The sequence below is a fragment of the Natator depressus genome, chromosome 11, assembly GCF_965152275.1.
Source record: "Natator depressus isolate rNatDep1 chromosome 11, rNatDep2.hap1, whole genome shotgun sequence".
Lineage (NCBI taxonomy): Eukaryota > Metazoa > Chordata > Testudines > Cheloniidae > Natator > Natator depressus.
Genome location: NC_134244.1, coordinates 2,620,344 through 2,689,591, shown reverse-complemented (window position 1 = coordinate 2,689,591; position 69,248 = coordinate 2,620,344). Strand labels below are relative to the sequence as shown.

General features: G+C 56.5%; 2 protein-coding genes across 3 annotated transcripts; one reads left to right on the top strand and one right to left on the bottom strand.

The window, feature by feature from the left end:
- Positions 1-10,559: 10,559 nt before the first annotated feature.
- On the bottom strand, positions 10,560-26,213 carry LOC141995523 (protein lifeguard 3-like). The gene is made up of 12 exons (XM_074966760.1): positions 25,775-26,213; positions 23,580-23,847; positions 21,263-21,354; positions 20,230-20,294; positions 19,553-19,606; positions 18,119-18,169; positions 17,661-17,700; positions 17,227-17,264; positions 16,658-16,745; positions 14,935-15,030; positions 14,039-14,092; positions 10,560-13,860 (listed from the first exon to the last, which is right to left on the bottom strand). The coding sequence occupies exons 2-12, from the start codon at positions 23,809-23,811 to the stop codon at positions 13,717-13,719; spliced, it is 954 nt and encodes a 317-aa protein (XP_074822861.1). The 5' UTR covers positions 23,812-23,847; positions 25,775-26,213; the 3' UTR covers positions 10,560-13,716.
- An 11,423-nt stretch (positions 26,214-37,636) lies between these two features.
- TMBIM1 (transmembrane BAX inhibitor motif containing 1) lies at positions 37,637-68,036 on the top strand. Of its 2 annotated transcripts, none has more exons than XM_074967020.1 (12): positions 37,637-38,039; positions 59,154-59,421; positions 60,470-60,564; positions 61,267-61,331; positions 61,921-61,974; positions 62,649-62,699; positions 63,118-63,157; positions 63,538-63,575; positions 64,058-64,145; positions 64,568-64,663; positions 65,646-65,699; positions 65,864-68,036. In XM_074967020.1, the coding sequence occupies exons 1-12, from the start codon at positions 37,818-37,820 to the stop codon at positions 66,005-66,007; spliced, it is 1,215 nt and encodes a 404-aa protein (XP_074823121.1). In that variant the 5' UTR covers positions 37,637-37,817; the 3' UTR covers positions 66,008-68,036. The 2 variants fall into 2 exon arrangements, with proteins under 2 accessions (XP_074823121.1, XP_074823123.1); XM_074967022.1 differs by lacking the exon at positions 37,637-38,039 and adding an exon at positions 46,177-46,215.
- Positions 68,037-69,248: the final 1,212 nt, after the last annotated feature.

The window sequence follows — 69,248 nt, the reverse complement described above, 5'->3', positions numbered from 1 at the left end:
ATGTGAATGAAAGCAACTAGTTTACCTGTGCATGCATAGGAACTATTCTTCCTCGGGGCAGGTCCTGCTGTGACAATTTCTGTGAGGAGGTTGGTCAGCCTGCTCTAAAGGAAAGCCCCGGGCCTGAGGATTTTCTGGACAAAAGTCAGGATATGCTTCTACGGGCACAAAGCTCTAAAGATTTAGAGGAGGTTGCACAGCGGAGCAAAGAGGCCAGTGAAGAAGCTTGGCAACATGTGACCTCCAGAAGAAGAAGGGGGAATGTCCGGGTTTCAGCAACGCAGACACCCAACTAACCGCTTTCATGTTCTCTCCACAGGTACTAATGCGGAGAGTGGACCAGATGATACGTCTGAGGGAAGGGAGCAGAAGGAGACTCCGCTGGTTGGAAGGCATGAGATGCACTGTCCTGAGATGGGGGGTTCCATGACCACCACTCCCAAGAGAAGGAGGCGGGTGGTGGTGGTCGGGGACTCTCTCCTCCAGGGGACTGAGTCATCTATCTGCCGCCCTGACCGGGAAAACCGAGAAGTCTGCTGCTTGCCAGGGGCTAAGATTCATGATGTGATGGAGAGACTGCCGAGACTCATCAAGCCCTCGGATCGCTACCCCTTCCTGCTTCTCCACATGGGCACCAATGATACTGCCAAGAATGACCTTGAGCGGATCACTGCGGACTACGTGGCTCTGGGAAGAAGGATAAAGAAGTTTGAGGCGCAAGTGGTGTTCTCGTCCATCCTCCCACGATTCGACGGTCCCTGCCCTGGCCTTTTCCTTCCACGGGAAGTCAACGAATGGCTACGCAGGTGGTGTCGGAGAGAAGGCTTTGGATTCTTTGACCATGGGATGGTGTTCCATGAAGGAGGAGTGCTGGGCAGAGACGGGCTCCATCTTACGAAGAGAGGGAAGAGCATCTTTGCGAGCAGGCTGGCTAACCTAGTGAGGAGGGCTTTAAACTAGGTTCACCGGGGGAAGGAGACCAAAGCCCTGAGGTAAGTGGGAAAACGGGATACCGGGAGGAAGCACAGGCAGGAACGTCTGTGAGGGGAGGGCTCCTGCCTCATACTGAGAATGAGGGGCGATCAGCAGGTTATCTCAAGTGCTTATATATGAATGCACAAAGCCTTGGAAACAAGCAGGAAGAACTGGAGGTCCTGGTGATGTCAAGGAATTATGACGTGATTGGAATAACAGAGACTTGGTGGGATAACTCACATGACTGGAGTACTGTCATGGATGGTTATAAACTGTTCAGGAAGGACAGGCAGGGCAGAAAAGGTGGGGGAGTAGCACTGTATGTAAGGGAGCAGTCTGACTGCTCAGAGCTCCGGTACAAAACTGCAGAAAAACCTGAGAGTCTCTGGATTAAGTTTAGAAGTGTGAGCAACAAGAGTGATGTAGTGGTGGGAGTCTGCTATAGACCACCGGACCAGGGGGATGAGGTGGATGAGGCTTTCTTCCGGCAACTCGCAGAAGCTACTAGATCGCACGCCCTGGTTCTCATGGATGACTTTAATTTTCCTGATATTTGCTGGGAGAGCAATACAGCGGTGCACAGACAATCCAGGAAGTTTTTGGAAAGCGTAGGGGACAATTTCCTGGTGCAAGTGCTAGACGAGCCAACTAGGGGGGGAGCTTTTCTTGACCTGCTGCTCACAAACAGGGAAGAATTAGTGGGGGAAGCAAAAGTGGATGGAAATCTGGGAGGCAGTGACCATGAGTTGGTTGAGTTCAGGATCCTGACACAGGGAAGAAAGGTAAGCAGCAGGATACGGACCCTGGACTTCAGGAAAGCAGACTTCGACTCCCTCAGGGAGCGGATGGGTAGGATCCCCTGGGGGACTAACATGAAGGGGAAAGGAGTCCAGGAGAGCTGGCTGTATTTCAAGGAATCCCTGTTGAGGTTCCAGGGACAAACCATCCCGATGAGTCGAAAGAATAGTAAATATGGCAGGCGACCAGCTTGGCTTAATGGTGAAATCCTAGCGGATCTTAAACATAAAAAAGAAGCTTACAAGAAGTGGAAGGTTGGACATATGACCAGGGAAGAGTATAAAAATATTGCTCGGGCATGTAGGAATGAAATCAGGAGAGCCAAATCGCACCTGGAGGTGCAGCTAGCAAGAGATGTCAAGAGTAACAAGAAGGGTTTCTTCAGATATGTTGGCAACAAGAAGAAAGCCAAGGAAAGTGTGGGCCCCTTACTGAATGAGGAGGCAACCTAGTGACAGAGGATGTGGAATGTGCTCAATGCTTTTTTTGCCTCTGTCTTCACTAACAAGGACAGCTCCCAGACTGCTGTGCTGGGCATCACAACATGGGGAGTAGATGGCCAGCCCTCTGTGGAGAAAGAGGTGGTTAGGGACTATTTAGAAAAGCTGGACGTGCACAAGTCCATGGGGCCGGACGAGTTGCATCCGAGAGTGCTAAAGGAATTGGCGGATGTGATTGCAGAGCCATTGGCCATTATCTTCGAAAACTCGTGGCGAACGGGGGAAAAGATGACTGGAAAAAGGCTAATGTAGTGCCAATCTTTAAAAAAGGGAAGAAGGAGGATCCTGGGAACTACAGGCCAGTCAGCCTCACCTCAGTCCCCGGAAAAATCATGGAGCAGGTCCTCAAGGAATCAATCCTGAAGCACTTACACGAGAGGAAAGTGATCAGGAACAGTCAGCGTGGATTCACCAAGGGTAGGTCATGCCTGACTAATCTAATCGCCTTCTATGATGAGATTACTGATTCTGTGGATGAAGGGAAAGCAGTGGATGTATTGTTTCTTGACTTTAGCAAAGCTTTTGACACGGTCTCCCACAGTATTCTTGTCAGCAAGTTAAAGAAGTATGGGCTGGATGACTGCACTATAAGGTGGGTAGAAAGTTGGCTAGATTGTCGGGCTCAACGGGTAGTGATCAATGGCTCCATGTCTAGTTGGCAGCCGGTGTCAAGTGGAGTGCCCCAGGGGTTGGTCCTGGGGCCGGTTTTATTCAATATCTTCATAAATGATCTGGAGGATGGTGTGGATTGCACTCTCAGCAAATTTGCAGATGATACTAAACTGGGAGGAGTGGTAGATACGCTGGAGGGCAGGGATAGGATACAGAGGGACCTAGACAAATTGGAGGATTGGGCCAAAAGAAATCTTTTGGGTTCAACAAGGACAAGTGCAGGGTCCTGCACTTAGGACGGAAGAACCCAATGCACAGCTACAGACTAGGGACCGAATGGCTAGGCAGCAGTTCTGCGGAAAAGGACCTAGGGGTGACAGTGGACGAGAAGCTGGATATGAGTCAGCAGTGTGCCCTTGTTGCCAAGAAGGCCAATGGCATTTTGGGATGTATAAGTAGGGGCATAGCGAGCAGATCGAGGGACGTGATCGTTCCCCTCTATTCGACATTGGTGAGGCCTCATCTGGAGTACTGTGTCCAGTTTTGGGCCCCCCACTACAAGAAGGATGTGGATAAATTGGAGAGAGTCCAGCGAAGGGCAACAAAAATGATTAGGGGTCTGGAACACATGACTTATGAGGAGAGGCTGAGGGAACTGGGATTGTTTAGTCTACAGAAGAGAAGAATGAGGGGGGATTTGATAGCTGCTTTCAACTACCTGAGAGGTGGTTCCAGAGAGGATGGTTCTAGACTATTCTTAGTGGTAGAAGAGGACAGGACAAGGAGTAATGGTCTCAAGTTGCAGTGGGGGAGGTTTAGGTTGGATATTAGGAAAAACTTTTTCACTAGGAGGGTGGTGAAACACTGGAATGCGTTACCTAGGGAGGTGGTAGAATCTCCTTCCTTGGAAGTTTTTAAGGTCAGGCTTGACAAAGCCCTGGCTGGGATGATTTGATTGGGGATTGGTCCTGCTTTGAGCAGGGGGTTGGACTAGATGACCTCCTGAGGTCCCTTCCAACTCTGATATTCTATGATTCTATGATCCTTTCATCTCAGGTCTGCTTAAACTTTAACAGCGAAGGTCTAACGAAGCCATAGAAGAATGAGGTCTCCAGGTTTACCTTGGATTTCCCCTAGACACACCTGAACAGTCTCTACACCTGGGCTGCCTATCTGCCTAGACCCTTTTAAATCAATTCCAGAAAGACTTTTGCAGATCAGCAGCCTCCCCATCTCTGCTATGAATCTGACCTACTGATCTTTTAACCATTGGCGACTCTCTTCTTTCTTCTTCCTTCTATTATTAAACCTTTCATTTTTTGTTACTAAAGGATTGGCATCCGTGTGATTATTGGGTAAGATCTAAGACTCATATTGACCTTGTTGCTGGCACAGAGTGCCCGAGGCAAGCAACAGCTGGGTTCGTTGCCTGGTGTGCGTCGCGCCAATGACCACAACGGGGTGGAGAAGCAGAGTGATTTATTTGAAGCTTCAGATAGGGCGCAGGGAGACTGAGCTGTCTCAAATCCTGCAGCCCCACATGCAGATTCCAGTATACATTTTATACCTTTTCCTACTTCACTACACAAGCTTATGCAACCAATTACCTATTGCCCCATACAATACCGTAGCCAATCAGCTAAAGCAGCCAGTTGTGTTTTTCTTCATTAGCAGTTCCCGAGCCTTGCCTTATTAGGTTCTATTTGTTACTAGCTTTTGCTAAACATTTCTGCCTTATCTATACTGGCCTTGGCTGGCAAGCCGTGGCAAACTGGCCTTGGCTGGCGAGCCGTGTGCAAACCTGTCTGTGTGCTAGCTTCCTCATAGTTGGGCAGGGTCACAAAAAGTTCAAGGAGCGGAGGGGCTTCAGTTTGCCTGGGACTAGAGCAAGAGGGCTTCATCGACGCTCGTGGTCTTCCACCCTCCCGAGTTACCTAGAATAGTGCCCAGTGTCACCAACAACCTGGGGATAAGTGTTTGGTCCTTTGGGATGCGTGAACCTCACATATGGTGAATCAGGTTTTCAGTAACCTCTCACTATCTTCGACTTGGCTGTCTAGATGGGAGCCAAGGGCTAGAATGCTTAAAGGGGACTGTATTTGGGGTCTTGGTAACGAGTGTGGTATGACAGAAGCTGCTTTGTTGTTGGCTTGGTGAATTTGTAGAATAAACCACCAGTTTGGGGGACTGTCTGCCCGATTCCTTGCAGTCTGCCCTGTGTGTAGCATCTTCAGCATGGCCCATCCAGGCACTCGGGCACACACTGTATATTTGAAAGCGGTAGCAGTGCACGCTAGAGAGAAAAATCCATGAGATGCTCAGGGAAAGGGTGTTTCCCTGAAACATCCCTTCACATAAAGCCTCGTCCCTTATTTTTCAGGTGGTTTTCACTTGTTTCCGTCCAACAAAGGTGGAAGCCTGAAGATGGGACAGGCTGAGTTAAGGAGAAGGGTGTTTATTGAGGAGTGAGCTGGGGGTGTACAAATGCAGAATGGAATGTCACCAGGTGGCACTCCTTCGTACTGTCGCAGGTTTCTCTTTAGGGAGGAATGTGTTTCTTTTTCGCTAACGGTACGATTGGTAGGAGTTAGAGCGAGGGAGTTTCTGGAGGAGGACTCTGGCAAATTGAGATTAAAACAAAATATGCTTGAGGGACTATCGCCCAAGATAATTAACCAAAAAAACCTCCGTAGTCAAAGACCAGCGACTGGAGAGGGTGATGATCACAGACAAAAACAGAGCTGGTGTGGGACAGACTGTGTCTAAAGAACAAGGGAATGTGATAAATATTTCCTCCACTGCTCAGGAGTCATGGATCAAACAGCAATGAGGAAAAAACCCATGCCTCACCCTGGGGGAAAGGAGAGAGACAGGATTGCACCCCAGAGCCGCCAGGTCAGGAATAGGCACTGCTGACAAATGGACTCCAACGCAGTGTGGGACGCCACCCTGGGTGATCTCACCGAGCTTGGGTAGAGAGACAAGGGGTCTGTCTCTTGGCAGCGCTGGTGTCGCTTCTCATGCCCACGAAGCCCCATTGAATTACGCAGGCCCCATGAGGTCACAGGCCTTGGGTCCCACGTTCAATCGCTGTTGATGACAGCCACAGTTTCTACCGCCGTATGAGTCCATGATGATCTACCACGATGTGGTGCGCAGGGTTAAACCTCGTTGCTAGGAGCTGTGTGTGACCATCACCTTTTAGGCAGGAGGAGGGTAAAGCAGTAACATAACTAACCGCAATAAACCCAAACCCCAGGCATGTCTCCAGCCCCTCCCTCCCCCCAAAAAGCAAATGCCAGGGGCGAGCGTGTAAATAAACAAGATTGCCTCCCTGAAATACCTGGGTATCATCAGTTGCACCTCCCCCTTGGAACAACCTGCAACACCTCAAATTTGGCTAGCCACTCGGATCAAAAGAAGTGACAGCAGCAAAATGCTCTGGAGTTATCGGTAACTAGCCATTTGTTCTGTGCACAAACTAACACACAGCACAATCTGTGTTCTCTCCTCCCTGGGAGAGTTTCCAGCAGAGAATACAAGCAGCAAGACCCACCGGGGGCAATCGTCTCTGGGGAGCTGGAAGAGAAGCTAGTTGTACTTTCCCGCCCAAAAAAATCAATACGTCGTATAAAAACCAGAGTTCCCTTGGGAAGATGAATTCCAGAAGTAACAGGTCTTCCTCTGGCCGTACACAGAGAGATTCCTTAATTGAATAACTTACCCTCGAAATAACGGAGCTACAGAAGCGAAGGTGATTTACAAAAACAACGAGGAGTCCGGTGGCACCTTAAAGACTAACAGATCTATTTGGGCACAAGGTGATTTAGCCCCTCTGGCCAAGTCCAGTGGAGTTAGTGTCCGAATGGGAACATAAACCCATTCTTCTAGCCCAGACTCCTGCTGGGCGCACTCTTCCTCTGCAGGTGGGCTCAGCTTCCCATCCTTTCTTCCTCGCATTGACGGGGTTGCTGTACCAAAGATGGCGGCATCGGGAGAACCAGCATCGGCCCTCTACACGCCCCCCCGTCCTGGGACTCCAAACAATTGGACTGTCTGCCTCAGAATGCAGACTGCCTTCTCATCTTCCGAGGGCCTCTCCCACGAGCCTGGCTTGGGCCTCCACCCATCGTCCCAGTGGCCCGTAGATCTCCCAGCAGGCCTAGTTCTTAGCCACGTGCTCCCCCATCACCTGGCCCCGGTCTCCACCCGGGGTAGGGAGGCTGCGGCCCAACCCCCTCGGAGGGCCAGCGCACCTGGGGACATGGTTCTCTGTGCGGCGCAGAGACCATGCCGCGGCCTGGGGAGCCGGGGAGATCGGTGGCCTTGAGGGAGGAGCCCACAAGCTCCCCAGCCGTGGGGCAGCAGCGGCTTTAGCGCAGGGGGTGACCCCGCTTCGATTCGGCCCCGTCACCCCCTGCGCTGGTTTCGATCCCTTTCGATTCGTTTGTTGAAAACGAAAGTCTCTCTCGGCCGGTCCCCATTCGTTACTATGGAAACGACGACGTCACAGGGACGGGACTGTTGAGGCGACTCCGCGTGGGGTGGAGAGAAATAAACCCGCACTTTACGCGGTGCGTTGAAACCGAGCGGGTTTGTGAAATGCTGACGTTTCTCTGCTGTTTTCCCAGGGGCGTAGAGCAGAGGTGGGCAAACTCCGGCCCACAAGCCACATCCGGCCTGTGGGACTGTCCTGCCTGGCCCTTGAGCTCCCGGCCGGGGAGGCTCGCCCCCGCACCTGCAGCCTCAGCTCCCTGTGCCGCCAGCGCTCTGGGGCTGCGATCTCCTGCCGGGCAGCGCGGCTGCGAGAGCCGCCGGCCTGCCCCGCTGCGCCAGACTGCACGGTGGCGTGGCTGGCTCTGGCCGGGTGGCGCGGCTGCCAGTCCTGGTGCTCTGAGCGGCGTGGTAACGGGACAGGGAGTTGGATAAGGGGCAGGGGGCTGCAGGGGGCAGTCAGGGGACATGGGGTGGTTGGATAGGCGTGGGAGTCCCAGGGGGCCTGTCAGGGGGCAGGGGTGTGGATAGGGGTCGGGGAGTCAGGGGACAGAGGGGTTTGGACGGGGGTGGGGTCCTGAGAGGGGGCTGTCAGGGGACGGGGGCATTGGATATGGGGTGGGGTCTCGGGGGGGGGCGGTTGTCCCGGGAGGGGGCTGTCAGGGGACAAGGAGCAAGGGGGGTTGGATGGGTTGGGGGTTCTGAGAGGGGCAGTCAGGGGTGGGAAGTGGGAGGGGATGGATGGGGTGGGCGCCAGGCTGTTTCGGGGGCACAGCCTTCCCTACCTGGCCCTCCATACAGTTTCGGAACCCCAATGTGGCCCTCAGGCCAAAAAGTTTGCCCACCCCGATATAGAGGGTTCACATACCATTGTGATGGGCATGGGACAGACAGACAGACAGACAGACAGACATGTCCATTTTGGGACACAAACAGACTAGCAGTGTCCCAATAACATAGCATTAGGAACACTCCATTCATGGACCCCTCACCTCTAGGGTGCCCCCTCACGCCGGGAGAGGGCATTGCAGAGGATTTCACTTCTCATTACCCAACACACACCCCTGCCCCCCATGGGTCCCTTCCTCAGCCCTGATGACCAGTCCTAGCTGGTGTCTTCTCCTGACCCCTGCTCTGAGTTTTCTATGGCTTGGCCCTCTGGCCAAGTCACGTAACAGTTCACCCCCTGCTTCCAGGGTAGCAAAGTCCAAGCTGACATACACGAAAGGTCTTTCACCCCTCCTGGGGTTCTTTGCTTTCCTCATCCTGCTCAGAGTGCTGATTCCCCAGGCTTTTCCGTGCTGGAAGTCCAAATACCGCACAGGCTGGTCTTCCAGCCCCTCCTGGGCTTCTCTGAAGTCCTTTCCTTCTTGGCTCCTTCCTCTAGCCCATGCAGAGCGCCTCTTATCTTGCTTCTTCCCCGGCAGGATTCCCCAGCCTTCCCTTTGCCAGGGAATCCAGCAGTTTACCTCTGGGAGGAAATCCTCTAGCTCCCTGCAGGACTCAATGGGCCTTCCTCGAGCTCGTCCCAGAGGATGACTCCCCTTGTTTTCCTCTCTGGAGTCTTCCCTCCGCTCCTGAGGGCCCAGCTCTGCTTACATAACCCTCTCCCTGCTTCACCACCGCAGCTGGGGGCTGTCTTTCTAATTAAACTCCATTCCATCCAGCTGGGATCACTAATTAGCCCTTATGTTGCCAGCTTATCAATGAGGCTTAGGGATAGCTGCTAAGTCACGGGTAGGGTTGAACCCAGCTTGCCTCGAAGGGCCAGCCAGCCTGAGACATTCCCTTTGTCATTTCTACTGGGCAACTCTCCTTCTCCAACCCCCGTGGCAGGACGTCACCTCTGTTTAAAGTATAGACACAGGGGTCTTACTCGGCTACCTGGGCTCTCAGGCTGAGTTTCGGCAGTTGCGTTGACAGGAGAAAATGTCTATGGAAAGCTCAAGACATCAGGGAAAAATCCATGGCTGGCAGGGCTGAGGACAATCAAAGGGAGTTTTTTTAGAGTCTGAACAAAAGACATCCTAGCAATGGCACAGGCCCATTACTCGATAGAGATGGTAAAACCATTACTAATGATGCAGAAAAGGCAGAAGTGTTCAATAAATATTTCCTCTCTGTATTTGGAAAGAAGCAGGATTTTGTGCTCGAATCGGGAGGAGGATAAAGTATTTTGCAGTCTTTTTGTAACTAAAGAGGATGTTAAACAGCCTCTACTAGGGTAAGCATTTTTAAATGAGCAGACCCAGGTAACTTGCACCAAAGAGACTTAAAAGAGCTGGCTGAGGAGAACTCTGGCCCGTTGATGTTAATTTTTAATAAATCTTGGAATCCTGGGGAAATTCCAGAGGACTAGAATGAGTGCTAATGTTGTGCCAATATTAAAAAAGGGCAAGCAGGATGACCCAAGTAATTATAGGCTCATTAGTCTGATATCAATCCTGGGCAAAATTTTATAGTTATATGGTAAAAATGAGAAAGTCAGCAACTTGTGAGTGATAGTGGGTGGTGACACTTTTGTATTCGTATGTCTGATTTTGTAAGCAAGTAGTTTTTCAAATGAGGTGAAACTTGGGGTATGTAAGACCTATGAGAGTCCTCAAAGGGGGACAGTTGTCTGGGAAGGTTGAGAGCCACTGTGCTAGTCCATTTGTAACAAGCCTAATTCAAAAGTCCCCAGTAGCGTTTTTCTTCCTTTGCCTATCTGTAAATTTCAATTATTATCCACGGGAATCTTTTGAGTCAGTTGGTGTGTCTCGTGAAACTGACATTTAGCAAGGCATAATGATAAAAATATAACCCTCCACTGCTTACCTGTAGTCAAGTCACCCCTCGGTCATCTGTGTGTTAAACGAAACCCATTCCGCTCCGGAAGTTTAACTGTAAGGCATTTTTCCCAACCACTGAACCATATTTTTTTGGCTCTTTCCTATACCCACTCTTTTTCCAACATCCTTTTAAAAATGTGAGTGTAACGGGTTCCCCCCGGGGGCCACCTGGAACTGTAAGTTCATGGAATGTGCCCCCCTCCCTCAGTGTGGAGAGGAGTATACACAGCTTTCTACCCCAAGTTATGACTCCTGCACATACTGGTTTTAGAGAAAGCAAAAATAAATTTATTAACTACAAAAGATAGATGTTAAGTGCTTCTAAGGGGTAGCAAACAGATCAAAGCAGATTACCTTGCAAATAAACAAAAACACAATCTAAGCTTAATATACTAAAGAAGTTGAATATGAGTTGCAAATTCTCACCCTAACTGTTGGTTTAGGCAGTTTGCAGAGGTTCTTGAGGGCCAGCTGCACTTGCTTGCAGCTTAAAACCCCAAATATTCCTTTCACAGGCTAGAAACCCCTCTAGCCTGGGTTCAGCCCTTCCCCCCACATCCCGTTCAGTCCTTGTTTCTCAGATGTTTCCAGGAGTCTCCTTTGGGCGGGGAGTCAGTGAAGGACCATGATGATGTCACTCCCCTGCCTTATACAGCTTTTGCATATGGCGGGAATCCTTTGTCTCCAACTTTAGTTCCCACACCCTTCAGTGGAAAGACACTGGTATTCTATGATACCTCTGTAGGGCCATAGCAGCCATGAGACAGAGGGTGTTTGTAATGTCCCCAGGAAGGCTCCCCAGTGGGAGATTAGCATCTTCTAAGACCGATTGTTTTCCCTAATGGCCCTTCCCAGCCAGCCATCTAGACTGATTGCATTTTGCCTAGTGGGCATTCCCCAGATGTAAACACATTTGTAATAGATGCATAAACAACGTTCCTAACTTCAGATACCAAAATGATACATGCACACAAATAGGATAATCCCATTTAGTAAATCACAGTCTTTGCAATGAGATCTCACATGGCTTATCTTGCACAAAATACCCCATAGTTATGCCAAAAGCATATAATATTATTACGGTGAAGAACTTGGGGCGTAAGGCCACAGTGGGCACCAGAACCGTACGCAATATGCCAGTATCTGTCTCGCCAGGGCTGCATGTAGATCCGCTACAATCACCTCTCCGATCCTATTCGCCACTCCCCTCGCTGCACATCCCAGGATCACATTAGCTCTTTATGCCACAGCGTGGCTTTATTGACCGCACCCTGGTCTTTGGTGCCGGGAGCCAACCACGCTCCTCCCGCTGGCTGCAGCATTAGAATACAATACAGCTTATGCTATACGGCCATCCCCTCACGGCCCCTGCTGCATGGACTGGGGACCACTCCGAACCTGGCTAGCGGAGCGCTCCCAGGGAAGGGGTCTCTCGGTCTGTCCTGCACAGGGGGCTGTTGAGCCAATCCACTAACCTCTGCAGCGCACCCGGCAGCCCTTTGCATAGCAAAGCTAACCCCAGCTGGCCAACGCCCCTGCCCTCAGCCAGGACAGAGCCGGGCTCTGCTCACCAGCAGCTCTGCCTCCAGCCCGGCACCCAGAACGGGCGGGTCTCCCTTCCTAGACGGACATAGCACAGATCTGAGGAGGGCTGCCTGTGAAAGGGGCGACTCCCGGCCATGTGCTGTGCTGACCTCAAATCATCTGCCAGGGACATTGGGATTTAAGGCACTGAGTGAACAAGGCTGGCCCAAGCCGCTAGCGTCGTGGGAGGAGCACAAAGGGTTGACGCTGGCTGCACCCCCACTTCCCCTGCCCACACCCTGCCCTTTGGGCCGTTCGCCTGGGGATTCTGATCCAGCCGCCCTGCTCTGAGCCTGCTCTTCCCAGGAGGCGCTGGGAGCCGGCTCTGGGTTCAGCTGCTGCCCCCCGCTTCACCAGCACTGCCCTGGGGGAGCCAGAGTGCTCCAACGCAGCGTTCTGCCCCATCCCGCCCCCCTTTACAGCACCTGTTCCAGCCTCTAGAATTAGGGGTGGTGACTTACAATGCTGCCTGCGGCCCCTTCCTGCAACCCCAGTTCTGTTTCCTCCTGCAATAAGCGACTCTCTTACTAGAGAGCATAAGCAACATACACAGCACGGTTCTTTGCAATTCCCCTTGTGCCATTCGCCTCCCCCCGTCAAAAGGTGTTATTTCAAGGCCCTTTGGCTTTCCGGCCTAGTCAAATATACAATATGGCAGCTTGATACAAAAACCTTTGCGTACCAAGGATAAAATAGATTGAATTAGAAAGAACAGAAACCTGTCAAAAGCCAGCCTGGGTCTCTCCTGTGTACACTTCACAGGCTGTAGCTAAGGAGATTTAAAAAAAAAAAAACAACTTAACATAAGGCTAGTTTAAGGCACGTAACAAACCAGAGACCAAAGCAGTATTGTTAACCCCAAAGATTTTTGTTGTACTGTTAAAAAAAACCCCACTCTCAGACACAGGGTAACAACTGTGCTGGGAAAATATTGATGTCTAGGACGTGTAAAAAAAATTTCCCTTTGCATTGATCGCAGCCCCCTCTGCTTCTCCCCACTGGAGGGTGCTCTGCAGGACAGAAGGAGCTTGCACACCGGGGCTTGGATCAGAGCGAGGACCGAGCCCGTGTCTTTCTGCTCTCCTTTGAGTGGGTTTGGATTTGATGAAGGCGCTGCCCCTCTGCCGAGCTTTCCCCTCCCCTGTGGCATCTCACCTGGGTCCAAACAGCAGCTGGGGCTGACATGTCTCAAGCTTGATCTCAGGCAGCTCCAGGCAACTCAAATCATCCAGCAAATTATTTCGGAGTAACGCTGCTTGCCAGGCACGGGGCGGGATAGGTCAGGCTTACGTTAAGGTGAGAGGCGGAAGCCTCGACCCGCCTGCTCTCTACCACAAGAGAAGTGAATTCACTTCTCCTTAGGGTGCAGGATCTGATCTCACTGCTCAACATTTGGAGCGTGATGTCCAGAAATGCCCTCTCTCAGCTATTTCTGGGGAATATGAGGTGCCCCCTTGTCTTAGCAGGTAGTGCTGGCAGAGGGGCCGTGTGTGTGGGTCTGGGGGCAGGTGCCTTGCCTGGCACCGAGTTCTGAGGGCTGCTATGGGGATGAACTCGGTGCATTGACACATCCCTGGGGGCAGCGTGGGGAGCAAAGAAAGACGGGAGGCCACATGGGAGCACAGAGGGCAGCCGAGCAATTAACAGGGCAGGCAGAAATCTGCCAATGCTGGCTTCATTGCTGGGCAAAGCCTCATTACTGGGCTTCTCCAGGGCACAGTCTTGCCCACTACTCCTCTAGGCACAGACTGTGGGAATCCCACGCTGGTCTCCCCGGGGAAGGAGGGAAACCAGAGGCCATTGGCTGGGTGACACACGCCGGAGCAAGGAGGGAGAAAGGAACAGAAGCAGGAAGGAAGCAACGTGTTCCCAGAGCACTCCTCGGTCCCGGGCCATGCCAGCCAGGAGCCCCCCTACAGGCTTTATTTACAGCCCAGGAACCGCAGCAGGAACAAGAAGATGTAGACGATGTCCACGTAGATCTCCAGGGCGCCGAAGACGTACTCCTCGGGGCTGAGGTTGTACTCCTTGGTCCCTACCAGCACCTGGGTGTCGTAGGCTAGGAACTGGGGAGACCACAGACAGGGCGATGGGTCAGCCACGCCACTACAGATCCTCAGCCCCACGTACCTGAGCCAGGAGCTGCCTCCATCCTCCCCCACCTGCCCCAGGAATGCATCCGACGCAGCAGCCCACATAGGAGGCTCCCGGCTCAGTTGGGACAGGCCGAGCGACGTTACTCACCAGGGTGAAGGCGATCGCAACCACGGCCGCAAACACCATGTGGACCCACTGAATCTGCAGAAAGAGACTGCACGGTGTCAGGATTCTTGGGTTTGCATATCGTCTGAAAGAGCAACTCCAGCAACACAGCGCCCCCTTGCACAACTCGGGGGCTCTAGGGTCAACACCAACGCAGAGGGGAGAGCACCCTCTACTGAGTTACCCACACGTCAACCAGATGCACCCGGGGTTTTCTCAGAAGTCTCCCATCCAAGCATCAACCAGGTGTAATCCTGCTCAGCTATGAAAGGTGGCAAGTTGCTCTCTCTTGTTTGAGCTCAAGGAGGTACAGCTTCAGGGTGGAGTGAAGAACAATGATCTGATTTTAGCTACCCACCCCTCCCAAATACCATGTCTGCACCACAGCTGCCTTTTAAGGTGGACCAAGTCTCCCAGGCAATACTTCCGCTGTCAGCAAAACACCCGCCAAAATCCCTGGCTGACCACAAGATGTGGCTGAGTGCAGTTGGCTCAGGGACAGAGATTTGCTTTGGGTAAGTTGCTGAAGTGGGATCCGTTTGAGAGATAAAGTTTTGGTAACTTCATTCACCCCCTGCCCAGAACTTGATGTGATCAGGGATGAAATCTCCCTGCTGCTGACGTTCCGATTTGCCATAATTAGGTTTCAGAGTTAACATCTCCCCTGTGTAAATGAGAGAGGTCACCCATCTGTCGGGGCTACTGCTTCAGGCTCTCTGCATACTCAGGCAGGTCACATGTGCCATGCTGGAAACGTTGTGCTTAAGTTCTGCAGATATGGATGGGGCCTGCAGAGGGCAGCATTGGTATCATGTTCTGGTCTGTCCCTGAATAGGTCTCCCCAAGTCCCCATGTTACAAGGAGCAGCCACTACTCACATATTTGTAGTAGAGGACGATGGCAGAGACTATCGAGGTCAGAAGGACGACGATCCCCAGCACACAGAACAGCCCGGTACACGATGTGAAATCCACCTGCCAGCGGGAGGAAGATAAGTCACTGCGAGACCCACAGAGCACAGTGGAACACAGCCATCCCGCTGCACCAGGATGGACTGACTTAAATCAAAGCCATCTCCATCACCGATTTTAACCATGATTTAAATCAGCAAGCGGGAAACCTTGATTTAAATCATTGATTGTAATCGTGATTTGCATTTGTACGTTGTAGTTACTGTCCTAAGGACAATAGCTCATTGGCTGGCAACCATTAAAACAGGTAAACTTGCAACTAAATAGAGCTTTTACACTAAATTTGGTGCTTCTCTTTGCTAACCAGGAGGAGACACTAGATCTATACACATCTATTTAAACAGTTACGTAGCTTAACTTTTTACCAGATGATGATTACATTGTGATTTGCGTCAAGCTCTGTTTGGATGGAAATTCAAACAATAAAAATATAGAAAAACAGCAATTTTTTGGTCATTAAATAAAACTACCTTAAATGTGCTAGATACATAAAAAAAAAAGTTGATCAAAACATGTTTTGCATTCAAAACTAACTGTTTTATTAAACAAAGGAAGTATACTGTCTGTAGTTAGTGAACTGAATTTATTGTTTCTAGTCACGGTGTCCTTCAAGATTTTAGAACTAGTAGATCTCGTCCTTTCGTACCTGGTTTTTGTTCAGAGATTGGAAGAGGAAAATGAACTTTCCTGCTTTTTCACTGCCCCCAATTGGTTTCTTAACTTTGGATGAACCGAACTAGTTGAATGAACTGAAATGGAGAAAATGATCTGTCTACACCTGCAGAGGTGGCTACTGCTGTCAAAAGCTGGGTTAGCCCTTCAACAAACTCTAGTTCCAGGTGCTTAGCCAGTGACTTCCACCAGCTCAGTGGTGTGATGTTCTTTAAAACTTGGCAGGAAACAGGGGCTGCTTAATATTACTTTTTTTGCATTTAATTTAAATGGTTTTAATAGATTAGAATAAGGTTAGGTCTTAAATTGCCAATTTCAAATTTAATTTTAAATGCAGGTTTATTTAAAAAAAACTGTTTTTAATTTAAAATTTAAAAAATTGATTTTTTTTAAATTACCCCCCCCCACACACACACAATAGATTTTTTATCTTCCCTGCACCACACTGGGCTTCCCCTGCAGAAGGCACCATAACCTGGAGCAGCCTGAGGCACATCTGCTCCCCATGTCAGCGCGGATCAGCTGCATCGGCTCTTCTCCGAGGGTGGGTGGCATGGGACGGATGTTGCGTGGCAGCCTAGGTAGTGAGGGTCAGCAGCACGCAGGGCAACGTGCTGCCCAGCTGGGATGCAGCCAGTGAGAGCCGTGCTGGGAAATGGCCACCTGGCCGGAAGGGACACCCCAAAGCGCTGACCGTGGAGGGTCACTGACCCAGCTCTCTCCGGGCTGCCGCACGAGATCCAGGTTCGATTCCTGCTCTGTCACTCCCAGAGCTGGGTGCAGGCAGCATGGATCCCCAGGGGAAGGGGCTCTCTGCTCCAGCACCCCACGCTGCGTGATGCAGCATCTGCTTTGTGCCCAGTCCCAGCCTATGCCATGGGGGCGCTCAGGAGGGGAAATCCCCAGACTCCCACTGTCCCCACTGCCCTGGACGGGCAGAAAGTCCATCGAGCCTTACCTTGGTCTGGAAGCAGAAGATGGTGACAATTATGGCCACTTTGGCAGTGATTACCATGGCGATCAGGACTGCCATGGTGTCATACGTGCTGCACACAAAGGGTTAAAGTGGGGGGGGGAGGTTTAAAAGCCATTCAATTATTTCCCACTTCACCCTCCCCATGCAACTGGGAGCTAAGAACCGGGGCTCGCTCCCCAGCAGTGCGATCCCGTGGGCTCGGCGTTCGGCGGGTGATCCAACCCGGCACCCATGGGCCCTATAGAAAAGCCATCACAGGCAGCCTGCGGTTCTGCGACTCGCCCCCAGGAGGCGCCTGTTTGAGTCCAGGCTCCAGGGCGACTCCTTCAACCTGAGCTAAGCCAGGAGGATCCCTGAAGTCGGAATCATGGTGGGGCTGGCTTTCCTCTCCGTCCGAGCCCTCTTCCCCCGCAGGGCTAGCGACCCCGACACGGAGGCACGTGGCCCAGTGGACACGTTCTTTACCGCCTCCCCCCTGCTGACGACAGGCGAACTCGGGGAAGGCGAAGGAGGGAAGGGGCTCAGAGGGGCTTTCCCCAGCTCCGCAGTACCTGGCGATGGTTCCCGTCATGAAGGCCATGGCCAGCGTCTGCAGCAAATGAAAGGAAAGGGGGCGATTAGCTGTGGAGCCAGCCCCAGCGCGGGATCAAAGCATCGCGTCGGCTTCCCAGGTCCCCGCCGAGACGTGGGGATTCACAGCAGGAGGCACTGAGGGGCACATGGCCTGAGGGGTGTGTTTCAGGCATAGGTGTGACCCTGAGGTAGGAGGGGGCCCATGGCATCACACACACACCCCCTATTTCTACCCCCATGCACGTGACTCCAGGCCCAATCGTAACCAGTGTTCAGCCATCAAAGCCTTCCCTTCGTTCCATCCCACTCCTCCCCACAGGGCCCCCTCCCACCCTGGGGCTGGGCCCCCTCCCAGGATCACTCCCCCCGCCCCTCCCCCGGCTATAAAACCCAGTCCCACAGCCCCACTTACAAAGATGGCGAGCAGGATGAGGTTACAGGGGAAGCATCTCCTGGGGGAAGTCAGGGAACACACAGGTCAGGGTACAGGCAGTCAGAGCCCAGGGCGCTGCAGGCTGGGGGGGACGGGGACGTGGGGGTGTCGGGGTTTTTGGGGTGACCACAGCGTGATGTCACCTGGGGCGAGGGCACCACTTTGGCCCAATGAGACTGCACGGCACAGGGGGGTCCCCGTGAAAACCGGCCCCCGCGTCAGGGCAGGCAGCGGCCCGGATGGACGGGAATTGACCCTGGGGGGCAGCCTCGTCTCATCGCCCCTTGGGGATGGAGCCAGAGCCCTTTCTGGCCTCGGCCCCCTGCCTCAGTCACTCCCCTGTGACCCGCTTCCTAGTGCCCAGGGGACTCGGAGCTGGGGCGCGGGCTTGGAGGGAGGGGCCGCCCTCTCTGATCCCCAGTGAAGGAGACACTCACCTGGGGCCCGGGCAGCAGGCCAGCACCAGGTAGCTGACCAGGAACACACCGCTGGGGAGGGAGAGAGACAGAGCTTGGAACCCTTCCCAGCCCTGCTGCCCACCTGGAGCTGGGGCCGGTCGGAGCCGCGTGCAGGGCAGCAGAAGGGCCGAGGTTTCACACCCACAGAGTCAGGCCTTTCCAATTCCTGGCGCCTCCAGCAACTAGCTCTGCCCTGCTGGCCTTGTGCGGCCCTTTACCTCCACCTGGGGATCTCAAAGCACCCGACAAACATTCCTCACGTTTCCCTTCGCGCCTCGGGAGTAGGGCCGCGTTATCCCCATGGCACAGAGGGGAAACCGAGGCACAGAGCAGCGGCTGAGCTTACACGGTAGCTCATAATCATTCCAGTCAACGAATACCCCAGGTCTTTCTCCTCCTCTGCCGTTCCCAACTGAGGAGACCCCAGTTTATAGCAGAAATTCTTATTATTCTCTAAACGCATGACCCATTTCTATTCTCCAGTCTGTTGGCCATCCAGTGCTTCCTGGATGATATTCCGATCCTCCTCTGCACTGACAATGCTTCCCAACGTTGTATCCCCAGCAAATTTCATTAGCACACCTACATTTTCTGCCAAAGCCGCCAACGAAAATATTAAGTTAGACTGATTCCAAGACCGATCACTGAGGAATACCACTAGTCACCTCCCTCTGGCCTTTCAGCATAACCCATTATCAGCTGCTATGTAGCCAGTTCCTTAGCTGCCTTCCAATTCCTGTACTAGTCCTCCCAGTCTCATCTTCACTGACGATTTCCCACATGGTCCTGTACCGAATGCTTCACTGAAATCCAGATAGACAGATCTACCACATTTCCCTGTCTAGAGAATCAGTTAAGAGACCAGGTTCGCCTGGCACGATCTACCTGTGGTGAGCCCACTGCACTTTATCCCATTTACCTCTGATAAGTCTTTCTTTCAAAATTTGTTCTCAAGCCTTGTCTACAATTGAGCTCAGACTCATGGGTCCATGGTTGTCTGAATCATTTTTTCCCTCTCTTATTCTCCAGTCATATGGTACACCCCCAATTTGACATATTAATTAAAAATCCTTGAGGGTGGACCTGCAATTTCATAACCTTCCTTGATACAGTGACGTTCTCAGCTGTATTAGCAGAGTTTTTTGCATTTGATTTCCTTGGTTTTTTCCATAGAGAAAGTGATTAACTGCCCCTCTCCCTCCCCATGCCACCAGGAGCTGGAAGCGGCGCCCACACAGCGCCCTCTGCCTCTGGCGTGGGGCACCAGCGCCTCGTGGCACTCAGCAGGGAGCACGCTGACCGAGCGGTGGTGACTCTGCCAGCTCTCACAGGGCGGTACAGGAACCCAGCCAAAGGGCAGGCGGGCCCCGGATGAGCAGGGAGGGGAGTTGGCAAGGGCAGAGTGATACTTACTAAGAGGAGTAGTACACAATAACGTTCCCCTGCACAAAGGCGCGGACAGGGGAGCTGCGAAGAGGGAGAAGAGCGTGAGATCGGTTCCTGGCTCCACCCGTCACCACAAGGCCCCTTCTCTGCTCCCCCGTGGTCTCCACCCCCCGGTGTTCACAGCACGGGCCCTAGCGAGCAGCAGACTGACCTAAGGGAAAGCTTGGAAGTGAGATGCTCCCTGCTCGTCGTCACCCCCAAGCCGTTGCCTGCCCCCCACATAGCGCAGACCCGCTGTGGGGTCCCCAGCCCAGGAGCAAGGACAGGGCTTTAACCCTGCCCTGCTCTGTGCTCAGCTCCCCAGACAGACCCGCCAGGATCCATCCGGACTCCTGCCAGGGCAGGGCAGGGTCACCCTGCACAGCCCATCCCACAGGGCTGCACCCAGCCTGGCTTTAAACAGCCCCAGGGTGGGGCTCCCCATCCCTTGTGAGACAGTGCTCATCTCCTCCATCCCGGAGGCAAGGCTCTGGCTCCTCCCTTCAGTGGGGGGATGGGGCATTGGGGGCAGACGTCTTCATTCCTCCAGAGAGTCCCTGGGATGTCCCAGCTCCTGGGGCCCCGTGGAGCAGGGACCAGCCCCTGGGATAGCAGCAGCTGGGGGCTGGTGGCAAGGGCAGGGCTCAGGACAAGGTGAGACTCACACGAAGGTGAACACAGCGACGATGCCCACGGTCACCAGCAGCTGGACTGAGATGATGGTGTAGACCTGAAAGAGGCAGGCACAGAGGGGTCACCCGCGGGCACCTGCCCTGCTCCCCCACAGGGCACAGGCAGGCACAGAGGAGTCACCCACGGGCACCTGCCCTGCTCCCCCGCAGGGCACAGGCAAGCACAGAGGGGTCACCCACGGGCACCTGCCCTGCTCCCCCGCAGGGCACAGGCAGGCACAGAGGGGTCACCCGCGGGCACCGGCCCTGCTCCCCCGCAGGGCACAGGCAGGCACAGAGGGGTCACCCGCGGGCACCGGCCCTGCTCCCCCGCAGGGCACAGGCAGGCACAGAGGGGTCACCCGCGGGCACCGGCCCTGCTCCCCCGCAGGGCACAGGCAGGCACAGAGGGGTCACCCGCGGGCACCGGCCCAGCTCCCCCGCAGGGCACAGGCAGGCACAGAGGGGTCACCCACGGGCACCGGCCCAGCTCCCTGCACATACACGCCAAGGCGGCCCCGAGGTGTCACTGCCCCCAGCTGCCCAGCACCCCAGGCACGATGGAGCTGCTGGCTCTCAGTCCCGCTCCCGATGGACTCGGAGCTAGCCCCTGCCATGCCCCAAATGGCAGCTGGGCAGGGCGCCAGGGACTGGGTGGGCCATGGAGATCGAGCCCCGCATCGTCCCCAGGGTGGGCAGCTCCTACCAAGGCTCCCATCCAATGGGCTCCAGGTGTCCTGTTAGGCTGGACAGCGTGGGGAGGGGCTCTGTAGCCCAGGCCACTCCAGCCCCCGCCAGCACTAGGGAGGCCCTGCAGCCACGGGAGCCTGACGCTGCCCCTAGCCACTGGCCTCGCCACACAGACACAGACCCCCAGCCCCGCACTGGTACCCAGGCTCGCCCTGCTGGCCACAGCCTGTTCCTGGGGGCCAGAGTCTGGAGGGGGACACCCCTTCCCCACCCATCCCCCTGGCTCCTCCACCTTGCATCCCTGGGGGCCAGGCAGCCCAGCTCCTTCCAGAGTTACCTTGCGGATGAAGGCGTGTCGCACTCTCTTGTCGTCCCAGTCAATAGTCCTGACGACATCATCCCCCAAGCTGGTGATGATGTAGATGTTCCCTGTGGGGAGACCGGTGTCCCCGGAAGAACGGAAGGGGAACCAAGAGCCTTCAGCGCCTGAACACTGGCACGGCTTGGGGGCATCGGCTCTCCTGGGCCCCTGCTGACTTGTCATGTGTCCAGGGGCTGCCCCGCCTGAGCGTCAGGTCCCTCCCGAACCGTCTCTCCCCACGAGCGGGATGCCCCGCGGGACGTCCCAGCCCAACGGCCCCTCGGCACCAGCAAGTGCCTCACTGGCAGCATGGCCGAGAGGGCTGGGCCCAGACAGGAGACGCCGGCCTGGTACCCGGCAGGGTGACGCCAGGGGTGCACATGGCACAAGGCGCAGGGAAGTAACCGTCCCCGCTCTCTAGCGGCACCGTCTCCTTCCCCCCTCCCGCCCCCGGGCTTGGCCCATCAGTTGAGTGTTTCCGGGTGCCCTCCGCTCCTCCATCAGACCCCACCTCCTTCTGGCTGGGACCATTTCTGTGCAGCCACGTACGGGGCCAGGCTGTGGCTGCCCCTGTCACCACAGGGCTCAGCCGGGGCCCTCGGGTGGGGGAGAGGAATGGAACAGATTGTTCTCTGCACAGCGGCCATTGTCCCCTGGATTATTCCCCAGCAGCTTGGGGGTGTTTCCCCAATTCCCTCTCCCAAACCCTGCAGTTTCAGAGGCTGCCCCACGGTCTTGCCAGCTCCCAAATCCACAGGTCGAGGTGATCTGATCCCACTGCAGCTGGCTGTCGGGCCTGGCTGGTGCCAAGCTCAGCCCAGCTTTTACACCTGGAGGAATTCTGCGCCACTGCTCGTGCGCAGCATTCACGTCCCCTGCAGATTTCTTTTTCCGCCCCAGAAAATACTGCCAGAGAGGCCCTGCAGTTATGCCTTTCGCCCACTAGGGGCTGCTGTGGCAGCAGAACAAAGGGCAGCCGGCTCACCAGCTGTAGCAGTCAACAGCCGATAGGGAGGAGAGGCCACGTTCCTTATAGCATCCTGCCTGCAGGGCCAGGTGAATAGGCACAGGATGTGGGTGGGACACAGACAGAGCGCGGCACACAGGGCTGCTGGGGGATCACACAGACTGGGGTTCAGAAGGGCTAGTCGAGGGGGACAGACTCGGGCAGGGGCTGAATGGAAGTGGGGGTGCAGGAACACATGGGGACGGAGGTGGGGGGGTGCAGGGACACATGGGGACTGGGTAGATGCACCTGACTCAATGGGAGAGGTTAGGGGTCAGGCAGGGTCTGCATGGGGGAGGTTCCCCAACTCCCTAACAATCCCCACCCCCCCCAAAAAAACCCTGCCTATACTTCTCCAACCCACACCCAACAACCCTCCAAGTTCACTCCCAGGCTCCTTCCCTCTCCCTCAGCCCCTCCATTACTCCTGACTCCCCCAAGCCTTTGCACTGCTTCTGAGGGGAGCAGGAAATATGGTTCTGTATTATAGTTTAAATGAATTATTACTCAGAATTCTGTATTAATAAGCCTAGGAAGGAATCTGTTTGTCAAAAAACATTTCTTGAATCTTTTTTGTCATCTGTATTGTTACACACATACTTGTGGACAGGTATTTTGAAATAAATTACCAAAATAATTGAAATTGGCATGGATTGTACTGTGTTATATTGACAAATAAAATATACAGAATTTTAAAGTATTGGGCACAGAATTTTTAATATTTTGGCTCAGAATTCCCGCAGGAGTAAGCTTTGATGTGACGGGACTGAAGATTGGAATGTTTTGCCTTTTACTGGGACATCTCCCCTCTATCAGATCTGGGGGGAGTGACATATCGGAGCCCATCTGTCCCAGGGGGTCAAAGAAATCCCTTCCTACCCCCCCACTCACACCAGGTCCCGCAGAGCCCGAGTCACCGTATCCATTATCCTGCCCTTCCAGAGACCCCTTCCCCTCACCCCACCATCTCCTCTGCCTTGCACTCCTCACTCCTCTGGTCCCACATAGGCACTGCCACCCTGATGGCATGTCTGGCCCCGTCCCCTGAGAGCAGAATCCAGCCCATTGTTACTCTCTTTGCCCCGGTCCCTGGGATGACCTGCTTCTGTGCAGAACGGGACCAAGAGCAACTGGAACCAGGGGTGGACACTTCTCTCTTTCAGCATGTTGATGGCCCAGTGGGTTTACTCTGATCTCAGAAGCAGTAAGCTGGTCTCTGGAGATGGGGCCAGATGGGCCATCAGTGGGTTTCTGCATCATGCCCCCTATTGTGAATGCTCAGCTTACCTTGGTTCATCGGGAGTGTTGACATGGGGGGTACCGGGACACCTGGGTGGGGATATCCTCCTGGCTGTGGGTAGCCCCCAGGATACCCTCCGGGCTGCGGGTAGCTCCCGGGATAGGGTACAGGTTGAGGGTAGCCCCCGGGATAGGGTCCAGGCTGCGGGTGGCCCCCAGGCTGCGGGGGGTAGAGGGGATTCTTGTCATCGTAGGGCGGGGGAGCCCTGGGGTACGACATGGGGACTCCCAAAGGCTCAGCCTAGCGCTCAGGCACCTGGAGACAGAGGGAGAGAAAATTCTGCCATTATTGTCTGCGCAATTCATGGACCCTTAGCCAAAACTCACGACGCTGGGCCACGGTGGCTCTGTGCACCGGAGTCCAGCTTGGTGCAGACCCACCAGCCAGAGCCCTCCTCCCAAGATGGCCAGCGTAATATTTCTGCCTGGTCAATAAAAACTATTACTGACCTCAAAAGAGACCCAGCGCAAGGCAGATCCTGGTAACCAAAGAGTCAGTTCAGTGGGTGGGTCTTAAATGCCGACAATCATCTAAGTAATTTTGGCCTCGGGGCCCCAGGCAGCGAATTGCTCTCCCCAAGTCCTTCCGGGGTTCAGATCAAGTGATCTCTCCATGCAGCACCGGGGCAGCAATTCTGTGACATCCCAGCCAGCGAGCCAGGGTTGGGAGAGACAGGGCCATGGAGCCAGCTCACAGGAACCCTGGCACCAATGGCCCCGAATCCCTTCCACTGGCTTCATGTCACAAGAGGCCAGGAGCCCTTTAAACCCTCCTCACTGCAGCCGGACACACACAGGAGCCTGACAACAGAGGTGGCATTTTTGACAGGGGCCCAATCCTGCTGCCATTAAAATCCAGGGGAGTCGGGCCAGAGATCAAACAGGAGCCGGATCGGGCTATGCCCTAAGCTGGAACCCCAGCTGGTACATTTCAGCACCCTCAGACAACGGCGGTGTCATTTGACTGCATTCAAGGGGAATTTCACCCGCCCAGAGATCACGCTACGGTTCTTCCTATATTTCATCGCACTTTGTTGCAAAGGGGGTCACACCCTGACAAGAGTCAGGTCAGGCCAGAAAGAGGCAACAGCCCCTGATCAGTCACGGAGTAGCCAAATGGTTGGCCAGTGATAGAGGCCACGGGCTTTTGGGTAACAGATTCTGGTCACGTTTGAGAGGCGGGTTCTACGTATACAGGGCTGGTAGATGATCGGTCAATTGTTACAGACTCCAGCGGGTCAATAGGTTGCTTATCCCCCATCTGTGGCACCTTCTACCGTGGGGCTTGAAACATCTGCAGCCGATGCCACTCACCACGGCAGCCTCTGTTCCTTATATACTAACCCTTTGTAAGTGGAACCTGAACGGGAAGCAGGACCCAGATTCCACCCCGTGACAGTCCAGGCTTCGGACACCCCCCAGTCAACCAGTGCACAGACGCTCTAGGGACTGTCGGACAATCCGGGTGTTGGATTGTCCAGGGAGTTTGCAGTGTGAAGCCTGGACGCTGGCAGACAGGGCCCCGTGTGGGACCTCAGGGGGTCTGGGACAATCCAGCCAGGGGCTCTGCAGGCGTGAAATGCCGAGCGGGGATCTCTGATCTGTTTCCCCAAAGACCCAAGCGCACTGTTCCAGCAGCCGTCACTCGCGCAGCCCGAGGGCAGGATGTGGCACAGGATGGGGCCTGTGGTGAGAACTTGCATGACGAAGCCGGGCACAGCTCGCGTGGAGGGATGGCTCGTGCTGCCTGGCTCTCCCCTGCCAGCTCCCCATGCGGGCAATCTAACCCCGCCGGCAGGATCCCCGGGACTGGGCAAAACCTCTACCCGTACCTGCCCTCATCACTACCAGAAGTGGCCTCCATCCTGCACAGGAGGTGTCCTGGTTTTTGTTTTTTGTTTTTTTTTTTGGGGGGGGGGGTTGGGTGCCCATGTGCCTTTTCTGCCAGTCCACGGGTGGGGGGGGGCAATCCCTAAGAAATCCATCGTACTCCGACCAGGCCATATAGCAGCGCACAGCCCAGCACAGAGGGGACAATCAGAGACATAAAAGCAAAAGGGACGAGACACTAACGGAGAAAGAAGTTGGGGGGGGGGGGGAAGACTTGATTGGGAGCAGGAAGGAAAGGGTTAATCAGTAACCCCTCCCCAAGCCAATTCCACCCCGCTGTCTAAGTCTCTTACTTGTTCTCCCCCTAGGGGCGGCAGGGGCCCTGACTCCGAGGGGGCTGGCTGGCTCCCCGGTCTGGAAAGCGCCGGGGCTCCCTGCAGATTCGGTGCTGGTCCGATCTCACTCCGGATTCCGCTCGCTGCCTGACCCACGCAGCAGGGTGTTGGAGCACTTGGCAAGCTCCCTTCCCGAGAAAGGTGGGGACGCAGCGGAGAGCCCCGGGCGCTATGTACGCTCGCTCGCTCGCTCGCTCCCCGGACTCCTAAACCGAATCGCTTTCGTTTCAGATGGTGCCCCCGCCCCCTTCACTGGCCGAGGATGCGCTGCTCCGGTTTGTCATTGGCCCGGGGCGCTGCTCGTCCGGATCAAACCGTGCCGCAGTCGCCCTATTAGCCCTCAGCAGCGATTGCGAGTTCGTGTCCGCAGCCCGGACTTGGCGAGCACGGTGGGATGGGGGCAGGGCACAGAGCCCGGCTGGCCAGCACCGCTGCGGCTGGGTTGCCCTCGCCCCTGAGAGCTGACGCCAAGGAGCTGGGCTAGGCGGGGAGGGGGGGTGTTGCACCCTGCTCCTGGCTAGGAAACTTGATGTCCCCATCGCACACTTGAGGGTGAACACAGAGTGCTGCAGAATACAACCAAACTACGCCCTGAGCCTGCTAACTGATCACAAACACGCGCTCTGATTATGAGCGGTGTAAGACAGGCAATCTGACAACACAGGGAATGAACACACACAATGCAGCGTCCTGCTCCAACCTGAGGACAAGGGGAGGCTAACGGGCACCGGGCAGCCTGCTCCAGGCGCCCACCTGTCGATCACGCAAAGAGGCACAGCCGAGAAGACACCCGCAGGGTGGAGGGTTACACAGATGACGGGCTTCACCTCTGGACCAGCGAGCCCGGGGGCTGATGGCCTTTCTGTAGCAGCAGGGCATGTGCTCCCCACTCCAGGCCTTGGTCCACAACTTCTCCCTTCTCTCTGTCCACTACTGTTGCCTCTGGATTCCTCGGTGGAATGAAGCGTCCAGGGTATCCGGGACGGACTGGTCAGGTATTGGGGGGGGGTCTTCTGGATCTGCGGTTTCAGACGCCCCTCGGGGCTCACCCCACCGGAACACCAAAAGAGCGATGCATTCGCAGACTAATCTTCTGCATGGGGAAACTGTGCTCGCGGTCATTACCAGCAGTGCCAGGTTCTTCCTCTGGCGTAACTGGGGTGAGCTGTATCAGGAGACGGCTCTCGTGCTGTGGGAGGTCTTGGGAGAGGTGCCCTTACCACAATCGTGGTGCCGGGGACAAGCTCTCCAACAGGCAATAGCTGGTGTCTGGAGAACCTTGCTCGGCCCTCCCCAGGCTGAGCTGTGTAGGCAGGAAGGCCTGGCAACATCTATGATGCAGGGTTTAGCTTTCCAAGGGTCTGCAGTCTTACGCTGTCCCTGGAGTCCAATGTTCTGTAGCAAGGTTCGGTCCCCGGGCACCGCGCTGGATCTCTCAGGCAGGTGTCGTATCCGGCTTGGTTAGACTCTGCTTTTCCTTACGGCTTCTGTTGCTTCTCTCAATCATGCTCTCAGCCGGGTGACACGCTGGAGGTCGGTTTCAGGGCAAGCGCCATCAGCAGATGCTCCAAAGCTCGCATCCACAGCCTGCCTAGCCTCTCCCCCAAACATCACATCGCAAGGGGCCTGTCCCGTGGATTCGTTCCTTGTGCAAGTGGAGCCATGTACTACGAATCTGACATGCTGGCTCCATTTGGATGTTTTAATCAGGGTGCGAAGTGCCCTGTTTAACAAGGCCCGATTAAACCTCTCTGGCTGACATTCTCCTGGGGGGCAGTAGGAAGTGTTTGGGATTTCCTCTCCACTGGCCATCAGCAGTAGCTCCTTGACAAGGTGGCTCTTGAAATCTCTCCCTGGAGTTGGGTGTATGCTACAGAGCAGGCCATAGTGAACAAAGTCCTTTTCCCACAATCCCTTTGCAACGGTGGTTACTCTCTGGTCCTTGGTGGGAAAGGTCTGAGATCTGTCACCACTAGTACATGTCCAGTATTGTCACCATCATTCGCCAAGCTCAGAAAGTCCATACAGACAAGATCCAGTGGTTCCACGGCTGATAATGTTGACCAAAGGGCAGATGTTCTGGGCAACGTTTTCCTCTGTATGCGCCATGAGCAAGCTTTGCAATGCTTCTCTATGCCATGTGCCACATGAGGCCAATAGAATCTGGAGTTCACTAAGTCAAGTGTCTTGTCCTCTCCCAGGAGACCCATGTCTTCATGGGAAAAAGGAAACTTCCTAAACTGATCAGAGAGCACTAACCTTCTTCAGGGCCAGGGCCCCCTGACTTACGTGATGCAACAAGTTGCTTCTTTAGGTAAGTTTACTCCATTCCCATAAGCACAGAGGTGCATCTAGCTGAGAAGACTTCTCCGATAACTCTGGCCTTCCCTTCTCCAGGGCAGAAATGAAATCCCTTAAACTGGGGTCTGTACATTCTAATTTGTTCTGCTGTGGTAGAGACGTCACATCCGAATTGGTGAAGCAGGCATGGGAGGTGAAGATCCCTTCTGGAGGGGCTCCCAACTGGTCCACCACCCTCTCTGGGTTGACAGCTGTTTGTTGGATCCCGTGGATGGCACATAGCCTTTACCCCAGGTGCAGGAATAGTCCTCCAGGAGTCAGGTACATGGGTCCTGTCCTGGTGGAGGGCATCAAGACAGATGTTGGAGACCAAGAATCATTAAGATCCTGAAGTATAGAGCATCCCTCAAAATGCAATGCGCAAAACTACAGATGACGCTTTTTAAAAAAAATGATTCACAAGCACAATGGGGGACTTTGAGTAGTTTGGAAGTTTCTTGAAAACCCATTTTTGAAGAAAATTAAGAAATAGTGACATTTTACTGTCACGGTGCTCTTTAATTGCCCCCCCCCCCCACATAAGATTAAAGGTTTTGATGATACAGATATACTGAATGGTGACACAAATATAAAGATGAAGAATTGCTAAATGGTAACTTAAGGGCTTTGTTAGTTACACTTGTATAATTGATCATTATGGATAGTGGATGAGTTAGGATGAGGTGACATTTAGGCCAGGGCCTTAGCCCAACTTTGGCTGGCGTGAGTGTTGTTTTGCCAATTTTTCTCTCTTATACTGGTTTGCTGAAATGTTACTCCTCCGTCAAAAACCATATCTTCCATATCTTCATTAATGATCTGGAGGATGGTGTGGACTGCACCCTCAGCAAGTTTGCAGATGACACTAAACTGGGAGGAGAGGTAGATACGCTGGAGGGTAGGGATATGTTACAGAGGGCCCTAGACAAATTAGAGGATTGGGCCAAAAGAAATCTTTTGTGTTCAACAAGGACAAGTGCAGAGTCCTGCACTTAGGACAGAAGAATCCCATGCACCGCTACAGATTAGGGACCGAATGGCTCAGCAGCAGTTCTGCAGAGAAGGACCTAGGGGTGACAGTGGACGAGAAGCTGGATATGAGTCAACAGTGTGCCCTTGTTGTCAAGAAGGCCAATGGCATTTTGGGATGTATATGTCTGGGCATTGCCAGCAGATCGAGGGACGTGATGGTTCCCCTCTATTCGACATTGGTGAGGCCTCATCTGGAGTACTATGTCCAGTTTTGGGCCCCACACTACAAGAAGGATGTGGAAAAATTGGAAAGAGTATAGCAGAGGGCAACAAAAATGATTAGGGGACTGGAACACATGACTTATGAGGAGAGGCTGAGGGAACTGGGATTGTTTAGTCTGCAGAAGAGAAGAATGAGGGGGGATTTGATAGCTGCTTTCAACTACCTGAAAAGGGGTTCCAAAGAGGATGGATCTAGACTGTTCTCAGTGGTAGCTGATGACAGAACAAGGAGTAATGGTCTCAAGTTGCAGTGGGGGAGGTCTAGGTTGGATATTAGGAAAAACTTTTTCACTAGGAAGGTGGTGAAACACTGGAATGCGTTACCTAGGGAGGTGGTGGAATCTCCTTCCTTAGATATTTTTAACAATGACAAAGCCCTGGCTGGGATGATTTAGTTGGGGATTGGTCCTGCTTTGAGCAGGGGGTTGGACTAGATGACCTCCTGAGGTCCCTTCCAACCCTGATATTCTATGATTCTATGATTCTATGAAATAAGGGCAAGATGACATGAAAATTGTACAAACAGCAAACGTTGTGTAAATTGAAGCTTGCACATGCATATTGCATGGGTTACATAAAGACAAATGCTTAATGCTGATTGGAGAAAAAGTTAATGAATGTGTGATGTGGAAATGTATAAGAATCTAAGTTATGGAGAGGCTCAGATTGGAGAAACACCAGACCAGGAACTGAAGGAATGAGACTGAAGGACCAGACCAGGGATCAAAAGCTGCAATGACCATCATGAAGTACACGAGAACTTCCTGGTACTCTGAAATTCGGTAACTTGGGCCCCTGCCTGTTCCATCTTATCTGTTTATGGTCTGGCATAAATATATGTTCAGACATAATAAGTGATAATAATTCTCCCGAATACTTATAAATAAAGGTGAAAATTGATTAAGCCTAAATTGGGTGGATTTATGACTCAGTTTCCCACCTTACATTCCCAACACAGGACATCAGTGCTTTTCAGGCCAGGCCGGGAATGAAGACTGAAGTCATAGGTGGACAATACAGAGAGAAGCAGTGTCATGTGGCATGAAGTTCGGCTGATGTTAACACTCAATGGGTTGTTGTCTGAATATACCAGAAATGTGACTTCACAGAGGTAGTCGTGAAACTCATAGGCTCCAAGCTCAGAAGGGACCATCATGATCATCTAGTCTGACCTCCTGCACATTGCAGGCCACAGAACCTCACCCCCCCACCCCCCACATTCATCCCCTATGCTCACTTCAATGGCAGGACCGCCAGTCTGTAGGGGTCCCACTGGAGCTCCAGGAGCTGGATTCGATGCCGTGGGGTTTACGTGTCTCATGACTGTTGAACGTTCTCTGCAGAGGGAATGACAGTGTGACTGGAGCAGGGATGAGTTAATCTGCCACGTTCTATAACTTGCCCTGGTTCGTTGTTTCCTTAGCAGAATAAATAGCTGCCCTGGAATGGTTTTGTTTGGCAGGGGTATAGTGCGTGTTTAGCGAAGCAAATAACCCCCTGGGTGCCGACTACTAAGAGCTCATGCCCCAGCTTAAATCCCAAGGAACAAGTAGGAACCAATGTGTTTCCCCAGACTGTAATCCTCACAGCACTGTGAAGACTGAGGACGAGGAAGGATGGCTCAGTGGTCAGGGCACTGGGTTAGGACTTGGGAGAGCTCACTTCACGTTCTTCCACCTGTTACCCGCACAAAATTCTCTGTCACTCACACACTCTAGGGGCACCCACCTGCACCCAGCCCTGTCAATCTAAACACCCCCCACCCATACCCAATTCCTAGGGCTCAGCGTGTAATTTTCTACGGGTTTGCAGGACCTTTTACCAGTGAAAGAGCCTTTCATGGTAATATCCTTATCCTCTATGTATTAACAATCACCAAAAACAGACCACAACACTACACTTACAGTGCTCACCACTCCCAATAAGACAGATGAACTTTTCTTGATGGCCAGTCAGGATCAGGTCCATCTGGGGGACTCCAGTTTCTGCATGGTGTCATTGGCAGGGTGTTGAGGTCTGGCCCCTTTGTTCTTGGGGCTTTGTCCTGGAGCTGGTTCCCAAAGAACTTCCTTTTGGACCCCGTTTATACAGTGAAACTTGAGTCCTGGGGTGAACCTATACCATAACCAATCAATATACAAAAATTTTACTAACCGATCCTTACATAATGTAAAAATTCTCTAACCAATCCCACCCCACCACCTTAATGAATTAAGTGCTGCCCGGTGCGGCTGCCTGACCCGGTGCTCTGGGCTGCGTGGCCCGGCTGCCTGACCCGGTGCTCTGGGCTGCGCAGCTGCCTGACCCGGTGCTCTGGGCTGCCCGGCCCGGCTGCCTGACCCGGTGCTCTGGGCTGCCCGGCCCGGCTGCCTGACCCGGTGCTCTGGGCTGCCCGGCCCGGCTGCCTGACCCGGTGCTCTGCGCTGCCCGGCCCGGCTGCCTGACCCGGTGCTCTGGGCTGCACGGTAAGGGGGCAGCGAGTGGGGGGTTGGATAGAGGGCAGGGGAGTTCGGGGTGGTGGTCAAGGGGCAGGGGTGTGGATAGGGGTCGGGGCAGGAACAGGGGGTTGAATGGGGGCAGGGGTCTTGGGGGGGCAGTCAGGAAGGAGGGGGGGTTGGATGGGGTGGCAGGGGGCAGTCAGGGGACAGGGAGAAGGGTAGTTGGATGGGGCAAGGTTCCCGGGGGGGGCAGTCAGGAATGAGAGGAGGGGTTGGATGGGGCAGTGGGGGGCAGTTAGGGGCGGGGGTCCGGGGACGGTCAGGGGACAGGGAGCGGGGGGGTGTGGATGGGGCAGGGGTCCTGGGGGGGCCGTCAGGGAACAGGGGAGGTTGGATGGGGCAGGAGTCCTGGGGGGGGTGGATAGAAGGTGGGGGCCGGGCCATGACCCCCTCCCCTAACCGGTCCTCCATACAATTTCTGAAACCTGATGTGGCCCTCAGGCCAAAAAGTTTGCCCACCCCTGCTTTAGACCTTGCAATATGGCTACAGACAAAGGCCTTATCCTTATGCTCCACCACAGTCTACTTATGTCCCTGGTCAAGTCACTTAGCCCTGGTGGGTATGTCTAAACTGCACACTAATCCCCGGCTCTGATTCAGGTTTAAGCCCTCTCCCTCCTTCTGTCCACACACAAGTCAGCCTGACTTGGATGAGCGAGCACTCAGGGCCTGGATCCTAGGGTCCTGTTAGGGAGGAAGATCAGAGCCCGAGTCTCGCTGTGACTTGGGTCCAAGCCACGTCCTGTTGCAGTGTGGACAGAGCTCAAGCCTCAGCCCCGAATCAGAAGGCCTGCATAGCACAGTACGGACGTGTTAGCACGGCTGTGAAATCCAGGGCCAGTAAGCGCAAGCACAGCGTTGGAAACACAGACCACAAGCCCGGGTGCCCCAGACCCGACTTTACGATGCCGCGTAGACACAGCCTCCGTCCCTCACTTTCCCATCTGTACAATGGGCATAATCACCCTGCCGCACAGGGAGTTGTGAGTGTAAACGCATTAAAGATTGTGGGGTGCTCAGACACCTCAGAATGGGGCTGTACAAATACCTAAAACAGGATTACACAATGCGGCCTTCAGCGTCCCTTTTCTGCATCATTGATTAGATGAGCTATTTTTGCAAGGTTTTGTCCCAAATTTCACTGCCTTCAGCTGTCAAGCTACCCCCAGGCTGAAAGATACAAAGAAGACAGCCCAGCGCTGGCCTGGGGGGCTGCAACGTGGCTTGTCATGATCAGTAAATGGAGGAAGTCCCGTTCTCCTTAGGGATCCCGCTGCGAGTAGCCGGCCTGCCCAGTAACCAGCCCAGGCATGCGGCAGGTTTGCATAGCTGTTCGGCTGACGATTTTGCTCTATCAAGAGTCACGTGTGATCACCAAAGCCGCTGCTCAGGGCAGCGTGACACCCCGGTAGCCCAGGGCCACTACATCAGGGGGATGGAGCACCGCGAATAGCTGGTCACACAGTCTGGCAGGAGTCTCAGATTCACAGGGTTTAAGGCAGAAGGGGCCATTAAGTGGTCTCATCTGACCTGCCACACACCACATGTCACCCAGCTCCCCCTGCAAAGAGACCAGTAACGAACCGCCCACACCCCCACTTCGGCTCTTCTGTTTAAAGGTCGATTCTTCTTGGTGCTCTAAAATCGGCAGGTGTCACCGGACTACGCTGACATTTGCTTAGCCTCATGGGGGGGGGGGTAGTTTCGTGGTCAAAATTTGGGGTCATTTGGGCAAGAGGTTCCTGAGATACAGCCCCCCATGCCCACAGCTTTTCTTAACGTTCACAGACTGTGCCTGTGGGGGTTTCCTTCCCCCCCCCCCCCGGCTTCCAGCATTTCAATGGCTTCATGGGAGGGGGAGCTAAAACCAGTGGCCAGGAAGTGGGGGGGAGAGAGATGCACCAGTCTCCTCTCACCTGCGTGAAGTTGCTGTGTGATCACCAGGTCAGAAAACAGGCAATTTCCTGGGACACGGCCCATGCCTGAGATTTTTCTCACCAGACCTGTTAGCAACTAGTGCGACCGTTTCCCAGCACGACCATTATCCCGACACATCACCAGGGCGGGCGGGAGGGGGCACTTCGGCATCACATAGCAACCATGTGGCCTAGTGGAAAGACCATTAGCCTGAAACTCGGAAACCCTGGGTTCTATCCCCTAGTTTGTTGCCAGCCGGCCGGCTAACCTTGGCCTAGTGATGGCATCTCCGTTCCAAAAGGTTCCCCATCTGTACAAGGGGGATAATCATGTTTCCTTCCTTGAGATCTGCTGAGCTAGGTATTATCACCACCTGCCCATTGGAGCACGTGAACAGCACACCTATGCGATAAGTCATCTTCGGCTCGCAGCAGCTACAAGGGGGTGGACTGAGGTCTTTCCATCGCCTCCTGTCTTGTACCAGCATCATTCATCTTTAAACCGTTTTGTTCTGTGTCATTCTCCAACACATCCTTGGCCTTCCTCTAGTTCCTTGCACTCTGGTACGTATCGCCAGGTAAGGTATCCTTTCTGGGTCCATCCTGAGCACATGCCCAAACCACTGCAGTTGTCTTTCTTGCATCTTTCGCAACAGGGTCATTTCTCGCCCCAGCTGCTCCGCCACACTCCAACCCATACAGCAGTAGCAGCCCGACCGTTGTCTCATATAAGCTGATTTCCATTGTAATCTACCGATCTTTATCCTTCCAGATCTTGCAGAGTTTTCCAAATACAGTAGTGGCTAAGCAGATTCTTTTTGTGTCACGACATATGTCAAGACACAGGATAATTATAACTGCTTAAATGACCACTAACTCCTACCACAACGTTTCTCTTTCTGTTCAAAAGACTAGGAAATTCCCTGACAAAGACTTTGTTAGCACAGACTTAAGGTTGCCCGGTGGTATGTCATGCCTTTCCAGGACCCCAAGTTCAATAAAACAAACGTCTGAAATTGGGAAATGCAGAGTTAAGGCATTTCAAAACAGCAACTTCAAGCTGTAATTCACCACGGCAAAGTGAATTTCCATTTTAACTCAGCCTGGGTTTAATACTGGTTTGAAAAACCCTGTCTTTAAACAATCCCTATTTGTATTTGTGTAAACATAGTCAAGGAAACAGTTAAGGGGTTGCTAACTAAAATGTGTCTTACTCATTTAGCTCAAATCTGCAACAATAGTGGCAGGAAAACAGAAGAAACAGGTACCAGCGTGTCTTTATCAGGTGATGGAAAGTAAGTTTGTGAAATCCTGCTTTTAAACGGTGTGTCGGTGTGTGTTTAAAACTAGTTTAAGAAGCAGCAGGGCAGGGGCGGGGCCTCATGGAAGGGGTAGAGTGTGGGCGGGGCCAGGGGCAGATGCGGGGGGCTTTTGTATCTTTGTATGAAAAGGTGTCAGTGATGCGACCCTTGGGCCACTGCACTAGTCCTCATGTGGCCCTCGTGGTGATTTGAGTTGGAGATCCCTGCTTTAGCCACACAGGAGTTACTGGGCTCTGCACAGGGCTAACGGGGTGAAATGTAATAGCCTGTGATAAACAGGAGTCAGACCAGGTGATCTGGGGTGGGAGGGATAGCTCAGCGGTTTGAGCATTGGCCTGCTAAACCCAGAGTTGTGAGGTCAATCCTCTAGGGGGTCATTTAGGGATCTGGGGCAAAAATTGGGGATTGGTCCTGCTTTGAGCAGGGGGTTGGACTAGATGACCTCCTGAGGTCCCTTCCAATGGTCTATGATTCTGTGATCTGATGGTCCCTTCTGCCCTTGGAATCTATGAAAACCACTGGCATCTGACACTTGAGTGGAAGGGACTGTCCTACCTGATAGCAGCAGTAGTAGGTTTCTTATCCTACGAGCCAAACCACGAGCGGGTGACGCTTTTCGCGCACTCACCGTTTCTGTTTCACTCTGCTGTCCGTCCCAGCTCAGACTGACCTGGCTCCGTTGGGCTGGGCCAGCTGATTCCGCAGCAGCCGGTGCCACTTTGCTGGCACTCTTCAGCCAAGCCTGCCTAAAAGAGGGGCAGGGCATCTCCAGTCAGAGCGGGCTGTAAATCTGTGCCGCCGCCCAGACCCCAGAGAAATTGCCTCCTCCAAAGCTTCAGCTCCGAGGGTCCCCTGAGCCCCACCTTGTTTCCAGGCCAGCCTGGGCCCCTAGAGGAAGGCGAGCCCAAAATGATTCTTTGCCTTCTTATGCCCCGTGCTCTGGCATCGTCCGCTCCAGACACCTGAGCAACATCCACAGATCCATTCTCTGCCCCTGCGCGCTCGGCCCTGAGCTGGGGGGCACAGCAGGAGGAAAAACAATCGCCAGCACCGTCAGGGTTAGAACAGGCCTCTGTCTGGGCAGCAAGGAAGGGCCAGATCCTGTGGGCGGAGAAACCCACGTAGGTTTCAAATCCTCGCCAGGGTCCCCTGGCAGAATGTCACCTGATTGTTCTGGAGGAACAGGGGGGAGGTAGGTTTACGCCTGCCATGGGGGGAACCCCCAAAACACACTGATCTTGAGGGCCACTGGCCTCCCTGTCACCTTGGGGCACAGGTGGTGCCCTACCATGGGGTGGGAATGAGCCCTGCTAACCCAACGCTATGGCCCCGGCCAAGGTGTCAGCAGCAGGGACTGAACCTGCCGCCTCTGGATGGCACGGCATGAGCCTGGCTGCTGGGGCGCAGAGACCCACCTCCGCTGGCTCATCGGCCTCTGCTTGTGGCCCAGTCCTGGGGGCAGAGCGCAGGTGTGTTACAGTAACAGAGGCCACACAGGCTAAGGCAGGGAATCCTCATGAGGGTGCAGGTGGGGGGAGGCGTCCTGAAGAGCATCCGCCCCCGCCCACCCCAGCCGGCCCCCTCTTGAGCAGCAGACCCTGACTGCTTTGGAGCCCCCCCCATGCTCGGCCCTGCTGGGGTTTTCTCCCGTCACCCCCTGGAGGGGCCCGTTATACAGCAGGGATCCAACCCCGGCTCCGGGTGTCAGACCGACCCAGGGCGATTCAGGGCACTACCCTCTCCGGGGGCAAAGGGCGGGTTGGACTGCGGGGGGCTGGGGAAGCGTGGGGCTCGTGCAGCCGGGGCTCTGTACAGCATTCACCAGACAGCGCCACCTCCCAAGGACACCTTATGACGAAGTGGGACTGTTCTTAATGTTTCCTCTGAATAGTGTGGGGGTGCCTCAGTTTCCCCTAGGCAGTTCTTAAGTATCTAGGTGGTGGGGTAAGGGTGTATGAGCCTTGCAGAGCCCTAGAGAGCAGTTGTGTGCAGGGATCTGGACACAGAGAATGGCCGACACCCTGTTTCCTGGCAACTGAGGGCCTGGCCCTTCCCCCCTGCAAGGTGAGAACTAAAAGGTTGGAGAACAAAGGAATCAGGTGACCTCCTGGCCCGGGAAAGGGACAAAGCCCAGAGGAGGAGGGACTGGAGGGAGTTTCAGTTTGGGGCTGGCTGGGGACGTGGAGTGAAGGGCAGACGTGGTTGTCTGGCTCACTGGCCCCCAAAATGGACCCAGCTGAGGGGTCCTGTTCTCGGCACCTACAAGCTCTGTGTTAGACGACAGGAACATGGTCTAATAAACCTTCTGTTTTACTGGCTGGCTGAGAGTCCCATCTGACTGCGGAGTTGGGGGGCAGGACCCTCTGGCCCCCCCAGGACCCCGTTTGGGCGGACTCGCTGTGGGAAGCGCACGGAGGGGCAGAGGAGGCTGAATGCTCCGAGGTCAGACCCAGGAAGGGGGAAGCCGGGTGAGCTGTGTGTCCTGCAGACAGGCTGCTCCCCGAGAGGAGACTTCCCCAGAGTCCTGACTGGCTTCCTGGGGAGCAGTTCCAGAGCATGGCCCAGGGACTCCGTGACACACCTTCTGCCAGGGTCTTCTCCGGGGCCCTGCTTCCCTCCCTGGCCCTGCCGGGGGGACCCCTAGCTGCCCTGGGCGAAGGAAGGAGGTGCAATGCCAGCTGCCCCGCTCCGGGCTGTGCCGTGCACTCGCCCCCTCCGGGGATCGGCGGGCTCCTGGCCGGCTGGGGGAGGAGTTGCCTGCCAGGACCCTCCCTTCTCGGGTTGCACCCGGGGCCCAGAGCGGCTGAACGCCCAGGGAGGAGCCCAGCCGACAAACAAACTCGCTGCTGGGAAGGCGGCGGAGAGAGACCAGCCGGAGAGGCCCCGACCCCAGGTAAGGAGCGGGCGCTTCCCCGCTGTGCCCAAGGGGCCGAGGGCTGGAAACTTGTCCGGCCCCTTGCGGCGAGCCGGGGGCTGGTCCGGAGGCAGCCGCTGGCCGAGGCAGGGCGCAGCCGGGAGCCCGGAGCCTCCTGCGCTCGGCTCGCCTGGGACGGGGGCTCGCCAAGTCCTGCTCCGGATCCGCCCCGGCGCACGGGCCGCGGGATCGGCTCCGCGTCGCTCCCTTTCTCGGCTGCGGAACCTGGCGCGGGGCCGACCCGGGAGTCCCGGGGCCGCTGCTGGGTGGGACAGCGCCTCGGGCGGGGGAAGCTCCCCGCGGGCCATGTGCTGGAACCGGGGCCTGGGTAAGACCCCGCCTGGGCCGGGGCTGTGACGCAAGGGCTGGGTGTCCTTCCTGGCAGGGCCCCTGGGTGCTTTCGCTTTGGGTGGGGTCGGGCTCCTGGACACGGAGGCTCAGGCAGCGGGAGCTGAGCGGGGAGGGCCCAGAAAGTGCTGGCCGTGGGCACAAGGGGCTCGGATCCGTTTGTGCTGCCGGGGGGACTTAGGGCTCGTGAGATGTAACAGCCTGGCAGAGAGCAGGCAAGCGCTGGGCAAGCCCCCCCCCCCACCCCATACAGCTCTGCCGGTGCCCCTCGCTCCCGACCCGCAGCCCCCCGCTAGCCCAGCCCTGGGCTCCTCCCAGCTCTGCCGGTGCCCCTCGCTCCCGACCTGTAGCCCCCCGCTAGCCCAGCTCTGGGCTCCTCCCAGGTCTGCCAGTGCCCCTCACTCCCGACCCGCAGCCCCCCGCTAGCCCTGCCCTGGGCTCCTCCCAGCTCTGCCGGTGCCCCTCGCTCCCGACCCGCAGCCCCCCGCTAGCCCTGCCCTGGGCTCCTCCCAGCTCTGCCGGTGCCCCTCGCTCCCGACCCGCAGCCCCCCGCTAGCCCAGCCCTGGGCTCCTCCCAGCTCTGCCGGTGCCCCTCGCTCCCGACCCGCAGCCCCTGCTAGCCCAGCCCTGGGCTCCTCCCAGCCCTGCCGGTGCCCCTCGCTCCCGACCCGCAGCCCCCCGCTAGCCCAGCCCTGGGCTCCTCCCAGCCCTGCCGGTGCCCCTCGCTCCCGACCCACAGCCCCCTGCTAGCCCTGCCCTGGGCTCCTCCCAGGTCTGCCGGTGCCCCTCACTCCCGACCCACAGCCCCCTGCTAGCCCTGCCCTGGGCTCCTCCCAGGTCTGCCGGTGCCCCTCACTCCCGACCCACAGCCCCCCGCTAGCCCAGCTCTGGGCTCCTCCCAGGTCTGCCGGTGCCCCTCACTCCCGACCTGCAGCCCCCTGCTAGCCCAGCCCTGGGCTCCCATCACCACCCCTAGCTCTGCCCATGCCCCTCGCTCCCAACCCGCAGCCCCCTGGCAGCCAACACTGGGCTCTCCTGTTCCCCCGGATAGCTATATGAGAATTACTTAGCCCACGCCGGTGCTGAGGGGTGCTTGTCACAGCATGTGCGCAGAGGAATAAGAGGCCTGGGAGAAGGGTGGGGCGCCTCTGGTCTGGAGGAAGCTCCAGCTCCTTTCCCCATGAGAGAGGTTTCCCTGCTCCCAGGTGCAGCATCAGCCACATGGGGAAGAGGCCAGGCCAACCACCCCTGTGCTCATGTCCTCCTCTGTTCCCAGCACTCGTTCCCAGTCTCTCATCTCCTGCCCGTTTCACATGCCCCTGGTGAGCTCTCCTCTCATCCAAGGCATTCCCAGGGAGGGCACCCATTGTCCCTAGAGCCGGACACAGGCGTTAGGAGTGGCAGTCGGTTGACTGCAGGCTCCTAGCTTCAGCTGCTCCTACTTCCAGGGTCTGTTTCTCCTGTCCCTTATGCCGGTGTGTAAACATTGAGTGCAATGGAGTCACTCCGGAGTCACTCTGCTGTGAGTGAAAGGCTGGGGGGGGGGTCAGCTCATGTGGAGGTTAGGTGGGTTGCGCCTTGATCACATGCCGCTCGCTGCAGTATTAGGCACTCCAGCAGGCCCCTGGCCCTGCTGGAACAGACCCACCTAAGGCATGACTCACTCCTTCCCTGATTTTATTTTTGTAGCCTGGGTGTGTAACCGCCCTGGGGCGAGTGGATCCAGGGGCCCAGCGATGGGATTTCTGCACCCTTCCAACTCACCCCGCAATCCAAGGCGGCTTCTGCTCTGTAAAACCTGGAAGTCAGTAGTAATCGGCAATAATTGTCACAGCTACTAGTGGGGATTAATTTTAAAGATCAGCAGGAGAACCCTGTGTAACTGACGTGACATTTACAGCACACTGTTTGTGCTGCTTTGTCCTGCTCCCCCGGCCAGTCCTGCCTATGGCAAGGGAAGGTAAGAACCAGCTCCAGGAGACATACCCACGCTAGCTCTGCTGGGGCTAGCAGGACAAGCTAGCGGCGCCGAGTCGGATCCCAGCTGAAACCCTCGGCGTGTGTTCGGGCAGACAGCCCGTCCTGCCATGGCCACGCAGTTGTTTTTAGTGCCCTAGCTCCATCAGAGCTAGCGCGGGTACGTCTGTCTGAGCTGGAAATTACAGCCCCAGTGTCTGTTTCAGGCCCTTTTTTTCCAGGGCTTCAGCTTTATTTCTTCCAACTTGTAACCAGTTCAGCATGATCATCCCTTCGCCAGCTAAGCCAGGGTGTCTGCAGGGGCCCATCCGTTCCCCACAGGTTCCCACTCTACCAGCCACTTGCCTGAGACTGTTAGTCTGTTCTCACCTGCTTCCCAGCCTTCTCCTCACAAAAGTCCCCTGCTCCTGGCAACTCCCCCAACACCTGGCCCCCTGGCTGGCTTTTATACTCACCTGATCCCCAGCTGATCAGTCTCAGCTGGGAGGTTGTGTGTGTGTGTGGGGGGGGGGGGAGAGTTCTCCACTTTAAGGGCCAGCACCCTGTGACAGCTTCTTTAGGAGGGGAGATTGGGACTGTTCACCCTAGAAAAGAGACGACGAAGGGGGGACGTGACGGAGGTCTATACAATCGTGACGGGTGCGGAGAACGTGACTGGGGCAGGGTTATTCACCTCTTCACGTAACACAAGCACTAGGAGTCACGCCATGAAATTAATGGGCAGCAGGTTTAAAACAAACATAAGGAAGTATTTCACACAACGCACTGTCAATCTGTGGAACTCACTGCCAGGGAATGTTGTGAAGGCCAAGGCTATAACTGGGTTTGAAAAAGAACGAGATAAGTTCATGGAGGATAGGCCCATCAATGGCTATGAGAGAAGATGGTCAGGGATGCAACCCCATGCTCTGGGTGTCCCTAAACCTCTGACTGCCTGAAGCTGGAACTGCATGACAGGGGATGGATCACTCAATAATTGCCCTGTTCTGTTCATTCCCTCTGAAGCACCTGGCACCAGCTGTCAGAGACAGGATCCTGGACTAGCTGGACCATTGCTCTGTCCCGAGCTGGCCATTTGCATGTTTGTAAATTAATAATAACAACAATAAAAAATCACTTCTCGATAGTGCCATGCCAGGATTTAAAAGCACTGCCCAGCTGTTAAATGGACACTGTCGGAGAGTTTATTAGAGAGGCGAGATGGGTGGGGCGATATTTTTTATTCTCTCTAAGGTCCTGGGACCGACATGGCTCCAACCCCACTGCAGACTACAATGGAGAGTGTAGATTATTAATAGTTATTGTTGTTATTCATTTGAACTCCACGGGAGGGCTCATTGTGAGCCATTGCTAGGCTGCATAGGGACTGGCCTGGTGACTCATATGGAGAATATTCTAATGCCGAATAAATCGAGGCTGTGGTCTCACCTGGATCGTGTGGGCAGCACTGGCTATTGCAGAATGAGAGGGGCTCAGGGGATGGCGAAAAGAATGATCCCGGCCTGGAAAAACTTGGGTGTGAAGAGCGATTGAAAAGCCTGGGACTGTTGCCTTAGGAGAATCCCGATCCAATAGTGACTGAGAAAGGCAGCGGGGGGGACTTCTGTTCCCCCTGTCTCATAACACAGGAACCAGGGACATGCAATGAAATTAAAAGGCAGGGAATTGAAAACTGATAAAAGGCAACAGTTTTACGCACGGCGTGGAATTAGCCGGTGGAACTCTCCACCGCAGGAAGCTGTTGAGGCCAAATGCTTCGCAAGCTTTCAAAAGGGATTGGACCTTTATATGGACACTTTTATAATAACTAACGCCAGCGTAGATTGTGGCAGGATATTAAACCTCCTGCTTCAGGGCTTGAGCCGACCTCCAACCATTAGAGATCAGGACAGGCCTAATGTGAGGGGCAGATTATCCCACGTCTGCTGCTGCGGGGTTCTTGCACCTTTCTGTGCAGCATCTGGGACCAGTCACTGAGCCAGGTGAGAGGGACCTTGGCTCTCATCCAACCTGGCTCTTCTTAAGTGACTCCCAAGCCCAAGTATTTTCAGGATCAGGCGCTAACTTTAGGCCTCAGGGTGTGTGAGCTATAGCCCAGCTGATCTCGTCTCAGTTAACAGGCGCGTTTCCCCCAGTGAACCAGTGAAGCGTTTGGATTGACGCATGCCCCAGCGACAATCTCCCGCCGCTGCCTGGCAACTCGGGTGGCCGTTGACACCAGTGCTAAGTCCGGAGGGGCAGGGCTCTGCTTGACAGCGGCTTTGCACAGGGGGTGAATAACGGGGCAGGGCCGGATTGGGCCCGGTACCGCCGGGCGCAAGGGGCGGACTGGGACACTCAAGCGGCGGGAGCTGCAGGGAGCGAGCCGCGCAGCCGCCCTGGAGAGGAGGCAGGCTGATGGCAGGGGAGCGGATGCTCAGCCGGCGGGAATCAGCGCCGCTCTGTGGCGGACGTCCCGGGGGGATGGTGCCCGTGTGGCGCTGCGCTGATTGATGCCAGCTGAGGCTCTGGCCCATTCACTGCACGCAGCTGGGGGCGTTCTCGGGGACAGAGGTTGGGACCTTCGCTTGTTTTTACTCTGATCTCTTGACTCTAGTGTGAATCAGCGATGACATCACTGCTGCCAGAATCAAGCCCCTCCGTCCTTAACCTGATGAGGCCCCTCTAATTAATTAAACATCCTTCGAGTGGGAGCAGGATCATTGTCTCCCTGCTGTGACAGGGAAACTGAGGCACAGAGGGGGCTTGTCCAAGGGGGATCTTACGTCGGAAGCATGGGGAGGATTAGCGTACAGAGAGAGGGTGGGCAGGGGCAGGGATGCCCTGGCACGGGGGCGTGACTGTGCTGGTGACTCTCGGAGATCGAGGTGGTAGCAGGGCTTGGTTGGTCTTCTGCTTGGGAGCCGCCACTGAGCCGTGGCTGGTTTTTGTTCCCCCTCCGCCCAGGCAGGAGGATCCCCAGGCTGTCACATGCTCTGGCTGCCCGCCCACGCAACGAATCAACGTACAGCGGGGAGCACGGCCCACAGCACCGGGACCCGCAGCAGCAGCGCTGTGAGCTGCCCCCAGCCGGGCCCTTTTCTGGCTTCTCCTGCCACCTGTGCCCACCTGCTCTTGCTCCTCCTGGCTGGCGGGCTGCCCTCCCAGGGGGAACGCTGGGGTCCTTCCTCCCTGGGGCTTGCTGCTGTTTACACTCCCCTTCCCCTCCCCGCCTGCCCCCAGACAGGAAGAGCAGTAAGTAGAAGTGGGCCCATTGCCGTCTCATGGCTCTTTGGGTGTCCCGCGGAGCGGAGGAGGCCCAAGGCGTCCCGAGGCTACGGTCCTGTTTGCCGTCAGCCGCCAGGTCCCCTCCCCGGCAGGGCACGTCGCAGAGGAAGCAGGTCCGTTGACCTGTTTCCTTCCAGGCCCCGGAGCCCTGCTCTCGTCCCGCGCGCTGGTCAGTGGCCAGGCCGAATGCCGGTTGTGGGCAGCCCCTGGGCTGCAGTGGGGTTTGGATCAGAGCCTGGGAGAGCCGGCAGCTACAGCCCTCGTGTGAGCCCCGGCGCGGGACGCTGGGGTAACCTCATGGCAGGACTCTCGTGAATGTCCGGGCATCAGCTGTTGCATTAGTGTCCTTAGAAGGCCCTTTGGCATCCGTGTCCCGCCTCTCCCTGGCTGTCTGTTCTGTCACTCCCTTGGCCTCGGCTCCCTGGCCTCGCCCGCCTGCAGAGGGCTCCGGCCGGATGTCCCGGGAGGCAGAGCCCGGCGCTCCTTTCCCCTGCCTTACCCGAATGGCAAGGTCAGCTCCGGCCCAGCCTGCCAGCTCCGCCCGCCCACGGCAGAGAAGCGTGCGGCCACGATTCACAGGCCCCACCTCCGCTTGCAGGGGGATTCCCACGGGAGACCCCGGCCGTACTGAGAGAGGGAGGACGGCACCGCGGCTGGATGCCCACCGCGGTGAGCCACGGCGTTGCGTGATCCCCTTCTCCCAGCCCGCTCTGGGGCCCCTGCTGTCCCTGCTTCTCCTAGGAAACAGCCTCCCAGCCCCATGGCCCTTAAGCTCAGAGGTCCCCTCCTCCCTGAATCCTGCAGGTAACAGCCTGATCTCCTCTCCCCCACTGGGGTTTGCTGTGCAGACCCCCGCTTACTCCGTGCTTAGCTGAGTTCGCCACGGCCGCCTCTAGCAAACTCTTCGTGTCCCCCCAGCAGCCCCGGATCAGCTCCTGCGCCGGCCTCTGAGCAACCGAGCGGGGTGTCAGTCTCCATCGCCTTCTGCCAGCCGGCCCGTCACCGTGATACCCGCTCAGCTCCCCGCCGTGTGACTGCTGCTGAGGGTTGTCCGTCGCGAGGGATGGGATGGGAGGCCTCTGCGGGTCCGTCTACACTGCAGCGAGAACCCCGAGTCTCCGAGCCCGGGTCAGTTCGCTCAGGCTCGGGCTGCGGGAATAGAAATGGCAGTGTAGACATCCAGGCTGGGGCTGGAGCCCAGGCTCTGAAATCCACCCCGCTCCCATGGTTTGAGTCTACACGGAAGTTTTTAGTCCTGCAAGCCCGTGTCAGCTGGCCCGGGCCAGCCGTGGGTCTTCTACTGCCGTGTAGACGTGGATTTTCCCGGCTCTGCCTCCCCTGTGGGATTTCCTCTCCGTGCTCAGCTCCGGGTCGCTCCCAGCATCGCTGCTTCCTGTTGTCTGCGCTTCGGCCTGCCCCGCACCCGGAGAGATCAGCTCCCTTTTCCCCGCAAACTCGCCCGGCGGAGGGTTTCCGCGCTGGCTCAGGGTCCCTGGGCAGGCGTCACTGGCTCTCCGCTCCCCCTGCGTGGTCGCGCCTGCGAGTGTCCTTCACGTCTGGCTCTCTCCCTCTTCCCGGCCATCAAGGGCGCTGTCAAACGGGTCGGGCTACGCACTGATCCCTGGGGTTCCCCTTCACTCAGCTGCCTCCCACAGGCACATACTCCTCCTTTCCCCTAAACTAGCTCCTCTCTCGGAGACCCCCACCCCCAGCTCCTGAACACCGGGCTCCCTCCTGGTCCTGCCCCCCACTGAGTCTCTCCGGGCCACAAGGATACTGCAGGGAGATCAAAGTCGGGGCGTCTACACTGGAGACCAGGCCAAGCTGCCCCACACATCACAGCCCCTGTCAATAGCCAAACCCGACAGCCACTGGATAAACCCTCTGCGACTGCCGCATGGGCCGTCCTGGGCAGCAAAGAGCAGAGGGGTGGGGGGCACCCAAGGCCGGGCTGGGTCTGGGGACTGCCCTGAGTTCTCTCGGGATCCCTGCATTGTCTGCGTGTGGCCGAGCGGGGCCATGACCCGTCCCCGGGCCTGTTCCGCCGGAATTGCGGGCTGTTGCTTCACGTGCGTGACAGGGCGGTGATGGGGCTGAGTCCCTGGGGGGCCGAGGGGGAGGGGTTCTGCTTTCTGGGACCGTCGGCATCTGGGCAGCAATCGCAGCCAGCCAGGATGGGGCTATTTGAATGGCTCTGTTCTTCCAGGCAGGTGGCCCTGAGAGAATGCGTAGGGGGCGCCAGAAGTGTGGAATGACCCTCCCCGCCCCCCCTTTGGGACACTAGCTCTATCTCCATGACCCACTCACCCCTTGGCCTGCGGCAGCCGGGCAGGGGCCAATTGGCCCAGGGGGTTTTGTGGTGGGGACACCCATCCGCTGAGCACTGGGCTGAGACCCACCAAACTCATGTCATGCAGGGGCACCCAGCTCTGCCTGAGATCACCCAGGGGCGCTCCAGAGGACGGCAGTGGGACCCACAGCTGCTCACAAAACCTCGAAGGCATCTCGGTACCTGACTCCCCCAATCTCAGCGGACGGGATGCCCAGCACCCAAGGGGCGGAGGTGGGTCTGAGGTGGGGAAGCAGTAGGGTGGGTTATCCAGGGATCAGCCCTTCACCGGCTAGATCAGACCAAGGAAGTGGGGCATCAGCATAGAGGCCAAGGGCAGCTGGGGGCAGGAGCTGCTGGCTAAGAGCCAGCGTGAAGAGGAAGCCTTGAGCTTTGACCCAAGTGCCATCCCTCCACAGGCAGATCCTGACCCTGCCCAACGGCTCCCAGGCCTGGCCCTGGCAGTGTCCCAGCTCCTGAGCGTGGGGGGCATTCCCCAGCAGGCTGATGGCCTCAGTGGGAGATGGGCACCCCTGGGAGCCCCCTTGGTCAGGGAGAAAAGTCATTACTCCAGGTTGCCATGGGGTGGGACGTAACTATTAACCCATAGGGTGCTGGCATCTTCCTGATGGCCCACCGCATGACAGTGTGTGCAAATCAGCTACAAAGAAACCCAGCAATGTGGCCAGGGAAATTAACCGGGCCGGGCACCCGGGCTGGTGCTTTACTGGCTGACAGACCCAGCTGTGACAGGGAGCGGAGATCTGCCTGCGCCTTGGTGGGCCGGGGGTTAACTTCAGCTCCCCGCACTCAGCGACTGCTTGGGGGAAGGTGGCCCCGAGGTTCAGTCTCAAGCTGGGGGCTCTCCGGTTCCTTGTCTACTCCTGCCTTGTGTTAGCCGCGCTGCCCAGTGATGGTGGGACCATGCGGCCCAGCGACATTCGTCCCACCAGCTTGCGTCAGAGCCAGAGGGCGAGCCGAGGAGGGAAATCTTGTGTAGGCAACAAGAGCAGCGGGCAGGGCAAGCTGGGCGGCACAGAGGGCTGCGACGGGGTTGTGTGGGGCGGAGGGCAGCGCCCCTTTAAATGGTTGGTGAGCCCGCTAGCCGCGCTCACCGTGTTCTGTGTGACGGAAGCTGCAGCGGGTGCAGCTGGCTCTGGTGGGTTTGGGCGAAGGGGCTGGTCTGGGGCAGCCGTGTCTGGGTGCTCCCTAGGCTTTGTGACTGTGTAAAGAGCAGGAGAGGCTGCTTGCCTGTGGGCGCAATTCTTGCCTAGCAGAACCCGCGCCGAGCAACGGGCTCCTAAGGAGCGAGACTCCGCCGCTGGGCGGGCGCGATGAGGGAGGCGGTGAAAGAAGGAAAGCCCAGTCGGAGGGGAAGGCATCCTGGTCGCTGGGGTGGCGGAGGCTGGCAGGGTGGGCTCGTGTGCTGGGGAACGGTATGCGATCGCCAGGGCCGTTGCTGGAGGGAGGGGGATGGGATGGGGCAGGAGAGAGCTGGGTTATAGGGGGATGCAGCCGGAACGCCCCTGCCCTGCACTGCTGCTGGGACTGGCCTCTGGGACGCCAGCAGAGTCCGGACAGCAGATGACCCCTTCGCCTGTTGCACGGGGGAGAGCTGGTTGCCCCAGGGTGCTCTGCAGACACAGCAGAGAAGCTAGAGCACGGGGCTGCTGATCAGCCCTCACGCAGCCCCCCGGAGTCCCAACCAGCCTGGAGGGCTTCATCCCGGCTCGTGTTCCCGAAGGCCCCACCACACCTGGCTGTTGCCCAGAGACCCGAGAGCTCAGGTACTGAATCCATGTCCTCCCCCGACGAGCCGCCGGTGGGCAGATGTGTTCCAGCTGTGGGCAAAGAGGTCATCTGAGCTCTCAGGGCTTGTCTCTCTGGCTGTCGCTGCCCCTGGTAGGGGTACAGCCTCCTCCGGGCCAGCGGGTTGCGAGATCAAATCCCCCAGCTCCTATGCCAGGCGGGCCCTGCTGGGCAGTCAGGGCTGGCACCTCTGCCCGGTCCGATTGCGTGGCGCTATTCCACCAGGCATGGGAGGTTCCTAGGCAGGATTAGAGGGAGGCACCCGCTGGAAGGTTAGGGTGGGGCTGGGATAATTATTCTGGACGCTCATGGAGCTGGCATAGGAGAAAGCACTGGCTAGACTTGTATGATCGGGGGGCTCTTCCACGTGCTGCCCCTTTATTGGTCATGAGGTGATGGAAGAGGTCACAAGAAGCTGATGGGGATGGGACCGTCTCTTATCATAGAATCATAGAATATCAGGGTTGGAAGGGACCTCAGGAGGTCATCTAGTCCAACCCCTTGCTCAAAGCAGGACCAATCCCCAATTAAATCATCCCAGCCAGGGCTTTGTCAAGCCTGACCTTAAAAACTTCCAAGGAAGGAGATTCTACCACCTCCCTAGGTAACGCATTCAAGTGTTACACCACCCTCCTAGTGAAAAAGTTTTTCCTAATATCCAACCTAAACCTCCCCCACTGCAACTTGAGACCATTACTCCTTGTCCTGTCCTCTTCTACCATTGAGAATAGTCTAGAACCATCCTCTCTGGAACCACCTCTCAGGTAGTTGAAAGCAGCTATCAAATCCCCCCTCATTCTTCTCTTCCGCAGACTAAACAATCCCAGTTCCCTCAGCCTCTCCTCATAAGTCATGTGTTCCAGACCCCTAATCATTTTTGTTGCCCTTCGCTGGACTCTCTCCAATTTATCCACATCCTTCTTGTAGTGTGGGGCCCAAAACTGGACACAGTACTCCAGATGAGGCCTCACCAATGTCGAATAGAGGGGAACGATCACGTCCCTCGATCTGCTCACTATGCCCCTACTTATACATCCCAAAATGCCATTGGCCTTCTTGGCAACAAGGGCACACTGCTGACTCATATCCAGCTTCTCGTCCACTGTAACCCCTAGGTCCTTTTCCGCAGAACTGCTGCCGAGCCGCTCGGTCCCTAGTCTGTAGTGGTGCATTGGGTTCTTCTGTCCTAAGTGCAGGACCCTGCACTTATCCTTATTGAACCTCATCAGATTTCTTTTGGCCCAATCCTCCAATTTGTCTAGGTCCCTCTGTATCCTATCCCTGCCCTCCAGCGTATCTACCACTCCTCCCAGTTTAGTATCATCCACAAATTTGCTGAGAGTGCAATCCACACCATCCTCCAGATCATTTATGAAGATATTGAACAAAACCGGCCCCAGGACCGACCCCTGGGGCACTCCACTTGACACCGGCTGCCAACTAGACATGGAGCCATTGATCACCACCCGTTGAGCCCGACAATCTAGCCAACTTTCTACCCACCTTATAGTGCATTCATCCAGCCCATACTTCTTTAACTTGCTGACAAGAATACTGTGGGAGACCGTGTCAAAAGCTTTGCTAAAGTCAAGAAACAATACATCCACTGCTTTCCCTTCATCCACAGAATCAGTAATCTCATCATAGAAGGCGATTAGATTAGTCAGGCATGACCTACCCTTGGTGAATCCATGCTGACTGTTCCTGATCACTTTCCTCTCGTGTAAGTGCTTCAGGATTGATTCCTTGAGGACCTGCTCCATGATTTTTCCGGGGACTGAGGTGAGGCTGACCGGCCTGTAGTTCCCAGGATCCTCCTTCTTCCCTTTTTTAAAGATTGGCACTACATTAGCCTTTTTCCAGTCATCTGGGACTTCCCCCGTTCGCCACGAGTTTTCAAAGATAATGGCCAATGGCTCTGCAATCACAGCCGCCAATTCCTTTAGCACTCTCGGATGCAACTCGTCCGGCCCCATGGACTTGTGCACATCCAGCTTTTCTAAATAGTCCCTAACCACCTCTTTCTCCACAGAGGGCTGGCCATCTACTCCCCATGTTGTGATGCCCAGCACAGCAGTCTGGGAGCTGTCCTTGTTCGTGAAGACAGAGGCAAAAAAAGCATTGAGTACATTAGCTTTTTCCACATCCTCTGTCACTAGGTTGCCTCCCTCATTCAGTAAGGGGCCCACACTTTCCTTGGCTTTCTTCTTGTTGCCAACATACCTGAAGAAACCCTTCTTGTTACTCTTGACATCTCTTGCTAGCTGCAGCTCCAGGTGCAGAAAGGAATGGGGCAGTCTGGTAAGCCGGGGAGAGCGGAGGAGGGAGAAAGGCAGGAAGAGGCTGGGGAAACCAGAGACCCCGGGGTGAAGAGCAAAGTCTGCCAGGGCATGTGGAGACCGAGGTGGCAGAGGTGCCTGGAGGATCCGTGAGGAGGAGAATGAGAAGGGGCAGAGAGAGCAGGGGACCAGAGCAAGTCTGGGGCACTCAGGGGACAGGCAGGGGAGTGTATGGGTGGCCTGAGAGGGGTAAGGAGCACACCGATAAAGGCCAGGAACGAGGGCCGCCCGGCCATGGTGGCTAAGACTGTCCTAAGGCGGGTGCCGGACAGGGATGAGCTGCAGGGGCTGTGGCCCGGGAGGGAGGGAGGAGGGAGCCTGCACTGAGGCTCAGCCGGCTGGGGACAGGGGAAAGCCTGGGGAGACAGTCAGTTAAAGACTGAGCTGGAAGAGGGGGCGGGGGGAATCTGTCTCTGCCAGCTGCCCCACAGAATGCCGAGCCCTTGGTGCCTTGCCACATTCACCCTGCAGCCCTCTCCTCTCTATCAGCGCCTGCTCACACATGGTCCCTAGAGCCACCGGGGGACTCGTGGGCCGGGCTGCCCCCTGGGAAGGGCGCTGGCTGGGCGTGATGGGCGGGGAGCAGCTGCACGGGGCATCTGGCCCTGCGGAGTGCGTGTTGCGGAGAGGGGGCGGGGAAGGACCAGGAGGCTCATTGGGAGCTACATTCCTGGAAGCCTTTGACAGGGAAGAGGAGCCAGGAATAGAACTAGCCGGGCAAGAGAGAGGGCCGGACCTGCGCCCTGGGCCGGCCAGTTGCCGGGAGGGAGGCGTGGCTGGAGTCCTCCAACCATGGAGCACGGAGAGCTGGGTCGGGGCCTGGGTTTCCCCGGGAGTGCCAGGCAATTGCGCCACAGACATGTGAGGCGTGCGGCCCGCTGGCGGTGGGGAGAGGGCGTCCCTGGCACCAGACTAGTCAGGCTGGTTTAGTTGCACCCGTGCTTGGTAACGTGGGACGCGGATCCTCCCAGACACAGCGTCGGGCCCTGCCTAGGTTGTTCTCCAGCTCCCCCCACCCAGCTTTCTGAGCAACCCCAGAGCAGGGAGCATCACTGGGAACACATGGGGCCAAGCACCCCCTTGTGCCGACATGCAAGAGAGGAGGGCAAACACCTCTCTTCCTCCGGCCTGTGATTTGCTCCTGGGTGTAGGCCAGACACTGGTGGCTAGATGCCTAGAGGGGGGCAGCAGGGCCCGTGCCCAGAGGCAGAAACTCAAACGCCTAGGGAACTTTTACCCTAAAAACTTAGGCACCATGTGGCCTTAGACAGGAGTTTTGTGGATGGCAGCAGATCCTAAAACTGGGACTTAAGCACCTAAACTCAGATGTAGACGCCTCCGTCCCTTTGTGATTCTCGCCCAGAGCACCCCAGTTCATGACACGGTGGTTCTGAGATTGGAAAGACGGGGGGGCTGCAGGTTTGCGGGGGACAGAGGCAAACCCAGGTCACCAGTGACTCAACTCTCTGCAGCCTGTGGGCCAGCAGCTCCCTCGTTTTCACTCCCCACTGCTAGGTCTCCCAGGCCAGAGCATGGTGTGTTAACCCAGCCCCCCCTCCCCAGGGTCTCTGTCACAAACTGTCTCATGGCCCGGGAACCCTGGATGTTTCTCACAATCTGATCAACAGCCCCCCAAGCAGTGGGGGCTGGCAAAGCCTATGCATCTTTTGCTTCCCTTTCGGCTCTGGAGTTGTTCGGTCTGCCAAGGCCACCGCTGGGTTTCTTTCCCTTTTCACCTGGCTCTCGCTTTGCATAAAAGAAGATAAAGAGCAAAACGGGCCTATTAAGTCATTAGGGAGGAAGCAGCTCGGCTGAGTGGCTACACCCCGGAGCAGGCATCAGATCTGCCTCTGCTACAGGCTCTCTCACGCAGACTGGTCCCACCCAGCACAGGATTGTTCCTGATCGTACATTTCCTAGGGTTTTCTTTAGACTCATTGTAGAAGTCCCAGGCCATGGGGCTCCCAGCCCTTCCCCTGGGATCTGGCTCTTCCCGAGTCTGATTTTCCATCCTGATTTCGTTTTGCTCGCGCTAGTCCCTTTGCCGCACGCTGGCTCCCTTCAGACACTGATGGGCTGCGGTCACATCTGCCCTGTCACGGCCCAGCCAAGCCACACCTCGTAAGGGCCATGGCCCTGGCTCCGTGGTGCGCGGCCTCTGGTTACAGAGTAAATTCCCCTTTTTACCCAACCGAACAGAGGGGAGACAAAAGGCAAGCGGTGGGGACTGCCGCAAGGAACTTGTGGCCTTTGGCTTGCCTGCCATCCGGCCAGGCGGAGGGGAAGTGGAGACATAGGCAAAAGGCCATGAGATTATCTGACTGTATTCGTGCGCCACGGCAGGTCCTGTTGTGTTTTAATTCCTGAAGGGCTGGACCAATCTGCCCATTCTGGGTTGTCACCCGACCCCCTCACCTGTGCTCAGGCTCTGTCACGGTGACCTGGGACAAAGAGCAATCCCAGCTCCTGCCCTGTGACCGATGCTCCTTCCTGGAGAGCAAAGCCAGGAAAGGGTCAGGCCCTGAGCTCCCCACATACCCACCTGTCCTCTCCTTTGTCTGCTGGGATGCTGTTTCCTTTCCGCAGCAACTCATCCAAGCCAGCTCCAAGTTCCTGGGTCTGCCCTGCACCCTGGGTGCGGAGCCCCCCGGTTATCCTAACGCCGTGCTGTAAAGAGAGGGCACCACGTGCTGACGGCAGCATCGGGACAATTAGTTTGTCAGGAGGGTGGCAATTGGTGGTAGGTCATCCCTGCCCTCCGGGGACTCGAGACGCCAGGGTTTCCAGGTCACCAGCCGAGCAGTTTATTTTTGGCTGCACAGTCATAAAATGAACAAAACGACACAGAGGGCAGGCCTAATAGCAAACACCCCCACCACACACACATACACCCCACCCCACTTTAGTGAGCAGCCTGATTCAGCTTGAAAGAGACACTCTTTACCTCTGGGCCCTGCATTTAGGTTTCTAAAAGCCAAGGCCCGCTGATACCTTTCCAGAGTGTTTTTCAATTCCCAGCCAGATCATCTGAGCAAAGAGCTCCTCTCTGCCCTGCCAAGTTTACAGCCCAACCCCTACAGGGTTTGGCTGGGGAGGGAGTGGGCCTGGTGAAACTGACTGGAAAGAAAAGTGAAACTGACCAGACCATTTTCACTGTCCAAACCTTGCAGTGTCTCTGCTTATCTGCCCTGCCATTGAGTCCAGCGGCATGAAGTAAGTGTCCATGTCAGTGTTTGCAGGATCAGCACCTGAGCAAAAGCTCAGACAAGCAATGCGAGTGCCTAGAATAGGTCTGAAGAGCTTCCTGCGTAGGATCTAGCTAGGTACTTATATGGCCCAATTGCTGCGACATCTGGGCACCTATTGAATCCCTGGCAGTTTTCTCTGTGGATTGCGGGTGCTTCTCTATATGAAGAAATCATGGGCTGGCTAATGAGAGAACCACAGGCTGAACCTTGTGCCTCTCAGGGAGCAGAGCGGCAGCAGCTGGGTGGAGCCTGCCCTGTTATCACCCGGATGCTTGCAGCTGAGCGCTCCCCAGAAGAGAATATCCTGCGTTTGCTTCTACTAGATCTAGGTGGGTGAGTTTGCTTGGGGCAAATCAGATGAGGTGAGCTGGGACTCTGCAGGGAATTCTACCCTATGGAGCCTCTCTGCTCCCTAGGCACGGGGTGGGGTTAGTGACTAATGGGGCCTGGTCCCCAGTGGGGAGCCTCAGCTGATACCTGCTAAGGAGGGTGATTGTGCCCCTTGGAATGAGCTTCTGATCCCTTCACCATCACCCCAGCGGCTTTCAAGCAGTCCTACAACCCACCAGCCCTAGAGCTGGAAAGCTTGGCCTAGCGGGTTGTGGGTCTCTCTAGCTGTTGCGTGTGCCCCTTTCAGGGACCCTAAAACAAAGCCAAGACATCTGGCAGGATCTCCCTGAGAAGGATTGCTGCCTTCCTTTCCTGTATGATCAGCCCCCCGCCCCACATGGTTCTACCCTACAGCTTCACCCCAGCCTCTGCCTTAGGAGCAGAAGGCTTTGGCTCAGATTCACTCTGACCGGTGGTGGTTTGATGTGGTCATTGACAGGAGCAGGTCAGACTGCCGTTTGCTCACACCCTGCTCGGGCAGCCAGCTCCCCCTTGCCTCCATGTCAGAGGCAGCTAATCTGAGCCGCTCTTTCCTCCTGGAAGCGTGGGAGTAGAAATGAGTTACTGTGATAATTTACGTGGGCTTAATGACACCCCAGCGGTGGGTATCAGTCAGCATTACCCTCTGCTGGCTGGAATCAGAACTGCCAGACTGTTTCATAGACCCTATACTGCTCGAGGCAAAGGGGGATTCTCCTGTGCTCCTGTTGGAGGGACTTCTGCTTCTCTACCTGGAAGGGCCTAGCTCTGGCCCCGCCACTGCTGCTGGGAATTTGAGTGGATGCTCTTAGATGGTCCAGAATTGGCTATGGTATTTTCCTCGCCTCACATGCCGCACAGCTGAGGGTTGGGAGCGGGTCTCAAACGTTACTTAACCCCAACCGCGTGGCAGGGAGGTATTATTGTCCCCGCTCTCTAGATGGGGAAACTGAAGCGGAAGTGACTTGTGCAAGATCAGGCAGCGAGTCTGTCACTGAGTGGCAAATAGAATCTGGGGGTGTTCACACCGTCTCCTGCTCTAACCACTAGACTGACCTCCCTCCAGGAGCCACACAGGAAGCTCCCGGTCCAGGATGGAGTCCCAGTCCTTCAACCGCTAAATTGTCACCCCATTTCCTACCAGCGTTCTAATTTTTAGCTCATCAGGTAGGAACATTCAAGACATGGGATTGCGGGGGGGATGGGAGAGGCCCTCGGCCCTTCGGGAGGGACACTGTTAACCTCCTTAAAACTAAAAAGGTGAGACTTATGTGGAATGTGTTACAAGGAAACCGTCCACGCAAAAAACCTTCCCCTTTGTGCCAAGGACCCTCTGGAGTTGGTGACGATGATCTCTAGCTTTGGTACAGCGCTTTTCCTTGGTAGACCTCAGAGTGCTTTACAAAGGATCATCCTCCCCACTGCACAGGTGGGGGAACTGAGGCACAGAGAGGGGGATTGACTAGCCCAAGATCCCCCAGCAGGCCAGTGAGGGAGCTGGGAATAGAACCCAGGTGTCCTAGGCTCTGTGCACATGGGATTAGGTGGAGGATCCAAAGGAGGATTTGTAAGACATAGGAAAAAATCAAGCAATCCCGGTGCAGCTCTGGGACTTCAAGGGGACCCCTTGAGGCCCAAGATGTTTGCAGATGTTAAATACTCTGGGTGCCTCCCCAAAGCCCTACTATCTGCTGAGACAGACCTGAAAATTAAACTGCAGGCTGGATCAGGTTCATCCGTGACTGGGGCCTGTGTCTCCTCTCGCACCAGCTGAGTCAGGAGAGAGGGCAGTGAAGTTGGTGGGCTTGGGCCAGAGTAAAAAGGGGGGAAAGGAAGCTCCGGATCAGGCCCTGGGCTTCCAAGTCCTCGGGGCCACCAGGCAACCTGCTCTCCTTGCTGAGGGACGGGTCTGTCTTTACGTGCCCAGAGAGTAGTTATCAGTGGTTCACAGTCATGCTGGAAGGGCATAATGAGTGGGGTCCCGCAGGGACCGGTTCTGTTCAATATCTTCATCAATGATTTAGATAATGGCATGGAGAGTACACTTATAAAGTTTGCAGACAATACCAAGCTGGGAGGGGTTGTAAATGCTTTGGAGGATAGGATTAAAATTCAGAATGATCTGGACAAACTGGAGAAATGGGCTGAAGTCAATAGGATGAAATTCAATAAGGACAAATGCAAAGTACTCCACTTAGGAAGGAACAATCTGTTGCACACAAACAAACTGGGCAATGACTGCCTAGGAAGGAGCACTGTGGAAAGGGATCTGGGGGTCATAGTGGATCAGGAGCTAAATATGAGTCAAAGGTGTAACACTGTTGCAAAAAAAGCAAACATCGTTCTGGGCTGTATTAGCAGGAGTGTTGTAAGCAAGACACGAGAAGTAATTCTTCTGCCCTACTCCACCCCGATTAGGCCCCAACTGGAGTGTTGTGTCCAGTTCTGGGCACCACATTTCAGGAAAGACGTGGGCAAATTGGAGAAAGTCCAGAGAAGAGCAACAAAAATGATGAAAGGTCTAGAAAACATGGCCTAGGAGGGAAGATTGAAAAAATTGGGTTTGTTTAGTCTGGAGAAGAGAAGACTGAGAGGGGACATGAGAACAGTTTTCAAGTACATAAAAGGTTGTTACAAGGAGGAGTAAGAAAAATTGTTCTTCTTAACCTCTGAGGACAGGACAAGACGCAATGGGCTTAAACTGCAGCCAGGGAGGTTTAGGTTGGACATGAGGAAAAACGTCCTAACTGTCAGGGTGGTGAAGCACTGGAATAAATTGCCCAGGGAGGTTGTGGAATCTCCATCATTGGAGATTTTTAAGAGCAGGTTGGACACACACCTGTCAGGGATGGTCTAGATAATATTTAGTCCTGCCATGAGTGCAGGGGACTGGACTAGATGGCCTCTCGAGATCCCTTCCAGTTCTATGATTCTATGCTTCTCATGTGTGACAACTGCTGGGAGAGGGCTCTGGGTGTGTCGCGTGGCCCCGAATGCAAAGGAAGAAGCTAAGGTGGCCGTCTCTAATGACAAGCTGTGCACGAAGCATGGTGCAGCCCCGATGGCCTGCACCAGGTCTCTTCCCCTTAGTATAACTGAAAGTATGGTAACAGGGGGATAATTAATCTGTTACATTTGTGAGAGCGAGACTGTGCATCGCAAGCCTGTTACTGCATTAGATTCCTGCTCCTGCCCTTGTGCCTCTGGGCTCTCCTTGCCTCCTGCTTGTAACCAGTCTGGGCACAGCGACTAGATAAGTCTCACGCGCCCAGAGCTGGGACTAAAACCCTGCTCCTTTGCTTGGAAAACTTTCTCTCTGCCACTTGGGGTAAAAGCGAGCTCTCATAGTTGGCGTAAGAAGTAGATCCGTTGTCCTCTCTGCAGGCCCTGCCCCTATTGCACCACATGATCACACATGATACAGCTTGTGCGTTACACACACAGGCCTCTCTCCCTTTCTGCTTCCTTGTGTCTTTCTCCTGCTCCGTGCCTTCTCTCAGGCCGTGCCCGTGGGATGGCTGGTTCCTGCCTATTCACGATGCGCCTCTTTCCCCCTTTAAACCCTGTGTCCTCCCTAGCTTGGTCTCCCTTCCTTCCTTCACTGAGCTCCGGTCCTGGACTCCGAGCTCTCAAGGGCTGGGACCGTGCCAAGTACTTCTATGGTGCTAAGTGCGCCGGGAGCCATCCTGGCTCCATTGAAGTCAGTGGGAGTTTTGCAATTGACATCGAGGCTAGACTTTCACTCCTGGCCTCGAATGAGTCTGGGATCCCTGCACTGCATTGCTCCACTCGGTGAACTCCCAGCTTCCGGAGAGAGGCCAGCTCCTCGGAGGCACCATGACTCGTCCCACTCACCTCCCGCTAGCTGGTGCTACTTTGGCTGCAGTTTGCACGAGGGCGCAGTGGAGAAGTAACATCCCCCCAGATCGCGAGTGGCTGGATCAGTAGTAATGAGGAGAGTGACTGTCCCCGTCCCGTGGACACACCCGGCAGTTGGGAGGTCAGTGGGGGTGCTGCCTGCATAACGACCACAGATCGGTGCCCTTGTGTCAGATCAAGGATCCTTGTTGGGCAATTAATGACTGTAGAGCCACCGGCTGGATTATCCCAGACCCCCTGAGGTCCCACACGGGACCCTGTCTGCCAGCGTCCAGGCTTCACACTGCAAACTCCCTGGACGATCCAACACCCGGATTGTCTGACAGTCCCTAGAGCGTCTGTGCACTGGTTGACTGGGGGGTGTCCGAAGCCTGGACTGTCACGGGGTGGAATCTGGGTCCTGCTTCCCGTTCAGGTTCCACTTACAAAGGGTTAGTATATAAGGAACAGAGGCTGCCGTGGTGAGTGGCATCGGCTGCAGATGTTTCAAGCCCCACGGTAGAAGGTGCCACAGATGGGGGATAAGCAACCTATTGACCCGCTGGAGTCTGTAACAATTGACCGATCATCTACCAGCCCTGTATACGTAGAACCCGCCTCTCAAACGTGACCAGAATCTGTTACCCAAAAGCCCGTGGCCTCTATCACTGGCCAACCATTTGGCTACTCCGTGACTGATCAGGGGCTGTTGCCTCTCTCTGGCCTGACCTGATTCTTGTCAGGGTGTGACCCCCTTTGCAACAAAGTGCGATGAAATATAGGAAGAACCGTAGCGTGATCTCTGGGCGGGTGAAATTCCCCTTGAATGCAGTCAAATGACACCGCCGTTGTCTGAGGGTGCTGAAATGTGCCAGCTGGGGTTCCAGCTTAGGGCATAGCCCGATCCGGCTCCTGTTTGATCTCTGGCCCGACTCCCCTGGATTTTAATGGCAGCAGGAGTGGGCCCCTGTCAAAAATGCCACCTCTGTTGTCAGGCTCCTGTGTGTGTCCGGCTGCAGTGAGGAGGGTTTAAAGGGCTCCTGGCCTCTTGTGACACAAAGCCAGTGGAAGGGATTTGGGGCCATTGGTGCCAGGGTTCCTGTGAGCTGGCTCCATGGCCCTGTCTCTCCCAACCCTGGCTCGCTGGCTGGGATGTCACAGAATTGACATTGTCTCTGCCCCGGCGCTGCATGGAGAGATCACTTGATCTGAACCCCGGAAGGACTTGGGGAGAGCGATTCGCTGCCTGGGGCCCCGAGGCCAAAATTACTTAGATGATTGTCGGCATTTAAGACCCACCCACTGAACTGACTCTTTGGTTACCAGGATCTGCCTTGCGCTGGGTCTCTTTTGAGGTCAGTAATAGTCTTTATTGACCAGGCAGAAATATCACGCTGGCCATCTTGGGAGGAGGGCTCTGGCCGGTGGGTCTGCGCCGAGCTGGACTCCGGTGCACAGAGCCGCCGTGGCCCAGCGTCGTGAGTTTTGGCTAAGGGTCCATGAACTGCGCAGACAATAATGGCAGATTTTTCTCTCCCTCTGTCTCCAGGTGCTTGAGAGCCAGCCTGAGCCTTTGGGAGTCCCCATGTCGTACCCCAGTGCTCCCCCGCCCTACGATGACAAGAATCCCCTCTACCCCCCGCAGCCTGGGGGTCACCCGCAGCCTGGAGCCTATCCCGGGGGCTACCCGCAACCTGCACCCTATCCCGGGAGCTACCCGCAGCCTGGAGGGTATCCTGGGGGCTACCCACAGCCAGGAGGATATCCCCACCCAGGTGTCCCGGTACCCCCCATGTCAACACTCCCGATGAACCAAGGTAAGCTGAGCATTCACAATAGGGGGCACGGTGCAGAAACCCACTGATGGCCCATCTGGCCCCATCCCCTTCTGAGATCAGAGTAAACCCACTGGGCCATCAACGTGCTGAAAGACAGAAGGGTCCACCCCTGGTTCCAGTTGCTCTTGGTCCCGTTCTGCACAGAAGCAGGTCATCCCAGGGACCGGGGCAAAGAGAGTAACAACGGGCTGGATTCTGCTCTCAGGGGACGGGGCCAGACGTGCCATCAGGGTGGCAGTGCCCATGTGGGACCTGAGGAGTGCAAGGCAGAGGAGATGGTGGGGTGAGGGAAGGGGTCTCTGGAAGGGCAGGATAATGGATACGGTGACTCGGGCTCTGCAAGACCTGGTATGACCGGGGGGGCATTCCTCGAACCCTTGGGATGGATCGGCTCCGATTTGTCGCTCACCCAGACCTGACGGAGAGGAGACGTCCCGGTAAGAGGCAAAATATTCCAGTCCCCAGTCCCATCAGGTCAAAGCTGGGCTGAGCTTGGCTGGTCTGTTCTGTCCCCAGCACCCAAGAGTTGGTCCCATTGGGCTGTGCCCTGTTGTGACAGGGGCAGCCTGGCCTGGTGGTCCCACCCAGAAGGAGGTGGGGTCTGATGGGGGTGGGGAGGACACCCTGAAACACTTGACCAACGGGCCGAGCCTGGGGCGGGGGGAGGAGATGGCGCCGCTAGAGAGGGGGGACGGTTACTTCCCTGCGCCTCGTGCCAGATGCACCCCCGGCCTCACCCTGCCGGGTACCAGGCCGGCGTCTCCTGTCTGGGCCCGGCCCTCTCGCCCATGCTGCCAGCGAGACCCCAGCCGGTGCCAAGGGGCCGTTGGGCTGGGACATCCCGCGGGGCAGCCCCCTCCAAGCTCGAGGGGAGAGGCAGCCAGGAAGGGATCTGACACTCGGGCAGGGCAGACCCGGGACACGTGCCAGGTCAGCAGGGGCATGTGGAGAGCTGATGCCCCCCAAGCCGTGCCAGCGTTCGGGCGCTGACTCTCCCCCTGTTGTCGTTCCCCCCCCCCCCCCCCAGGAGACAGCTATGGCAGTGGTGGCTCGGGGGAGGAGGACGGGCTGAGAGCAGGCACCATGGATGACAAGACAGTGCGACACGCCTTCATCCGCAAGGTAACTCCGGAGGGAGCCGGGCTGCCCAGCCCCCGGAGGTGCAGGGTGGGGGAGCCGGGGGGATGGGTGGGGAGAGGGTGTCCCCCTCCAGACTCTGGCCCCCAGGAACAGGCTGCGGCCGGCGGAGCGAGCCTGGGTACCAGCGCGGGGCCGGGGATCTGTGGCTGGTGTGTCTGCGTGGCGAGGCCAGCGGCCGGGGGCAGCGTCATGCTTCCATGGCTGCAGGGTCCCCCCAGTGCTGGCGGGGGCTGGGGGCACGGCCCTGGGCTGGGGAGGGGGCTGGGACTGGAGTGGCCTCGGCTACAGAGCCCCTCCCCTCCACGCTCTCTGGGCTAACAGGACACCCGGAGCCTGTGCCTCGGTGGGAGCCCCCAGCAGGGTCAGCGGCTGGGCCAGCTTCCCCCCGCTGCCTGCCCCGCGGGGACCAGTTCTAGGGCTATGAGGGGCTCGATCTCCACAGCCCGCCCGGTCCCTGGTGCCCTGCCTGTCGCCGAGTCCATCAGGAGCGGGACTGAGAGCCAGCGGCTCCATCCCACCTGGGGCGCTGGGCAGCTGGGGGCAGAGACACCTCGGGGCCGCCTTGGCGTGTCTGTGCAGGGAGCCGGGCCGGTGCCCGCGGGTGACCCCTCTGTGCCTGCCTGTGCCCTGCCGGGGAGCTGGGCCGGTGCCCGCGGGTGACCCCTCTGTGCCTGCCTCTTTCAGGTCTACACCATCATCTCAGTCCAGCTGCTGGTGACCGTGGGCATCGTCGCCGTGTTCACCTTCGTGTGAGTCTCACCTTGTCCTGAGCCCTGCCCTTGCCACCAGCCCCCAGCTGCTGCTATCCCAGGGGCTGGTCCCTGCTCCACGGGGCCCCAGGAGCTGGGACATCCCAGGGACTCTCTGGAGGAATGAAGACGTCTGCCCCCAATGCCCCATCCCCCCACTGAAGGGAGGAGCCTTGTCTCCAGGATGGAAGAGATGAGCACTGTCTCACAAGGGACGGGGAGCCCCACCCTGGGGCTGTTTAAAGCCAGGCTGGGTGCAGCCCTGTGGGGTGGGCTGTGCGGGGTGACAGGTCCTGGCGGGTCTGTCTGGGGAGCTGAGCACAGAGCAGGGCAGGGTTAAAGCACTGTCCTTGCTCCTGGGCTGGGGACCCCACAGCGGGTCTGTGCTATGTGGGGGGCAGGTAACGGCTTGGGGGTGATGACGAGCAGGGAGCATCTCACTTCCAAGCTTTCCCTTAGGTCAGTCTGCTGCTCGCTAGGGCCCGCGCTGTGAACACCGGGGGGTGGAGACCATGGGGGAGCAGAGAAGGGGCCACGTGGTGACGGGTGGAGCCAGGAACCGATCTCACGCTCTTCTCCCTCTTCGCAGCTCCCCCGTCCGCGCCTTTGTGCAGAGGAACATTGCTGTGTACTACGCCTCTTAGTAAGTATCACTCTGCCCTTGCCAACTCCCCTCCCTGCTCATCCCGGGCCCGCCTGCCCTTTGGCTGGGTTCCTGTACCGCCCTGGCAGAGTCACCACCGCTCGGTCAGCGCGCTCCCTGCTGAGTGCCACGAGGCGCTGGTGCCCCACGCCAGAGGCAGAGGGCGCTGTGTGGGCGCCGCCTCCAGCCCCTGGTGGCACGGGGAGGGAGAGGGGCAGTTAATCACAGCTTGCTTTCTTTAAGACAAAATACAAGGAAACTATATGCATAAAACTCTGTGACAGCCACGTTCCAGCTGAGATCTGGTCTCGGGTGGGAACTCTGGTTCTTCGAGCAATAATGACTGGTCATGTCACTGTATCAGTTAAAGCACAAAGGTTAGGGTTTACAGAGGGAGCATTGTCTAATGGTTGGAGCATGAGCCTGTTGGAGCTGTCTGCTCATACTGGCTCTACCACATCATCTGACCTCAGAGGAGCTGTTTCCTGGCTCTGTGCCTCAGTTTCCCCTCTGTGCAATGGGGGTAATGCTTCCCTACTGCCAAGGTGCGATGTGAAACATAACAAATGAACCTCGGCCCTTCTGCTGCCCTGCACGCTGCTCCGACCGGCCCCGGCTCCGGGTGGGTAGCAGGGCTGGGAAGGGTTCCAACTTCTGTCTCTCTCCCTCCCCAGCGCTGTGTTCCTGGTCAGCTACCTGGTGCTGGCCTGCTGCCCGGGCCCCAGGTGAGTGTCTCCTTCACTGGGGATCAGAGAGGGCGGCCCCTCTCTCCGAGCCCGCGCCCCGGCTCTGAGTCCCCTGGGCACTAGGAAGCGGGTCACGGGGGAGTGACTGAGGCAGGGGGCCGAGGCCAGAAAGGGCTCTGGCTCCATCCCCAAGGGGCGATGAGACGAGGCTGCCCCCCAGGGTCAATTCCCGTCCATCCGGGCCGTGGCCTGCCCTGATGCAGGGGCCAGTTTTCACAGGGACCCCCCTGTGCCGTGCAGTCTCATTGGGCCAAAGTGGTGCCCTCGCCCCAGGTGACATCACGCTGTGCTCACCCCAGAAACCCCGACACCCCCGCGTCCCCGTCCCCCCCAGCCTGCAGCGCCCTGGGCTCTGACTGCCTGCACCCTGACCTGTGTGTTCCCCGACTTCCCCCAGGAGACGCTTCCCCTGTAACCTCATCCTGCTCGCCATCTTTGTAAGTGGGGCTGTGGGACTGGATTGTATAGCCGGGGGGGGGGGGGGCGGGGGCAGTGATCCTGGGAGGGGGACCTGTGGGGAGGAGTGGGATGGAACGAAGGGAAGGCTTTGATGGCTGAACACTGGTTACGATTGGGCCTGGGGTCGTGTGTGTGTGTGTGTGTGTGTGTGTGTGTGTGTGTGTGATGCCATGGGCCCCCTCCTACCTCAGGGTCACACCTATGCCTGAAACACACCCCTCAGGCCATGTGCCCCTCAGTGCCTCCTGCTGTGAATCCCCACATCTCGGCGGGTACCTGGGAAGCCGACGCGATGCTTTGATCCCGCGCTGGGGCTGGCTCCACAGCTAATCGCCCCCTTTCCTTTCATTTGCTGCAGACGCTGGCCATGGCCTTCATGACGGGAACCATCGCCAGGTACTGCGGAGCTGGGGAAAGCCCCTCTGAGCCCCTTCCCTCCTTTGCCTTCCCCGAGTTCGCCTGTCGTCAGCAGGGGGGAGGCGGTAAAGAACGTGTCCACTGGGCCACGTGCCTCCGTGTCGGGGTCGCTAGCCCTGCGGGGGAAGAGGGCTCGGACGGAGAGGAAAGCCAGCCCCACCATGATTCCGACTTCAGGGATCCTCCTGGCTTAGCTCAGGTTGAAGGAGTCGCCCTGGAGCCTGGACTCAAACAGGTGCCTCCTGGGGGCGAGTCGCAGAACCGCAGGCTGCCTGTGATGGCTTTTCTATAGGGCCCATGGGTGCCGGGTTGGATCACCCGCCGAACGCCGAGCCCACGGGATCGCACTGCTGGGGAGCGAGCCCCGGTTCTTAGCTCCCAGTTGCATGTGGAGGGTGAAGTGGGAAATAATTGAATGGCTTTTAAACCTCCCCCGCCCCCTTTTAACCCTTTGTGTGCAGCGTGTATAGCACCCGGGCTGTCCTGATCGCCATGGTAATCACTGCTATAGTGGCCATAATTGTCACCGTCTTCTGCTTCCAGACCAAGGTAAGGCTCGATGGGCTCCCTGCCGTCCGGGGCAGCAGGGAGGGCAGGAGTCGGGGGATTTCCCCTCCTGAGGGCCCCCGCGGCATAGGCTGGGACAGGGCACGAGGCAGATGCTGCATCATGCAGCGTGGGGTGCTGGAGCAGAGAGCTCCTTCCCCTGGGGGATCCATGCTGCCTGCACCCAGCGCTGGGAGTGACAGAGCAGGAATGGAAGCTGGATCTCGTGCGGCAGCCCGGAGAGAGCTGGGTCAGTGACCCTCCAGGGCCAGCGCTTCGGGGTGGCCCTTCCAGCCAGGTGGCCATTGCTGCTGACCCTCGCTACCCAGGCTGCCTCCTGCGGGGGAAGCCCAGTGCTGCGGGATGGCTGCGTTCCCACTATGGTCCGTGGGTCCCTCTCTAACTTGTCACCATCCCGCTGGCAGGTGGATTTCACCTCGTGCACCGGGCTGTTCTGTGTGCTGGGGATTGTCGTCATGGTGACGGGAATAATCACCGCCATCGTCCTCTCCTTCAAATATGTGAGTAGTGGCTGGGGGAGGCCGGTTCGAGGACAGGCTGGGGCATGACACCAGCGCTGCCCTCTGCTGGCCCCATCCGTATCTGCAGTTGCCAGCACGGCAAGCGTGACCTGCCGGAGTCTGCCGAGAGCCTGAAGCAGTAGCCCCCATGGGTGGGTGAACTGCCCCATTTACACAGCGGAGATGTTGACTCTGAAACCTAATTATGACAAATCGGAATGTCAGCAGCAGGGTGATTTCATCCCTGATCGTTTCGGCGGATGCAACCCGCTGCCCTGGGACGGTGGGCAGGAGGGGAACGGAGTTCCCATAACTTCGTCCTCCAAACTGACCCCACTTCAGTATCTTGCACGAAAGCAAACCTATGTTCCTGAGCCAGCTGCACTTGGCAACAGCTCGCACTTGGCCGGGGATGTCCGAGCGTGTTTTGTTGACAGAAGGGAAAGTTGGTCTCCTGGGTTCACTTTAAAAGGCAGCTATGGTACGTTGGGGGGTGGCTGAAACCAGACCATCTCCCTTCACTCCATCCTGCAGCCATACCGCCTTGAGTGTGAATATACCTAGCAACGTGCCAAACGGCATTGACCGAGCAGGATCAGGCCTGGTTGCTTGGATGGGAGACCGCGAAGGGGAGCCCAGATGCAGCTGGGTGAGGTGTGGGGGATGCAGTTGGGGGCGCGCTCCCCTCCCCGTGAGTTGGGGGTGAGCTGAGCTGCAGGAGCTGCTCTTTCAGAAGAAAAGCAAGCCCAAGAGTACCGACATCCTTCCCAAGTGAGGGCGTCAGCCAACAGGCATCATGCTCCTCCCCCAGAGGTGGCTGCATCTTCGAGTCGGGTAAAGCAATCCCTGACACATACACGGTGGGGATCCGGATCGGTTTTCTCCAGCCCTGGGCTGGTAGGTTGCATTACTGGTCTGTGCCCCAGGGCAGCCGCTGCAGCCCTCTGTCCTCTGACCGCCCCGGGCGCCCCTGTCTTTGCAGGTTGCATGGCTCCACATGCTGTACGCGGCCATCGGCGCGATCGTCTTTACCCTGGTGAGTCACCTTGCTCGCTCTCTGTCCCTGCTGCGCTGGGAGCCTCCCAAGGTCCTGGGGCAGGTGGCAGGGGGAGGATGGAGGCAGCTCCTGGCTCCAACACCTGGGGGCTGACAATCTCTAGCAGCATGGCTGACCCAACGCTCTGTCTCTGGTCTCCCCAGTTCCTAGCTTACAACACCCAGCTGGTGCTGGGGAACAGGAAGAACTCGATCAGCCCTGAGGAGTACGTCTACGGAGCCCTGGAGATCTACATGAACATCGTCCAGATCTTCATCTTCCTACTGCAGATCGTGGGCCGGAGCTAGAGCCTCCACGGAGCTCCCGGCGGGAACTGCCCCAGGCCCAGGAGTGCTCCGGGAACACCTTCCCGCCTTCCTTTCCCGCGTCCTTTCCCGCTCCCCGCCCCGGCGTGTCTCTCCCAGGCCATTGGCCTCTGGTTTCCCTTCTCACCTGGGGAGCCCAGCGTGGCTGCTCATAGAGGGGTAGCAGGCAAGACTGGCCCGTCTGCCCTGCAGAATAACAAGGCTCTGCCCAGAAAGGAAGCCAGTGTCAGCCGATTTCTGCCTGCCCTGTTAATTGTTCTGCTGCCCTCTGTGCTCCCCTGTGACCTCCCGTCTTTCTTCTCTCCCCACGCTGCCCCCAGGGATGTGTCAATGCACCGAGTTCATCCCCGTAGCATCCTCTCTTGCAGAGGTGTGTTCCGATCCCAGATCCTCTAGTCATAGCTCCCTGGGAAGTGAGAAATCCAAGGGCAGCCCCTGCCTGGCTGCGCGGATCCCCGGGCCCATGACCGCGTTCTTTGCCAATGGGCTCCCTCCATTTCGGCTCCCTCCCCTTCTCTTGCCACGTGCCTACGGGAGGAACATTCCTTCACGTCATCAAATCCGAATCCACTCAAAGGAGAGCAGAAAGACAGGGGCTCAGTCCTCGCTCCGCTCTGAACCAAGGTGTGTACGTTCCCGCTGCCCTGCAGAGCGCCCTTCGGTGGGGAGGAGCAGCGGGGGATGCAATCAATGCACTGAGATGATTTTAAAGGGGAGGGGGGACTTGTCGTCTATAAATCAGTGCTTTTCAATTCCAGCAGGGTTTTCACCATCGCTGTCTGTTTCACAGAATACAGATCAGCCCAGACTTCAGGGCTAACATTAGTGCTTTGGGGGCAGTTACATGTCTTAGGATAGCCTTAAGTAAAAAAAAAAAAAAAAAAATCTACTTAGCCCCAGGCTGGGGAGGAGAAACGTACAGAGGCATGATCCATGCTAGCCCCCAGATTTTTGTTGTTTCTAATTCAATGTATTTTATCCTTGGTACGCAAACGTTTTTGTATCAAGCTGCCATATTGTATATTTGACTAGGCCGGAAAGCCAAAGGGCCTTGAAATAACTCCGTTTGACGGGGGGAGGCGAATGGCACAAGGGGAATTGCAAAGAACCGTGCTGTGTATGTTGCTCATGCTCTCTAGTAAGAGAGTTGCTTATTGCAGGAGGAAACAGAACTGGGGCTGCAGGAAGGGGCCGCAGGCAGCATTGTAAGTCACCACCTCTAATTCTAGAGGCTGGAACAGGTGCTGTAAAGGGGGGCGGGATGGGGCAGAACGCTGCGTTGGAGCACTCTGGCTCCCCCAGGGCAGTGCTGGTGAAGCGGGGGGCAGCAGCTGAACCCAGAGCCGGCTCCCAGCGCCTCCTGGGAAGAGCAGGCTCAGAGCAGGGCGGCTGGATCAGAATCCCCAGGCGAACGGCCCAAAGGGCAGGGTGTGGGCAGGGGAAGTGGGGGTGCAGCCAGCGTCAACCCTTTGTGCTCCTCCCACGACGCTAGCGGCTTGGGCCAGCCTTGTTCACTCAGTGCCTTAAATCCCGATGTCCCTGGCAGATGATTTGAGGTCAGCACAGCACATGGCCGGGAGTCGCCCCTTTCACGGGCAGCCCTCCTCAGATCTGTGCTACGCCCATCTAGGAAGGGAGACCCGCCCGTTCTGGGTGCTGGCCTGGAGGCAGAGCTGCTGGTGAGCAGAGCCCGGCTCTGTCCTGGCTGAGGCGTTGGCCAGCTGGGGTTAGCGTTGCTATGCAAAGGGCTGCTGGGTGCGCTGCAGAGGTTAGTGGATTGGCTCAACGGCCCCCCGTGCAGGACAGACCGAGAGACCCCTTCCCTGGGAGCGCTCCGCTAGCCAGGTTCGGAGTGGTCCCCAGTCCATGCAGCAGGGGCCGTGAGGGGATGGCCGTATAGCATAAGCTGTATTGTATTCTAATGCTGCAGCCAGCAGGAGCAGCGCGGTCGGCTCCCAGCACCAAAGCACACAGACAAGTTGCACTCAATAAAGTGAAACACTGTGTACTTTTTCAAGCATCCAGCATCTTTTGATTTTTATTCACAATTGTGAAAGTGACAGTGGTGCAGGGGAAAGAGGTGACCCCTGGGACCTGAATCTCCCAGGCCAGGGATGTTGGAGGTAGAGTAAGCATACCCCACCCCCCAAAACCACTACCATGTCCCCCACCCTGCAGAGACCATCTCTGGAAATGAGATGGGAGCTCAGTCCCTGTGGCACAAGCAGTCCCCACGTCTCAGCCGAGGCTGTCGTCAAGGACTGGGGGAGAGGGAACGTAGCTACCTCCCAAACTGGACAGGACTAAGCCTCACCGTCTCACTTCCCACAGCCCCAGCAGTAATGTTCAGGTACCATGGAGCTGGACCCTGTTTAAAGCAGCTCCTGAATTCCCCGCCCCATCCAAGCTAGATTCTCAGTGCAGCAGCATTACCCACCCCCCTTGGGGATACTTCAGGGCCTTGAGCCAGCTCTAACCATCCCCCACCACCAGCCTTTCAGAAGTGGTAACTGGCTCCTCCCCGGACTTGGTGAGGAAAAGCTCTGGGCCAGATCTCCATGCAGCGCTGCTGATGGCTAAGGACACTTGGTGTAACATCCCCTTTCTGTGGTGCCCCTCGGGGTTACAGCTACACAGGAGCAGATGTCTCTGAGGTGAAGGGTTTATTTAGGATCTCACTTCTGTCCCACACCAGCTGTGTACAAGGTACAGAGGCAACGTGAGAAATTAGAGTAGGGTCGAGCGATTTGGGCAGAAACAGCCTGACCCCCCAGGGGACTGACTCTCAAACAGAAGAGCTGTTGGCACCTGAGACTAATCACTGGGACAGTGTTTCTCATTCGGCAACATCAAGCAGATTCGTCTCCAAGTCCCCGAGCTCTGAGCGGGAAGGAAGTCTTCGATGCCTTGGCTCTGTGTTCCAAGACTAGGCCTTGGTGTCGGCCACACCTTCCGGTCCCAGTGAGGTCCTCCTGTACCGCGCTCCCTCGTACTCCCCCACGTTGGACGCCTTCATCTTCTGGCGAGCCTTTAGCTGCTTCAGGCGGTTTTTGTCCACTTCGCGCTTGGTCAGGAGGAAGAGGATGATGCCGGAGGGGAAGCCGATGGCCCTGCGGGAAACCAGAGCTATGGTTAAACTGCAGGACGTTCAGCATCCATCAGGCAGGGGAGGGCGAGTCAAAGTGAGAGGCTTGCACGGCCTCAGGGCAGAAACTGTCCAGGC

Bases quoted from the DNA above. Each gene is read 5' to 3' on its own strand.
- LOC141995523 (XM_074966760.1), bottom strand. From the start codon at position 23,811: ATGTCGTACCCCAGGGCTCCCCCGCCCTACGATGACAAGAATCCCCTC. The intron at 16,746-17,226 runs GTACTGCGGAGC...CTTTGTGTGCAG, and splicing joins ATGACGGGAACCATCGCCAG to CACGTATGACACCATGGCAG. The intron at 14,093-14,934 runs GTGAGTAGTGGC...CTCTTTCTGCAG, and splicing joins TCGTCCTCTACTACAAATAT to ATTCAGTGGGTCCACATGGT.
- TMBIM1 (XM_074967020.1), top strand. From the start codon at position 37,818: ATGCCAGCTGCCCCGCTCCGGGCTGTGCCGTGCACTCGCCCCCTCCGG. The intron at 38,040-59,153 runs GTAAGGAGCGGG...CTCTGTCTCCAG, and splicing joins CGGAGAGGCCCCGACCCCAG to GTGCTTGAGAGCCAGCCTGA. The intron at 61,975-62,648 runs GTAAGTATCACT...CTCCCTCCCCAG, and splicing joins GCTGTGTACTACGCCTCTTA to CGCTGTGTTCCTGGTCAGCT.